This window comes from Ammospiza nelsoni, chromosome Z, assembly GCF_027579445.1.
Source record: "Ammospiza nelsoni isolate bAmmNel1 chromosome Z, bAmmNel1.pri, whole genome shotgun sequence".
NCBI lineage: Eukaryota > Metazoa > Chordata > Aves > Passeriformes > Passerellidae > Ammospiza > Ammospiza nelsoni.
Window position 1 is genome coordinate 7209785 of NC_080669.1, and position 72089 is coordinate 7281873.

General features: G+C 47.5%; 1 protein-coding gene across 1 annotated transcript; it reads right to left on the reverse strand.

Moving 5' to 3' along the window:
- Positions 1-18765: 18765 nt before the first annotated feature.
- LOC132086457 (serine/threonine-protein kinase PAK 1-like) lies at positions 18766-27109 on the reverse strand (the record flags this gene model as incomplete). The annotated part of the gene is made up of 6 exons (XM_059492149.1): positions 18766-18822; positions 20562-20615; positions 24828-25024; positions 25424-25523; positions 26223-26340; positions 27003-27109. Coding segments are annotated over 6 exons (633 nt in total), but the record flags the coding sequence as incomplete, so codon positions are not given.
- Positions 27110-72089: the final 44980 nt, after the last annotated feature.

The window sequence follows — 72089 nt, forward strand, 5'->3', positions numbered from 1 at the left end:
AAGCTGCTCCTCAGTGAGGAGGATTTCTAGGCTAGAGGAATATAAAAATAAAAAGAAGGCCATGGACAGTGCCATTGCCAGAGGCCCAGGCTGTTAAACGGAGGAATGGATCGTCCCCTTCGCCGCCTGTAGCTGATACCCCTGTCAGTAATAAGTAGCAACTCCGGGGGCAACGAGATGGGAAACCATCTCTGTAAACCAGAATGGGATGTCGTTTAATAGCTTGAGGCAATTTTACAGGGTCAAGGACATTCGGACATGTCAAAACGTGAACTAAAAGATAATTAATCTGGGTAAAAGTGAATACTCAAAATACAGACTTGAAGTCTGATTTTACCTTTGATTTCTGGGACCAGATAAAGTGGAAAATTCACAATCTAGTCTCTCTCAAAAAGGAAGAGTCTTTGGTCAAACTTATGCCTGTCTCCAGAGCTTTAATGGAGAGCTTTGTTCAGAATGATTGTAACAGAGACTTTCTCAAACATCAGAACAGAACACCTGGCTCTGAGTCTTTAATTCTCAGTGGTGCTGGACCTTCATCCTTCTCTGGGGGGATCTCAGATTTTGTTCAGAGTGTCCTGGCATGTCCAGGGTTTCTCCAGGCAGTGTGGACAGCACCCCGAAGCCCGGAAAAGGGGAATCAGATCAGCTTCCAGCTTTGGTCATGTTCTCTGCTTTTTCCAGGATTCCCTGAGTCACTGACGCTGCAACCAGGAATCATTGCCCCAACTCCTCCAGGAAATCATCCACCCCCAGAATTCCCAGAGAGTGTTTGGGATTTTTCTTGCATTCCAAGAGATTGAGTGGTCATGGGACATGTTGTAGGGAGGCTGGGAATCAAATTGGTCCAGGAGATTAATGTTTGGAGAGGCTTTGCAAAAGAGGAGCTGCTGTTTCTGTGCTCTGCTGCTCTTCTGAAAAAGATGCGGCCGGATCTTATTCTGAAGTTGTGCAGGTGGGGTCAGCCAAGGGGGGGCCTGGACCCGCTCTGCCTGGCCGAGGGGCTGCAGGGTCGCTCCTGTCACTGCTTGCCCTTCCCAGGAAGTCACCCCCTCGGATCGGGCTCAGGCTGGCAGTTGGCTTTGGAGCTCTGAGGACTCTTTTCATACAGATTCCTCTGCCAAAACTTTCCGGGATTTTCACCACTTTTGGCTCCCAAGCCTCCGGTTACAGCGGGTGGGTGGGCTTTGGATTTGGCTCTGCCTGCAGGGGAGCGGGCAGGGGAGAGGACAGAGGTGGTGGGGGCAGCCAGGGCTTGAGCAGGGCAGGGATGGCTCTGCCCAGAGAGGTGGATGGGGTGGAGGTGGGAGAGCTCAGGAAAGTTGCTGTGGAGGCACAGACAGTTCATTCAGAAGCCTTGAAGCCTGTCTCATTGGCTGCTGGGCTCATGGGGGAAGGCATGCTGAGATTGCTCTTGGACCTGAGAGTTTTCCAGCTGTATGCCTGCGGGCAGGGATACAGTGTGGAACCTCTCATAGTCCATTGGAAAGCATCACAAAGTCGGGGTCTACAGCTGGAGAGCAGCCCGATTTGTATGAATCTAAAAAGATCCAATTTAGTGAATCCAGATGTGAGTTAACAGGCTCTGGCTTTCTTCCTGTCACCAAGAACTTGGAGCTCTCCTCCCCAGCCCTTCCTAGCAGGGTTCCCAGGAAAGTTGCTGCGGCAACACTACTGCCAAGTGACGCCGCCCGGGGGCTATTTACAGACTTCAAACAAGACAGGGCTGCTATGGAAAGTGCCTAGAGCTGTTTATTTTTCAGCATCAGTCTAATTACATGATTATGATAATGGGAAGATGCTAGCAGCTCACAATCCAGGCAGCAGGCCAAAAATCAGAAGGTTACAACTTACTATATAATCTTCTTAACAAATCACACTAAGCAAAACATATTGACACTAGTTCTATCCAATGACCATAAGCACACGTAGCTTTGGTTAAAACAATGCTTGCTTATTTCGAATACAGTACCTGTTTGTAAGCCTTAAAACACAATGCACAGAGCTCCACTATTAAACGTCAACCTTCCTAATATCTTGCTAGATAAACTTTGTGCAGCTTAGAGAGCTATTCAGACAAGCATTAATACACAGGCTTATTGTTCTATTTGCCCTTGCTTTTTCTACAGTTTAAATAATTTTTTCTGCTGACCTATCTCATGACTGTTGCTTTAGCTCTACTCACAATTCTGCTGTATCTGAGGCCTGCCTTTTGCAGCTTTCCCAAAACCCTCTAATTTTATGGATTCCCTCAATTCCCCCTCTCTCTTCACCCAAAAAGAAACCTTACCAATTGTGTCATTTATTACTTGCGTTTTGTGGCCTTACTATAATATTTTTGTTTCTTATCTGCCTAAAGCATGTTTTTGTTGGCACTAAGCATTAAATTGCTGTATTACAACACAGCAATTTAATGCTGTGAAGGTCCAGTCAGTGGAAAGGCCATAAATTATGCCTGACAATAGTTACAAGTCATTGTTCAAAAATCTCTTGTCGATTCCAGGGTCTTAACTCAAAACCTTCCTCCATTTCTATACCTTCATCCACCATCTCCGTGACATTTTGAGCACTGTCTGTGCATACATTTCCTACCTCTCTCTCTTGTGCGATAAAAATTTCTTGGACAGTTTTGTTCATCTCTCGTTGCACACACTGAAGGATGCAAGGTATTACTATTAATATCACTACCAAAACACCCAATACACTGAGACCGATTTTGCAAAGTTCCCTTAGCCAAGGTGCAAAGCTCCATTCTTAGGACAAATTATCCGACCAGGACCCACCATCTTCTTTAATTTCAGTTTTTGTGTGCTTTTGAGGATGGATTCAGAGTGATCAGACAGGTTCATGCAACACAATCCTTCAAATTCCTCACAACCTTGTCCTTGTGCCAGTTAAAAAAAATCAATTGCTGCTCTATTTGGAAGGGTAGAATGTCTAACATTATTAACATCGGTCAACATGTCACTGATTGCTGTGGATGTGCCATTAGTTTGTTTACTCAGCCAATATCCAAACCTATCTAATTGTTTCAATGCCATTGCTGAAGCCAGCTAGGGTAAAAACAAACCTTGGAACTTGGAGCTTTTTGGCAGGGTTCATGGAACAGCTGATTGCTGTGACAACACTACCTGTTCTTCTGGATCAGATACAGGAGTGATGAAAAGGAAAAAAAACACGGTCTAAATCGACAGTAGACCTTCCATTGCAACTACCTAAGTGGTCTTACATATTATTCAAATATTATTCAAAATTTAGAAAAAAATTTGGATTCAAATAAACACTTCCTTGCCTTACCTGTAAGATATGCTCATAACGATGTGAATGCACAATACATAATTCTTTCTCACCATGAGATCAAAGAACTTATAGGAAGAATGCAAAAAAAACTATCATAACTTTACCTGATCAGCCTCCAAGTGTAACAGAGATGCTAACAGCTTGCAGTAAGCTCATCTCTTCAAAATATCTTGCTAATGTGCAAATCAGTGCTTTTGGAAAGCTGATTGCAGATTCTTAAGAAAAGTTAGGAATCCAATGGGAGATAATTTGGGAAAGGCTTTGGGAGAAAATTTGGGACAAAAAATGGAAATGCTTGAAAAGGCCCTTGAAGCACAAAGAAACATTTTCTAAAAATCTGTTGGTACTGTACAGTTGGACTCTGATAAAAAGGCTTGTGGCTTTGCTTGTGGTAAAGCAGGACACATGAAAAGAGATTGTCCTACAACAACAATCAAACCTAAACCACATTCTATTTGCCCTCAGTGTAGGAAAGGGAAGCATCTTGCTAAGTACTGTCGTTCTCAATTGGACATCGATGGCAAAGCTTTGTCGTTAAACTGGAATAAGAGCGCGGATTATCACCGCACCTGGACACAAGTAGTGACCTCCTTACAGTCAAGTACCCAGTCAAATGGCATTGGTACCTCAGTCATTTATCCCTCAGTCAACCATCCCTCAAATGGTCCCAGGTCAATACCCTCACATACCAGGTTTGAATTGGCCCCCTCAAAAATTGATACACCTTTTAAATAATTGCTGGTATGAAAGTATTTCTACTGGAATTATCAGGTTTTTTCAGCAAAGACAAGAGCTTTTTATTCTAGGCAGAGCTAGCACCAAAATTTTCAGACTTGCAGTCCTTCCAGCAGCTGTTTCCATAGATTTTAACAATAAACCAATATATTTAAATCTTGCATGTAACGTTCCTATAGCGACTCCACCAAAAACACCTATAGGTATTGCATTTCTTCTACCCATGAGTACAGCCAAGCAAAACAACTTTCCAGAGAATTCAATGCTGTCTGTGCCATTTGGAAGCTAAGGTCCTGAGGTCTTTTGGATGCAATTTTTGGACTGCAAGCAAGCAAAATTGACTTGCTGCCGGACTCACTGTAGTAAAGCAATTTACATTACAGGCATGCCGGATACTGGTGCAGATGTCACTGTAATCTCTCACATGTTTTGTGCCAGAGATTGGGATTTAGTAGCTTGTGCAGGTTCCCTAACAGGGACTGGAGACGCTACCGTGTGTTTGCAAAGTGCATCCATGATTAACATTACAGGTCCTGAAGGAAAGACAGCAATAGTGCGTCCTTTTCTTGTTCAGAAGCTTCTCACTGTCTGGGGGAGAGACGTCCTGTCCCAATGTGGAACAGAACTGGAGGTGGGCCTGTGATGTAAACCACGTCAAAACCTGCCACTTGAAAGCTGAACTGGAAAACTGATCCTCCTATATGGATTGATCAATGGCCTTTAACAGAGAAAATAATAAATAGCCTTAAATGATTGGTAAAGGAGCAATTACAAGAAAGTCACATCACACCCACAAAGAGTCCCTGAAATTCACCAGTATTCGTCATCCACAGGAAGACATTGGACTCCTGGAGGTTGTTTCGTGACATGAAGATCAATGTAGTGACTGAAGACATGAGACCTCTTCAACCTGGACTTCCTTCTTTATCAATGATCCCAAAACACTGGCCTCTCATTGTCATTCATTTAAAGGATTGTTTTTTCCACATCCCACTTCATCCCAATGATGCTCCAAGATTTGCCTTTTCAGTTCTACTCATCAATCAAAGAGAACCCATGCAGAGATAGCACTGGAAAACATTGCCTCTATAAATGAAGAATTCGCCTATAATTTGACAATATTTTTTCACACAAGTTTTGTCTCCAGTTCAACAGAAGTATCCAAGATCCATGATTTCACACTACAGGGATGATTTGCTCATTGCAGCTCCAACGAAGCCAGAGATGGAGCAAGCTTGTTGTAGTGTTGTTACTGAAATCCAAAATGCTGGACTTAAAATTTCCATAGCCAAAATTCAAGAAGTTCCACCTTGGAAGTATCTGGGACGGAAGATGACTGAAAAAGCAATTACACTGCAGAAGATACAGCTCCGGACCAGTGTCAACACCCTGCAAGACTTACAACAGCTTCTAGAAGAAATCAATTGGGTCAGACCTGTTTTGGGAATCAGCAACGATGAATTGGGTCCACTTTTTAATTTGTTGAGAGGAAGCTGCGCCATCGACTCTCCTGAACTCTAATACCTGAAGCTCGTGCAGCGCATGACAAGGTCATGGAGGCTCTCCAAAGACAACAAGCTCATTGCTGTATTCCAGAAAAGCCATTCTTTTCTGCAATTTTAGGAGGAAAGATGCAACTTTGTTCTGCCATTTTTCAATCAGACCCTTCTGAGAGAGATCCTTTGTTGATAATAGAATGGGGTTTTCTTCCCTCAAGGTTTCCAAAGACTATGTTTACAGTCTTAGAGAGGATAACACAAATTCTGATTAAGGCCAGAACAAGGTTATTAAGTTTAGCAGGTGAAGAATTTGCAGTTCTCTGTTTACCACTGAAAAAAACTATCTTGATTGGGCAATGCAATATTCTGCAAATTCTGATGATTTGCAACGAGAATTATTTAATTTTGCAGATATTGCTTCTCTTCATTACCCGGCTCACAAATTATTGCAGCAAAATTGAGTTTTAGAGAGAAACCTTTGTTAAGTAAAGAACCTTTAAACATAATAACTCTCTTCACTAAAGAGATCTGGCAGAAGTCACAAATCAGTCATTACTTGGTTGAACCAAACCAAGTTCCCAACTAAAACTTGGGAATCAGATATTCAAATAGTAGAGGGATCTCCTCAGATTGTTGAGCTTGCTACTGTGGTTCAGGCTTCTCAGTTCTTCCCACAACCTTTTAATTTATCCACACATTCTGCATTTGTTGCTAATGTGGTTAAAAGAATAGAAGGATCAGTTCTAAAGAATCCTAGTAATGACACTTGATATCATTGGTTTCATGGCTTTTTACAACTTTACAATAACCAGCTAATCCACAGTTTGCTTCTCACATCAGGGCTCATTCTTCGCTTCCTAGATTTTTAGTGGAACGAAACACGAGAGCGGACAAACTGACAGTGCTTATTTCCAACACTTTGCCAAACATTTTGGAACAAGCAAAACTGAGTCACGCCTTTTTTCACCAAAATGCACAAGCACTTGTGCAAATGTTTCAAATTTCCAAAAGTCAAGCTAAAGCTACCATTAGTACTTGCCCTGACTGTCAGCTTGTGCAGCCTCCTGTTTCTAGAAAGAGTTGTTCAACCCACGGGGTTTGCAAAGCCTGCACTTATGGCAAATGGATGTCACTAAATAAATAGCCTTCCTTTGGTAAATTTACCAATACTCATGTTTCAGTGGACACATTCTCTGGTGGAGTTTTTGCTTCTCTTCACACAGGGGAAGCAGGTAATCATGCCTGTCAACATTTTTAGCAGAGCTTTTGCTTCACTGGCTGTGCCCCAAGAAGAAAAAAACTGACAATGATCCCACATATATATCTCAAAAATTGGCCACATTTTTAAAGATTGGGGTGTTCATCATATCCTTGGTATTCCACATTCTCCCACAACCAAGCATTTGCTGAGAGGACACATCAGACATTAAAACGCAGTCTTGATCAAGAGAGGGGGGAGTCGAGGTCACACCACAGATGAGGTTAAACAAAGATTTCCATGTTTTAATTTCTTCAACAGCTCTGTTGCAGAACCTGATCCACCGATTTCTAGGCATTTTTACAATAACACACAGGCAAAAGTGAAAGAAAATCCCTCTGTTTTAATTAGATACCCTGGGACAGGACCAATTGAAGGTCCATTCTGATTTATCACTTTGGACAAAGGGTTTGCTTCTGTCTCTACAGGTGCAGGAATTAAGTGGGTCCCAGCAAAAAACGTCAAACCATATCGCACCTTTTGCCTTCTGGATCAAGGCAGGCGACCTGGTTCTAAGGATCAGCACGGTGGCCCACTCTCCAGGGCCGCTCGGGCCAATGACACACGCAGACACCAATATGGTGGACGGTCAAAAGGTGTTTATTACTTCTTCTCATGGGGCCTTATAGTCTAAGGGGTCTCTACGTCAAAAGGGGGTTTGTCCTTCTTATCTATGGTTAGTAGGGAATGGAAAAGTACTGGGTAAGGAATGGAAGGTTACTGGCAGTACTGTTAGTGGGGCCACATTCCTACTGTTAGTGGGGCTACATTCCTAGGGTAATCTCTTATCTTAGAGGAACAAAGGGTCCGGGCTTTCCGTGACATCGCGTGATCTTCCGCAGCGCCTTTTCCCTATCTACCACATCTCCCCCCCCTTTTTCACAAATGAATGAGGTAGTCATATACATAGGTACTAAAATGAGGTATAAGGTTGTAACTTGACAAGGGAAAGGGGTTTTGGAAAACCTGAGTAAGCTTTTGCCAGACAAGTTCAGAAAATCTTGTGACTGGCAGTGTTCCCTGGTTGAATTCACAGCAACTGTCATCGGCCTACGAACAGGATGTTGGTTAGTTCCAGGCGGCTCTGAACGAACGAGACCAGCTTGTTCAGCAGGCATGGTCCGAAGGTAACTGTTAGAAACAGCATTGCCAATGGACCTATCAGGGCAGAAATCAGAGTGCTTAGCCAAGGTGATTGATTGAACCAGGACTCGTACCAGCCCTGTTGGGCTTCCCTGTCTTTCTGTCTCTGAGCCAGTCGGTTCCGGAGTTCTGTCATGGAGTCTCTCACTACTCCCGTGTGGTCTGCATAGAAACAACACTCCTCTTTCAAGGCGGCACACAGGCCTCCTTGCTGCATGAACAGGAGGTCCAGGCCTCGCCTGTTCTGCAAGACCACTTCTGAGAGTGAGGAGACCGACTTCTCTAGAAAGGAGATGGATTTCTCGATCCTTTGCAGGTCCCATCAATGGTCTCTTGCAGCTGGGACAGTCCTTGGTGCTGGGTCGCTAGGGCTGAGACACCCGTGGCCGTTCTGGCTGCTCCCAGGCCGAGCAGCATTGCGATTGTTATACCTGTCATTATTTCTCTTTTGTGGATCTGGCTGGGTCCCTCAAGAAGATGGTACATCTCTTCATCTGAGTGGTACAGGACTCTAGGAACAATCAGAACTTGGACACAGAAGTCGTTAGAGTCATTGAATTTGGGAAGGAACACACAAGGACTCACTCCGGATCGCTGGCAAACCCACATCCCCGATGCGGATGGGACTGCCCACTTATTGTTTCTCCTGTTAGGCTTGACGATTTTGGTGCAGACGTTGCCTTTCCGCCTAGATAGGGTTGCATTGCCAAAGCATCTGCCTCGGCCTGTGACTTGACTCAGGGGGATTCCTTTGCGAGGGGTATCCCATCTGCACTGGTGAGGGGCGTCAGCTGAGGAATAACTGAAGGGAGTGTTTAGAGCGACTCCTTCATAAAAGGGGGGTTTGACATCGTAACAAAGCCAGCAGGACTCGGTTAGGTTAGGGTTGGATTCGTTCAGGGATACAAAGGTAGCTTCTAACATACGAAGGATTGGGTCTGAGTCTGACTCGGTTAAGCGGCTCATCTGAAAGGTTTCCGCTTGACCGGTCGGGACATTGCTGACCCCTGTGGGTCAGGTTTTGGGGTAGGTTATGTTTCTCCCTTTCGGCACGCTTTTAATCGCTTTGTTGGGTCCGACCGCTCGGGGTGCCGACAGCTGGAGCCTGATAATTTGCACGTTCACCCTCTCTTTTGACCCTTGAAAGACCACTGTCCACGATTTGCCTGTGGCCCAGCTAGGGTGATCTGGCTGCAAGACCGTCATGTTGTAATCAGTGCATGCCCGAAATCTAGGGATTTTATGTTGGTTTCGATGGAAGTTTCCATGAGAGAAGAAGGGTGTTTTGCAGACGATGGGTGCCCAGGTGAACTGTAAGAATTTTTCTGGTTCTTGTGGATCCCACCCAGGCCCCGACGGTCTGGCATCTGTAACTATGGTTTCGCAGCCCCAGTGCCCACAGTATCCCCATCCCGGGTGATTGCAGTAGCTTTTCCCAGGGTTTGAAGCTGGGCACCAGTAGGATAGGTACGAGTGTGTGACGTGTGGGGAATAGGGGTTTACCCTTGGCTGTCCTGGAAACAGGTCGGTGATGCGGAGCACGAAGGATGGGGTGTTTGGTGTGGTGATTTCTCTGAGTACTTTGCCACTACTAAGGTGTCCCATGACCCACCTGAAGGGCCGATGGAGGTAGTGGTCTGGGCTGGCTTGCCCTCTGGCAACAAGCCCCAACAGCAAAATCACACAGAAACACCCTTGGTGCTTGGGTCTCACCCGTGCGGGTCTCTCGGGTTCTGCCTGACGGCTTGGTGGTCTGTCACTTTCGTCTGGAACCGGGATGTACGCGTCACGAGGACGTCCCACGAGCAGGTCCTGTAAACAAAGACTCGCAATTCTCGTCAGTCTCATTCTGCTCGCTATGAAGGTCCAGTTTAATCGACTTAAGCCAACACCACCTGATTTTGCCGTCCTTTTTGACAGCTGCGTACCCTCGCCCCGTGAGCATCAGCCTCCAACCCTGTTCCCACTCACCTAGCTCGTTTCTAATTACTACCTGTGGGCCCTCTTCTAGCATTCGAGTGGCCCAGTGTTTTTGAACGGCACTGTTTGTTTCATCTCCCCTAGGGAATTGATTCAGTGCCAGCAAAGCGGTTGCCAGCACACGTGCCTGATCTCCTGGGGGAATGGCATTGGCAAAGCCCTCTGCTTTTGCCAACACTTCTATCTTGGTTTTCAGGGTCTGGTTTGCTCTCTCAACTATGGCCTGTCCGGTACTGTTATATGGGATGCCTTGCACTAACGTGATGCCCCATTTCGAGGCGAATTCCTGTACTTGTTTGGAGGTGAAATTGGAGCCATTGTCCATTTTGATCTGCTTGGGGGTACCAAGCCAAGCCATGACTGTCAGCCAGAGCTGAATTGTGGTTTTGGAGTTAGCTTTGGGGTGCTGTGTGGCTATGATTGTTCCGCTATAAGTGTCCACTGTCACTGCAAGCCATGCTCGGGGCTTCAGCAGTTCGCACCAGGTGAAGTCCGACTGCCAGATTTCTGAGAGCTTGAGACCTCTCGGGTTGACCCCGTAGGTCCAAAGGGGTGACTTCTGGTAATGAGGGCAGGTGGCTACCACATGTTTTGCGTCCACTGTCGAGATTTCGCATCTCTTCGCCAGTGCTTTGACTCCAATGTGGAGTGACTCATGCAGCTGACGAGCTCTTTGCAAGGTCCAAACGCCTTTTGCTGCAGCGTCCGCTTTGACGTTGCCGATTTGGAAGTAACCTTTGACTGGGTCATGGCTGTTGATGTGGATGACTGACACGGTGCCCTGTCGCGAGGAGAGTGCTTCTTCCAGCATTAGGGCTGCTGCTGATGTTGACACTCCTGGTCCTGCCATTGCTAGGCAGAGCCTTGCCACGAATATAGAGTCCGTTACGATGTTGAGGTGTTCGTCTTGGAAGAATCCGCACGCCAAAACAACTGCTGCTGCCTCCAATTGTTGAACTGACAGTGTGGGGTCACACGCTTTGACGCAGTGCCATTGCTCTCCTGCCTGCCACACTGCTGCTGCGGTTGAAGTCATGGAGGAAGCGTCTGTGAAGACCGTTGGTCCTGGCTGCGGTCTGTCCTTGACCTTCCGTGGCATGTCCGTGTCGACTACGGTCAGCAGCTTAGTCCAGGGTGGCTTGGAGGAGTAGGAGATTTCTCCTCCGAAGCCGGAGAGAGCAAGGGCCAGACACTCCAATATTGTGGCTGACTCCGTGGTCGGCTGTGTGTGAAACGGAAGGTGGATGCTTGTCGGCTGGGTCCCTAGGTGTTTCAAGGCGAGTCTCCTGCCTTTCATGATGAGGCTGGTGATGCATTCGATTCCTGGGGAGAATGCACGAGCGGGTCTTCCGAGGACCACCCATTGGATCGGTCGGGCCTTTTCAGCGAGTCCTTGGGCCAGTGCTCCCACTCCCCCTTCGGTGTAAAGTGGACGTACAGGTCCAGTGGCATGGCTGGGTTCCACCTGGCAAGCGTGCCAGTGGACATCTGGTTTTAGATGAAGTCGAGGGAGCTCGTTGCTTGCGGCGTCAGCTCCTTGGGTTCCCAGGGGTTCTTTCCTTTCAGGAGGTCGTACAGAGGGTCCATGACCTTGGGAGGAATCAAGACGATGTTGCAAAGCCACTGCAGCGATCCCACCAGGCGTTGCATGTCGTGGAGCGTCTTGATGTCTCGGTTGACCTTCATCTTGGGGGGTGTCACGTAGGAGCTTGTAATCCCTACTCCCAGGAAGGTCACGCAGGGTCCTCTCTTGATCTTTGTGCTCACGATCTCGAAGCCGTTGGCCTGAAGGGTCTCCGTGATTGTGGACACCAGGTGATCTACTTGGCTTGTCAATGGTGCTGCAACCAGGATGTCGTCCATGTACTGGATGATGGTTGCGGTGGGATTGGAGTGTCGGACCGGCATCAGTGCTTTGTCCACGGTGATTTGGCATATGGTCGGGCTGTCGACCAGGCCTTGTGGAAGTACTCTCCATTGGAAGCGAAGGTTGGGCCGCTCGCCGTTCCGAAACGCCACGGAAAAGGCAAATCGTTCTTTGTCCTCAGGGTGCAGGGGTATTGAAAAGAAACAGTCCTTGATATCCAGTACTGCGCACGGCTGCCCTGCAGGGATGGCTGAGTTCGCGGGTAGCAGTGTCTGGACTGGACCCATGGGTCGGATCATCTTGTTCACTTCTCTGAGGTCGTGGACAAGACGATAGCCTTGTCCAGACCTTTTGGGGATCACGAATACAGGGGTGTTCCATGGGCTGGTGGAGGGTTCTATGTGACCCTTTTGCAGTTCGCGGTCGACCAGTTCCAGCAAGGCTGCCATTCAAGGCTCTGTCAAGGGCTACTGCTCAACCCATACAGGGTCTGATGACTTCCAAGTCAATTTGATTGGCAGCGGGGGGTGTACAGCAGTGGCCCTCATGATAAATTTGTAATCCGAAATCCGAGCATGGAAAGGACGTCCCTTCCTTACAGCGGTGGAGAATTTTGCAAAATGTAGGGGTAGGTTGCTACTGTCTGTTCTGGTCCCTTTTTCGTGTGAAGTGTTATAGCCACCAGCTGGGTGCTTTTCCATGCCCGGGACTGCCCCCCCACTCCGTTCACTGGGGGGACTTCTTTGAATTGCCAATGTCCGGGCCAATGTGCTTGGGGAAAAATCGTGCAGTCTGATCCCGTGTCCGCCCAGAACTGAAACCCTATGACGTGGGGATCCTGGCTGCCGTAAAGGCGGCATGTCCCCCACACCATCAGGGGCTCCTTCCCTATTTTCATGACCAAGGCCACCCAGGGATCCCGCTCTGGGGCGTCTCCTGCTGTTCCTGTGACTCCGGCGCGGTTGTGGCGGTGGGGGGTGCGAAGGTATTGAGGGTGCTGCACAACTCTGCCATTGTATTGCTGGGGGGGATGCAAAGGTGACTGCTCCCTGTGGGGGCATAGGGTATGAGGGTCCCCTGCCCCACTGGGGGTTGCTGTAGCTGGGCCGCTGCATATTCCAGGTGGGAGGGGGCTGGATGCGGCCCAGGTGCCCCCTCCCTTTCCTGTTTCCCTGGGGCTTGGATCTGCATTCCTTAGCTAAATGCTCCTTCCTTCCACACACCCAGCATGGCCCCCTACCTCCCCCTTGGCGTGGTGGAGCAGCTGCTGATAGGCGCCTTGGCTGGGGGCAGTTTACTGCCAAGTGGCCTGCCTGGCCACACTTAAGGCACGCCATCACGCTGGTTATTGCAGTGTGAACTGCTGCTTGAATGGGAGCTAGATGTTCCTCCTTTGCAACGTGTCTGATCATGGCAGCTATATTAGACCCCTGTGGCAGTGACCTTAAAATGTCCTTGGTTGCTTAGTTGCATTGCTGGCGTAGGCACTCTGCCAGCACGGGACCCTTCGCCTCTGAGGGTAACGCAGAGGAATCTAATGCTGCCTGAAGCCTGTCCGCAAACTGAGTGAAGCTCTCACTCTCACCCTGCTTTATGGAAGACCACGGCGATGGTCTGGCTACCACTTTGGAAGCATTACGGATGGCTTCTCGGGCAGCACGGGTTGTTGTCATAACCTCATGGGCCTGCAAGCCCTCAGCCTGTAGCTGGGGGATGATCATAGTGGGGTCTGTGCCCATTAGCCTCTGTATGCTGGAGCCGTGCAGTGGATGGTCTGCCCCTGTTACCAAGGATAGCTGTTTGATGCAATTGTCCTCCCATTCTTGTTTAAAAACGATCATCCCTGCACCATCAAATATCATTCCACACATCTGCTTAACATCAAAGGGAAGCATATCGTCCCCACCGAAAAGGCCGTCAATGAATGTGCAAACCATGGCAGAATTAATTCCCTTTTCCGCAATCGCTTTAACAATTGCCTGCACATCTTTCAGATTGACTGGTGAATAAGTCCTTTGGTTTCCGCCTGCCCCCCCCACACGGACCGGGAACACCAGAGTGGCAGACGGAGCCCATTCCATGCAAGCCATTTTTATTTTCTGCCAGTTTGTAAGCGGGGTTCGGTTTTTCTCTGGTAACTCCTTCACCCATGCGGGAGCGCTGTGGCTAGTGACCTTACGTGCCACTGCTCTCTCTCTGTAAAAGCTAGAATCTGAGTCGGAATCCTCCAACCCTTTCTCGGGCTCAGAGCTCGAGTCCGAGTCCGAGCCGGAAGTCGAGTAGCTAGATGCTTCCGGGCTCCTCTGCCTTTTCCTCGGGCTCCGACCCCGCCCCTTCCTGCGGGGGTTGGGCCGTTCCCTCCCCCTGGGGTCCCCCCGCCTCCTGCTGGGGGAGGTCCTTGCCCTACAAGGACATAATTTGAATAAAGCGCTCTGATTGGTCTTACGCGCCTCCGCGGGGGCTGCCCCGTTACCCCGCTCGCCTGCGCATGCGTTGTTAAGCGGGCTGACTGCGTTTCCACCCCCCGCCTCCTCCTTTCCGCCCTGACCACGCGGTCCAGCGCCATTTTCAAACGCATATGGTGGGGGGGCGTTTTTATCGATCCCTATGGGGTCCGACAATCCGGCCGCATTCCGCGCCTCCTCCGCGAGCCCCCGCCAGAACGCCCGCGCGTGTTCCCCCCCCCTCCGATGGTGAGTCCGCTCGTTGAGGGGGATCCGGCGCTCGCGCCTCCGTGCGCCCGCCTGGGTTAAGCACATCCGCGGTTTGTGTCGCCGCGCCCACCCCCAACTGCGGCACGGCTAATAAGTTCGCGAGGCTATCCAGGTTTCTTGCTCTTGTCGAGCTTTTTGCAGAGCCTGAACAACTCTGCCCCACGATTTTAGGGCTTTCCCTGAGCCCGAGGACATAGTGTCCTCCACCAGAGCTTTTGTACAATTATCCCACACGTCCGAATGTAGGACGTCCACAGGGCTTTCAATAGCCCCAAGCTTAATCAATCTCGGCAATGCGAGAGTTAAATCTCTAAGTTTACATTCTATACCCCATTGTGCATGCATCTCTGTTACGACCTTCGCTATGGCTTCCATGGTCCACGCTGGTCCGGAGGCGTCCCTCCCGCTGCGGTTAGACCTGCTGCCACAGCCGCCGTCCTCTTTGCAGGAGAATCCCCGTTCCCCGGGCGCAAGTCGCTTCCCGGGTTTCGGGCACCAAATGTTGCCTTCTGGATCAAGGCAGGCGACCTGGTTCTAAGGATCAGCACGGCGGCCCACTCTCCAGGGCCGCTCGGGCCAATGACACACGCAGACACCAATATGGTGGACGGTCAAAAGGCGTTTATTACTTCTTCTCATGGGGCCTTATAGTCTAAGGGGTCTCTACGTCAAAAGGGGGTTTGTCCTTCTTATCTATGGTTAGTAGGGAATGGAAAAGTACTGGGTAAGGAATGGAAAGTTACTGGCAGTACTGTTAGGGGGGCCACATTCCTAGGGTAATCTCTTATCTTAGAGGAACAAAAGGTCCTGGCTTTCCGTGACATCGCGTGATCTTCCGCAGCGCCTTTTCCCTATCTACCACACGCACCCCAGGACACTTGACGAGTTCAAGACCGTAGAAGCAAGTACACAGGTGTGAGCCAAACAGAGGGATCACGGGTCACACCTGACGTTCCTTGTGCATCGGTGGAACCTGCAAACTCTGATTTTATGTGGTTTATAAATGTGTCACTTGTTGGTTTCATAGAGCTCTAGTGGAGAAAGCGTAGGTTTTGTTTGGTTCATTTTTATTAAAGGTCAAAAGTCATGTTTTTGAATTGAGAAGGATATGGGAGGAGCTTAAGCCAACAATTAACTTATAAAAAGGATGCTGCAAAATCAAATGTTACTACAATGTCAGTATTGATTGCTTCTTCTAGTGCAGAGTTTTAGTCAATTTGTAGTGTTGATTTGTCTGTGGAACAACCAAAACCAAATGTCTGGGCAACCTTAGCCAAGGCAGCAGGCTCGCATACCATGTGTTTGTCTAATTTGGAACAGAAAAGCCTTTCTCAACCTGACTAGTCAGTGTGCCAGTAAAGAATTTGCCCTTGGTCAAAAAGCAATTCAATAGTAAGCCTGGTGAAATTGACAATGGCAGGAGCTCTGTATAGGATTGTAACATTTGGGAAAAAGAACTTCCCAAAGCAGAACCTGCACCCCAAGAATTAGAAATCCTTGGTCCTTTAACAATGGATTTTTGCCTTACATTTACAGCTAATGATTAGTGAGAAAGTGATCCTCCAAAGCACAATGTTACTCTCCATTGTTTTGCATACAGAAACTCAAGGTTTTGGTGTAATTATTAAGAATGTTGAGAGTTGCTTTCTAAAGCTGACCAATATCCACAACAGTTACCAAAAGGATGTTGGTTCACCTGTGTAGATAGGCCCTGGCAGGGCATCCCATGAAGGTGGCCCATGTAGCAATGGGATGCTCACTGTAATTGCGCCTACTGCCAAAGCGGTCATTAAGAAGAAACAAAGGGGAACAAGATCTGCTCGTCATTATTGTGAAAACTGTAGAAGTGATTTCACGCCTTGGAAGGCTGCAAAAAGGGTTTCCGCAGGTTTGTTTTTACCCCGGCTGCCTTCAGCAATGGCATTGAAACAATTAGATCGGGTTGCATATTGGCTGAGTAAACAAACTAATGGCACATCCACTGCAATCAGTGACATGTTGACCGATGTTAATAGTGTTAGACATGCTGCCCTTCCAAATAGAGCAGCAATTGATTTTCTTTTACTGGCACAAGGACATGGTTGCGAGGAATTTGAAGGATTGTGTTGTATGAACCTGTCTGATCACTCTGAATCCATCCAGAAAAGCATAGAAAAGCTGAAAGATTTGACAGCTCCAATTAAAGAAGATGGTGGCTCCTGGTTAGATGATTTGTTCCAAGGATGGAGGTTTGCACCATGGCTAAGGGGACCTTGTAGAATAGGTCTCCATATGTTGGGTGTTTTGGCAGTGATACTGGTAGTAATACCTTGCATACGTCGGTGTGTGTGACAAATGATGGACAAAACAATCTAAGAAGTTTTTATCACACAAGAGAGAGAGGCAGGAAATGGATTCACACAGAATTCCCAAAATCTCACACAGATGGTGGATGAAGGTATGGACATGGAGGAAGGTTTTGAATTAAGACCTTAGAACAGGCGAGACTGTTTTGGAACAATCACTTGTAAGTGCTATCAGACATGACTTTTGTCCTTTGAACTGACTGGACTTTCACAGCATTAAAATTGCTGTCTTGGAATATAGCAAGGCTGAATGCGAGCAAGAAGGATGCTTTATGCAAGTAACAAGCAGGTATACTACAGTGAAGCTATGAAATGCAAGGTAGTTAATAAACGACACGGTTACAAAGGCTTCTATTTAGCCAAACCGTGAGGGGGAATTGTGGGAATATGTGAAATCAGAGGGTTCTGGGACAGCTGCAAAAGGCAGACCTCAGAGAAAGCAGAACTTTGGTTAGAGCTAAGCGGTAGATTTGTCAGCAGAAAATTTATATAAGTAGTAGAAAAGTAAGGACAAATAGAACAATGGTTTGTGTCTATTACTGTAGAATGCAGGACATTCATATGTCTGAGATGTAACACAAAACAGAACTCCCTTTGGTCATCAGCAAACAGCTTCGTTTATTGCCTTCAGCACCCACAGTCCATTTAGCCCAGTCAAAACTCCCAGGCCGAGACATCTCATTGGTCTATCTCTGTGCCCCCAGACTCTGAACCAATGCAATGTCTGTATCTTAGGAGAGCTCCCATTGCCTGGGAACTTCTGTCAGTCAGTCCAGAGGCTGCTCCGTGGAGCTGAATTGGGCTCCTCATTCTAATTTGATTGATACTGACCCACCAGTGTATTAACGCTTGGCTGGAATGACTCCCTAAGCTACAGAAAAGTATCTCTAGCAAGATATTAGGAACTTCTAAGGTTAATAATTGTTATATTTGCCCAATTATCCCATCAAAAAAACCAAAAAACCAAACAATATTTAGGTAGCAGTAATTTTAATTGAATAGTTTAGAAAATATATAAATAAGGGATAATTTGGTTCAAATAATAGCACATAAGCAAAAGATACCGCGAGGTACGGAGGGCAGAGTTCTTGACCCTTGCCACTTCACGTACAAGCTTGCCAAGTGAAAATCACCCCTTGTATGCCATATGTCAATACCATCTCCTCCTATTTTCGGTTCGTCACTTTTCTGTCTCCGCCTTCCTCACCACCTTTACCACGCATGCGCCACCACTCGGTTTGGTGGTCGCACAAGTCTTTGGGGGTCGTCACTGATGAAGGCCCTGTAGTCTTCTTTGTTGTCCTTTAATTCACCTTTGGGTTACACATGCGCATCAAGCCAGCACGTAGCCAGTACAGCCAATGTAAGCCAAGACTAACGTATCACTCCATCTACATATCAAGGCAATAAATCCCTTATAATTAGGATTTGTTGGGACCGAACCAGGTTCTTGCTCATTTTTAGCAACTGTATCTTCAGCTTCTTTCCTGTGGTCCTTGAGAACAGCTGCTGGGAAGGGGGGTGGAGCCCCTCCTCTCCCTCTCTTCTTTGGCATTACAACTTTTTAACTATTTATTATTCTCAAATATTAATTACTGTATCAGTATCAATTACTCTTTCAAATTTTATCAGCATGAATGATACCTATTTATCACAATAATGGAGCTCTGTGCATTGTGTTTTAAGGCTCAAAAGCAGGTACAGTGTTTGAAATAAGCAAGCAGTGTTTTAACAAAAGCTACGTGTGCTTATAGTGGTTGCACAGAACTACTGTCAATATGCTCTTGCTTTGTGTGAGTGGTCAAACAACATTTCAAGTAAGTTGATTGCCTGCTGCCAGGGATGTGAGCTGCTGGCATCTTCCCACTGTAACAACCATGTAACGAGACTGATGCTGGAAAACAAACAGCTCCAGGCGCGTTCCTCAGCAGTCCCGTCCCTTTCGTGATTCGTACAGAGACCCGCGGCCAGCAATACTCAGCTGAGGACCAGAAGAGACCGGAATAGCCCGGGCACTCCAGCTTTAGTGCAAGGCATCCGGCAGCCTTGAGGGTACAAAGCGAGCACAGGTCGCAGCTCCTCGTGTCCGGAGCGAGCCCGGAGCAGCTCTCACAGGCCGCAGCCCCTCCCAGGCCCAGCTCCGGGCGCAGCCGGGGCCGCTCCGACTGTGCGGGGCCGCTGCCGGGGCGCTGTCGCGGCTCCTCCCGCGGGGCGGAGCTGACGCGGCCCCGGCGGCCCCGGCCCGGCCCCGCTGCGCTCCGAGCGCGGCCCCGGAGCGGCCCGGCCGAGGCGGTGAGGGACGGGCGGCGAGGGGCCGGGGGCATGGGGCGCTCCGGGAACGGGCGGACATCCCGGCAGAGGGGAGAGAGACCTGGCAGAGGGAGGAGTGAGCGGGAGAGGGGAGAGATGCTGGGAGGAGGGAGAAAATCCCAGGAGAGGGGGTCGAGCCCGGGAGTAGGGGAGATCACGGGACAGGGGGGATGAGGTCCCTGGGAAAGGGTGGGTAGCCTTCCAAGACAGTAGAGAGCCCTGGGAGAGGGGGGAGGTCCTGGAAGAGGGAGGAGTAATCGGGAGAAGGGGAGATCCAGGGAGACGAATAAAAGCAGTGGCTACAGCTAGGGAAAGGAGGGAGCTTGTGACAAGGGGTAGCTTAGGACTGGGGAAAACCCGAGAAAGGAGGGAGAACCCAGGAGACAGAGGACAACTTGTGAAGGGGGGGAGGTCCGGAGTAGAGTGGACAGGGCCTGGGAAAGACGTAGGAGAAGAAAGCCCAGGGCGGGGGTCCAGGAGCGGAGGCTCCTGCAGGCGGACTGGGAACCCGGAGAGCCCGGAATCACGGAGTCCTGCAGCCAGGCCGAGAACGGGCGCGGGTCAGTGCGGTTCGGGAGAGCGCGGCTGCGGGGCTGGCTCCGGAGCCGGAGGCGAGTGGAAAGCGCTGCTCGGCAGCCCCGGCGGCGCTGAGAGCACAGCCCTGCCCGGGGAGGCAGCGCCACGGGCGCCGCTCGGCTTCCCAGCCAGGCCACGGCACCGCTCGGCTTCGCCCCCGAATCCGCGGCAGCTCGGAGCATCGCTCCCTGCCCGGGCCCGAGGCTCACCTGCGCCAGGTGCACCAGAGCATCGCCTCTGCCTGGACAACCCACAGCGAGCAGTGCCCGGCAGGGACCGCAGATCCCCTTTGGTGGCAGAGAAAAAAGAGCAAGGAATCTTCCATGGGAGAACATAGGCAATAGGATGAGGTGTCAGTGTCCAGTGTGTTCAGATGCACTCACAAGGATACTATTGCTCTTGGCTCAGAACATGGAAAAGAAGTGGGCAGACACAAATCAGAAGCTGGTTGCAATATCCAGGGATCAGTTATCAGAAGAAAATGCTACGCAACTGCTGGAATGCTTAATGGATGACTAATTACCCCTTGCCAAGTAATCTGGACTTTTTAGGGGCAGCATACTTATCTCTCAAAAATTACTCTAGAGATCTTCTTAAGAAAATTTTGAAGAAAGGCTCATACACCCACATTTCAACGCAGTTGCTGTGGGTTTGATAAATGAAATCTGCTTTAATGTCTTGATTTTCCTAAAGATTTGTGGGGGTTGTTTTTAACACAGGCATGCATGCATGCTAAATTTGAGAATCTAAGGTAAGGTCTTTTTATAGGGGATATGGAAGAGACAGGTCTTCAGCCAGCAATATGTCAGTGAGAGACAGCTGAGCGATGATTACTGAGAAGAAGAACAGCCCTGCAATAGAGGTGTGAGCTGCATTGAACAGCGCTTGCTGTGGGCCAGAGAGCACAAAGCAGGCTGGCCTGGTGGGCCTGAATATTCCTGCCAAACACTCTGCATCTCACCCCTTTGCTTGGGCTCAGTGCAGAACTGCAGGATTGCGGGCACTTCCTCCCAGAGCTGCGTGAGGCGCTGGCTCCTGCAGATGTGCCCTGCCAAGCTGTCCCGGCCTCACGCTGGCCTCGCTTCCCCTGGCACAAGAGCTGGGCCTGAAGGAGGCTGCCCTGTGCTCCAGCCTGCCGAGCAGCCCGGCTCCCTGCCCTGGTGCCCAGAGTGCTGCACACACTGCTGACCTTTGCCAGGAGTTGCAGGGCAGCCGGCAGAAGAGGAGGAATCCTCAGGCAGCCCAGCAACCCTCGGCTGCCCTTGATCTTTCTCTGCTCCTGGGCACACTCCAGACGGCCAATGCCTCCAGGCTGGGCTGTGCCCAGCACGGCTGCGCTTCCCCTCGGCAGCAGCCAGCTGCCACCTGGGCTCTGAGAGCGGAGGATTCGCCCACTGCCGGGAACAGGCACCCAGGGCCCGGCTGCTGCCTCTTGCAGCTCCAAGGGCCTCCTTCCAGCCTGCCTCTGCCGGGGCTCAGCCTGCTCCGGCCTCTGCCGGGGCTCTGCTGGGGCTCCACCCCAGCCAAGGCTGGGCCCGCTCTCACCTCACAGGCGCTGACAGCTCTGCACCACAGGAGACCTTCCCGAGCACCCTCTCTGATCTTTCTGCTTTCTCACTTGAGCAAGGCTCTCCTCCAGCCAAAGAGATTATTGCATTTTGGGATACAAATCCAAGTGGCAGGAGCCCCAATGTTGTCCAGTCACAGCTGAAGGCCTGCATCTGCACAGGGTGTTGGGCTGCCTCATTCTTCTTTTGGTTTTGACTTCAAATGCCATTGCCCTTTCTGCCTCAAATAGAAATACCAAAGCTGGCCAAAAACAGACCAGTGGGCCAGATTCCAAAGGCAGTGTGGTCTGGAGAGGATGAATGAAGAACATCCTTCTTCCTCACTTTCACACCATGTCAAAGACATTGTGTCACTTTCCACCTTTAAGAAACAACAGACAATTCAGAAGAAATTCTTGAGCGTATTCGCAGAGTGAGAAGGAAGGGAATCTTCAAGGTGACTTGTGGTTTCAGAAACTGTATTCATTTCCAATCCTACTCTGCACTCCTATTAGACAATCCTACTCTAACCCTAACCCTAATCTTAATCCTAATCCTAATCCTAATCCTAATCCTAATCCTAATCCTAATCCTAATCCTAACCTACAATCCTACTCTAAAGTGGTTGACGAATAAATGGTCCTGATGTGATTGTCACATTCTTGTCTCCCTCCTCTTCTTCACTGAAACAATCAGCGGCACCAGGCTGGACGCAGGCTCAGCAAATGTTACAAATGGATGCTGCCCAAAGGGAAAAAAAAACAAATCAACAAATCAACAACATGACTTTACAAGCTCAGTGCTTCATAGGATTCCTCTGTCTTATAGAAGGATGCAGGAAGAGGACCAATGGGACCATCTAGACCTCCATCTTTATGCGCCGGACTTAGCCATCACAGGCAAATGTGGCCCAGAATCCCACTCATCCATTTATCCAGGTGTCTTCATCTTGCTAGGATTTTTGCCCTGCCAGTGCTCTAGAAATGGTGCTTTCTGTCCTTGGAGTTTCTTCTTTTCAGGTATCTCTAAAGCCTCACACTGGTCCCTCTCTTTGAAAGACAGGCACTGTGCTGATTCCCACAGGGAGACAGAGCAGTGTCTACCTTTCCATGCCCTGCCCCTCGTGTGCTGGATGGCACCTTCCTTCCCAGCAGGGCCAGCCCAGTGGCACTGGGCCCTGCAGTTCCCTCTCTGCCACACAACCTGGCACTAACTCTGGCACAGTTCCTGTCTGCTTGAGCATGGCAGGCAGCAGATGGGGCTGGTACAAGTCCCTCCCAGCTGTCCCTGTTTGCGTGGCAGAAACCTCTAAGGGTGGGCTGGGGAGCACAAACCAGGGCCCCCGGGAGGCTCACAGTGAGCACCCCAGGACCCCTCCTGCCCACAGCCAAATCTCTGACCCCTAGGCTGGGACTGGCTTCCTTGGGTTCCTGCACCACCATTTCATGTCTCTGTACCCTGCATTGCTCTACTTCAATTCTTTTGCCATTAGATAAAACTGAGCACCCCACCAAATGACAAAAGAGGGCGACCAAAACAGCCAGAGGAGCTCTCTGACTCAGGAAATGCAGAGAGAGGTGGAGTTACTCAGTTTTGTGAAGAACAGGCCCCAGGGAGACTTTATTGCCACTTTCCAAGACTTCAGAGTGGCTTTGAAGAAAGTGAGGGACATATTTTTTAACAGGGCCAGTTACAATAGGATGTGGGTGAATATTTTTAAACACAAACAGGATCTAATCATAACTTGTTTACTCAGAGCATGGTGTGACTCTGGCACTGGTTGCCCGCAAGAGCTTACAGGTGCCCCATCCCTGCAACCATTCCGGCTCCAGTGGGAAAGGGCTCTGAGAAACCTGATCTCTTTGAAGATGTCCCTGCTCATTGCAGGATACTTTCACCAGAGGACCTTTACAGGGCCCTGGCAGCCCAGCCCAGTCTAGGATTCCTCATCATTTTCATTTGAAGAGCACCAAGAATGGAGGTGAGGAGGAAGGGGGCTCATCTGATGCCTTGGACTTGAGTGGAGGAGGAGCCCATGCCTCAGAACCTGTTTCACCTGCAGCCCCTTCCCATTTTACCTGCAGGAGCTCCCTGGCAGACCAGCGCTGCTCCTCGTCTGTCTGCAGGCAGCAGCTCAGGAAGTCACGCAGGCAAGGCGAGAATCGGTTGGGCTGCTGCAGCCGTGGGGTCCCTACTGTGGCTATCAGTTGTGTAGCCTGGAGAAAAAGGAGACACCAGGCTCCACTTGCTGCTTTCACATCTCTAAGTGCTCTCCCACCTCCCTTTGTTTAACCTCTGTTCTTCAGTGACAGTTTCTGCCCTGGCAGAGACCCAGAGATCATTTTCCTTTACCAACCAGAAAACCCAAACCCGATGCAGCCACAGCTTTTCCACCATCCCACAGATCTTGCCTTGGCAGCTGATTTCATTGACTGTGCTAGTTAATAGGAACTACATCAGTAAACGCACATTTGCTTCCATAAGGATTCACACCAGCTTGAGAGGCTTTTTGGAAGAGGGACTGTGCTATACAAACTAATTTCAAGGGTTAGTACATGAAAGGCATGTCTGCAGTGCTTGTTGGTCCTTTAAGCCCACGTGCCCAAGAACAAAACTCATCATACCTTTTGTGCTTTTTTTGAAAACAATGGTAATTGGAAGGAAAGAAAGGGAATCCATCAATTAATCCCCAGGTAAGGAAATAAACATTTGCAATCTCATCTTCAACAGAGACACATTTAGATGCCTGCACAAATGTATTGGGATGAAAATTGCTGCTTGGGCACAAACGAGCCACCTGCAGCTCTGTCTCAGCAGTCTGAAAATTGCAGCTTCCCATTTTGCAGCAAAAGAAAAACTGTCATGGTCGGAAGAAGGAGAGGTGCCATCCCTATGGCCACCCTCTGCTCATTTGGCTACTCAAGTCAATGCATTAATGATAGGCCCATGCCAGAAAGGGCCTGGAAAGAAACGGGCAGGCTCTCCGCATCACCAGGCTCTGACTTGGTGACACAGAGAATGTGCCTTTGGCTAGGAGAGAAACACAGTGACTGAGTGTTTCAGCAGCACTGTACAGGAAGCAGAAGAGACTCAGTGGCCTTTACACTCTCATGCCCAGGTTTCAGGCATGTTTCCCAGTGAGAAGAAACTGTACAGGGAGTTAGGTTCATCTCTAAAGACCACAGTTTTAGAAACTTTGTTGGGTTTGTGTTGCCTTCCTTCATTTCTGGAAAGATAACAGCAGTTGTCAGATGCTTCTTTTCTGCTATTAAGGCCATCTCCACAGCCAAAGGACTGGAACCACTTAAAAGCCAAAGGAAAGTGTTGCCTGAGAATAGAGTTGGTTTGGAGTTTGTTTGCATGTGGTAAGGCTTGAGTTCCCCCACTGCTGAAACCAAAACTACAGCAGATGCTGATGTGTTGCAGACACATTTTTAGGAGGGGACCTTGGTGGAAGTAGTTCAGGCAGATGGCAATGGGCTTTTGTCCAATGGCACGCAGGACAAGGGACAGGTGAGAAAGACAGTGGGATCAGTGAGTATTTGCTCCTTACCGTGATGGGACTTTGGTTCCAGTAGGGAGGTTCTTGTTCGATCATTTCAATCCCCACGATTCCAAAAGACCATATGTCCACTTTGGGACCATATGGTTGACTTGTCAGCACTTCTGGCGCCAGCCACCAAGGAGTCCCGACTACCGAGCACCGTCTGCTCTGCTCAGGGCTGAGCTGAGTAGAGAGGCCAAAATCACCTGAGGAGAAAGCAAAACTCTGTTTCTATTTGAATTCTGTGCAATTAGGAAAGCAAGCCAAAGAATTGCCCAGTAGAAGTTGGAAAATGTGCTGTTGAATTCCTGGCATTGGCGACTTTTAAACTCCCCCCATTTTTTACACTGTCACCAGTAGTGTCTTTTGTTCTTTGGAAGCTTTAGACTTGTAACTCCCTCCCTCTGGAAGGGACACACACAGAGCAAGGCCACTCTTGACTGCTTGTTCCTTGTCCTACCTCTGTGCACGTTGCAACTGTGCCCTCAGCTCACAGCGGGTGTCCCTGCGCTGCCACCAGCACCATTTAGGGGAGCTGGCTGTCACTCCAAGCAGCCCCACACCCACATCCCTGGAATGCTGCTCCTGACCAAGAATACACTGACCCAGCTTGACAGAACCATCGGTTCTGAGAAGGATGTTGTCACTCTTCACATCTCGATGGATCACATGGTTTGAGTGAAGAAAATGCAGTCCTTGCAGGCACTGAGAGAGAAAACAGAAAGAGTAGGGCCAAAATGAGTGATGTGATTTCATCCCACAAGAAAGGCAACAAAGAATCTAAAAGATTCCCTCTGCAGGGGAATGGGCAGTAATGGCAGAACACAGTGCCACTGAGAGGAAGAGCTTGCTGCTCTAGCACTTGAAGAGCAGGACCTTTCTGAGGAAAGGCATGTCAGCTTCTGAAAGAGCAACAGCACCTGCTGTTATAAACTGTGCCCTGCAAACCAGCCAGGATGACTGCTGCTGCAGTGCATGTGCTCAGAAGCAAAGAGCCTTTTGGCTGCACTCCTGTCCTTGTATGCTGAGGCCTGAGAGAAACGAGTCTCTCTCTTTTTTCTTTGCTGATCATTTCAAATCCTGCCACCAGCACCTTTGCTTTCACAGGCAAGGAATGTAGTGAAGACAGACTCCAGGCAAACATTTAGAGAGGCAAGGTGGAGAACAGCAAATACAAATACATGAGCCAGAGCGAGAATACAACAGCAGGAGAGAAGAGTACTGGCACTGAGTACAGGGAGTGCAGGAGCACTGGCAGGCCTTTCACTTGAGATGCTTTTTCTTGCCCATAGCATACCAGCAACACAGAACCAAAGCTTGGCACAGGAAATCACTGCAGGTCTGAGCCCCTGTTTCCCAGACAATGCTGCCCAAGCCCTTGGAAACACAGATGGGATTGCTGACCTCCCGACTGATGGCTGCTGCCTCATCTTCATACAGAGCGGTCGTGCTGAGGATATCGTTCAGGGTGCCTCCGTCCATGTACTCCAGCACCAGCCAGAGTTCCTCACCCACAAGGTAGCTGAAAGAAGGAAAGAAGGCCGTGGAGATGAGCATGCATGGCTACGTTGATTTTTGCCTCCAGGTTTCTTACTTCCAAATGCCTTTGTGACAAGGACAGAATCATAGCAATAGATATTCCCTCTTGGCTGTGCATTGTTTGCAATCTGTGCAGTCTCAAGGAGATAAGCACAGCTGTGAAAAAGGAGATGTCTTAGATGGCTAGTGAGTGAAAAATGCAGTTTAGAAACAGCCCAGATAAAAAACCTGTCAGGCATGGTGTTTCTGGAAATAAGCACCTAGTCTTCCTGGCATGCCCAGCAATGGCAAAGAGTGGCAACAATCCAAGGGAAATCCATTTTAGGACGGTTCATCAGCACTTCAGAAACTTGAAAAAATCAATCCCAAAACTATGTGGAGGCAGTAAACTTCGAGGCTGATGACTAAGGAAGATACAGCTGATCCAGATTTTGAATAATTTTGGAATAATTTTCAAACTAGGTGTGCCAGGGAAGACTCATGCAGAAGGGATGCACTCTCTTCTCATCCATTGGAGATGAGTAGAGAGATATGAATAAATAAAAATTAACAGCTTTACTATCTGCCACTGACCAAAGTGGGTTTTTAACCTCTTATGTTTGCTGTATGTAAATGCACACATGGGATAAGACCAGAACCACTCACCTGTCTAAAAAATTCACAACATTGGGACTCCTGTATCTCTTCATGATTTGGATTTCATTAATGCTTCGTTCCATCCTTCTCGGTCCTTGAAGATTTATTTTCTTTATGGCCACCTAAAATGACATTGAAAATCAGTAACTTGAGCAGTTGGTGGCAGGAGACAACAACGCACATGAAGCGAGTGATTTTGCAATGATACAGCTGAGCTGTGCCAAACTGCCTTGTGATTAGGCACTGCAGTAATTAGGAACTGACATTCCAACAGCCCATTTCTCTGCTCCCTTGGGAGCCAGTTACAGAACATGTGGGGCCGCTGACATTTTGCCTTGTCCACTTGGTAACAGTTGTGTCTCAGCTATCACCCACAAACCTCTGTCCACACTCTCTGCTGCTCTTTCTAGGATTCAGAAGAAGTAATCCATGCCTTAAGACTCTGTGGATCCATCTTGGGCAATGGGCAGGGCTTAGGGCTTTTAGGGCACTTGCAGATCTCTCCCTATGTGCAATTGCCAAGTGCAGCACTGCAGGTGGCTAAGGAATTACCAGTAACTTTCCGATGGATTTGCTGGCAGCCAGAATCGAGAATTCAGGACTCTGAAGCTGTAGCCCCAAAGAGCAGGGAGGTGCTCTAAGGCACCACCTTTGTTTTAGCAATGGAGAGCGAGTGAGCGCGTCCTTGTCTGAAAGCAAGCGCTGCCCTGCGGGCCTTCCTTCCGGCAGCTGAGGAGGACAAAGTGCCAAATGTATTTTGCAGGCTGGCACCAGTCTATGCTTCTTGTTCCTTTTCAGCACGGCTCTAGCCAAGCTCCAGCCACAGCTCACACCAGAGGAGAGCTGTGGGGAAAGCCCCTCAAGAGCAGCAGAGTCTGCAGGGGCTGTTGACATTTACCTCTCCTCCTGTGGCAGTGTCGAGTGCTTTAAAAACATCTCCAAAACTCCTAGAAACAAAAGAGAAGCAGAGAAAGGAGAAGCCATTTAGATCTTGCACTGAAAGCCAGCCCACACAGGAGATCTCTGCTGTAAATGCCTAAAAGCTGCAGGACTCTGGAAGCATGGAGATGTTCTGGACAATGCCTTCTGAGCACAATTAGAAATTCTGATCAGCACTGACAATCTAAGCCCAGTGCCTGAACACATTTGCAGCTTGTCTGACTTCACGCTTGATACCTATTCCACCAGCAAAACACCTGATGCATAGTTTTGTAAAATTAGCATTGCTTGGACTCACCCACTGCCAATACTTTCCAGTTCAATGTATTTGATGATAGGATTTTCCATCTTCACCATTCTGCCTGAGGGAAACAAAATGCAAGATGTTCACTTTAAAGCAGAGATCCCACCTTCTCGGAGATACAAATGGCAGCCCCACTATCTGGGGCTCTGAGCCCTCCCTTTGTTAGCCAGCTCTGAGGTGGCTAACAACAACAGGAACAGGAACTGGAACAACAAGAAAAGAACAGCACGTCCACAGCACAAGTCTGGCTGGCACAGAGACTGATTTCTCGCATCCTTTGAAGTGAGAGACCTCTTGGCAGCAGACACACAGGGAAGCACAGGGAGATAGATTCAGACTACACTGAGACCAGAAGAGAATACATACCAAAGCAAGTAAGTTTGTCCTCTAGAAACATTGAGGAGAGCTGGAACTAAGAGTGCCTTTGTTTTGTTGGGAATAAACACTGTGAGATTTAGAAAAGGTTTCCCACTTGCTAAGATTAAGTGCACCTGCACATCCCGAATCAATTCCTCTGAACAGATGTCAAGTTCAGAACAGGAGGAATATTGCCAAGTGTTCCCATCTTTTCCACCTTGCAGCAGTTTGCCAATAGAATGCCTTCCCAGTTGTAAACCAGAGCAGCTCATGCCAGAACCAATCGCGACGGGGCTTTCAGCATCAGGACCCTCACCCTTTATGAGCAGGCTGAGCTCAAAGACGGCCTTGCCCGTGCCCCGCGTGAAGAACCACGCCGCTTCTCTTCACCCTGACAGCGCGGATCAGTCGCTCCCATTGCACTCGCCCTCTCGGCACCGCACACCTCCCCATCTTCCCAACTCAGCACGGCGGGCACGGGCACAGAGGGACAGCAGTGCTCCTCAGGCACCCCTGTGACACAGAGAGCTGCCCAGAGGAGATGCTAACCCTCTTGTGAGTCCAGGCCATGCGAGGCAGAAGCCGGCCCAGAGAAGGGGCTGCTGCCTCAGGCAGCTCCGCGCTGCAGCAGCCGGGCAGCAGCGGGACCCTCCCAGCTAAGGAAGGCTCCAGCCTCTGCAGTCCCTGCAGCCTTCAGGGCCAGGGCAGCGAGCACAACCAGGCTGGCAAAGGCCAAGCATGAGCACTGACAGGCACTGATGGGAAGAAGCCAGAGTGAGCCTGAGCCCTGTACAAGCTTTTGCCCCCATTCAGGACACAACAGGATGGGCTTTGAGATCAGCCCCACCGAGGTGTGGATCAGTGCCCTTTTTGTCCCAACAGGTGATGGTAGACACAGAATCCCCTGGGCTCTCTTCTCAACTCTACCAGGTCTTATCTGAGAGCACAGCACTGGCAGCTGCTACGGGCAAGAAGCAGATTCATTGGGTTGTGCTGCAGAATCACAAAGGGCTTGATTTGTTCTTCTAGAGACTGATCTCAGCAGGGCTTCTACCAGTGGCTAGAAGTCAAGCAGTCACAGCCTTCTGCTGATGCAGGAACAATTCCTGCTTCTGCCTTTGGCAGAGAGGGAAGCCCAGGCAAACTCCAGCCAGCCTAAGCTGCCCTCTGAGGCAGCAGAAACACCCAGAGCTCTCTCTTGCTGCCTTGGAGCAATGCCAGCACTTCTGTGACCCTGAAGTGAGGAGAGCCCTTTGGTACAGCTGTGCTGACATGTGCACACAATACACTGTCCCTCAGATAAGAAAGACAGCAGACGTACTGTGTTGCTCCAGGGAGTCACCCGCCATCTCCTGTTGCAGAGCAGCAGCTGGGTCAGCATGGGAGGTGAACCAAGTGCTCAGGCTCCACGTCTTTGGCTGGGGAGCAAAGGCTCCTTGGGGTGGCATTGCTGCAGCAGCTTCAGTGTCAGAGTTGGTGTAGATCTGAGAGAAGAAATGTGTTGATGTCAGGAAGGTGTGGCAGAGATTGCCCTGAAATGCAAGAGAGATTGCCATTTGAAATGCAAGCCCTTAGGAAGCTGCTGTCTGCCACATGCAGAGCTCTTCAACTGGATTGCTTTGGATGTCCACTTGTGAAACCAAATGGTCAAAACCAAAGACTGATTTTACTCAAGTTCATAGCCACTTTCTTGTTCTAAAGGATGACTGCAGCAACGACCGCTCCACTTCCTCCCAAAGACTCCTTTCCCCCTCCTAGGTCTGCAGATATATTTGCAGCTCCTCATTCTAATGTTCTACCTCCTGCCATGAAATTCTCTTTTTCTGCACCTTCCTCGGGACGTGCTTATCCTGCAGCATCTCTGGATGGTACAGTTCCTGGGCCTCATGCCAGCCTCGGGGCTCTTGGTTGCCCATCACTTGCTGGAACTCTCTGCAGGCTGCCAGGTAGGATGGCGAACCTTCCACCTCAAGTCAAACAGAACAAAGCAGTCAGAGACTACAGCTTGTCCCCGTCAGCCAGGAGTCATCGACTGGGAAGAAGGACAGGAGTAGATTCACAAGGGTTACAGACAGCTTGTAGCCTGTATTCCAAATCTATGTGAGTGACCGTGTTCACCTGCAAAAACACCTCAAGAAACAAGGTCACCCGGAAGAAGCCAGCAGGAGTTCATTGGGATGACTGCTGGCTAAATGGCCAAGGGAGTAATGCCACTGTCTAGAGCATCAGCTGCGATTCAGCAGAGCAGGAAGTGTCCTTGAGAGCAGCTCTGACAGAGGCCTCATCAGGATGGCACTCAGAGGCAACACCCCACCCCCCTGCTGCTCTGCACTGCAAAGGCAAGGAGGGCAGAAACCACCCCTTGGGTGACTGCAGTGCCTATTGCTATTTCACTTGCTTTTCTAAATCCTTTTACTCCTGAAGGAGGCGATTAATTTTCTCTTTGATGATTTCAATTTTTTCGTCTGGCCTCTTCTTCCTTGCCTTGATCCTAGCCTCAGTTTCCTGCAGTTGTGCCGGCACCTGTTTGTCCATGTTCTGTAAACAACAACGGAAAGGACTCTCTTTCATGAGTGGAGCAGCTGCCATTCTTTCATTCACCTGTTTTTGTTGACTGTCCCTCTGCATAGGGAGATTCTTCTCTTCTTGGATGTCTTCATTCCTCCTCTTCACTGCCATGTCACTCTGAGATTCGGGCAGCTCTGCTTGTGGTTCTACCTTGATGTTCTGTGCACACAAATGCAGAGCAAGTGACTGGAAGCTGTCATCAGGCTCAGCTTTTCCCTCTTTTTGCCTCAAAATCACATGGATTCAGCCACTTCTTTCTGCTTCCCTACCCACATCTGCTTCAACTGTAACCCTCCTGTCCTAGGGCTGATCTCTGCAGATTCCAAGGCTCTGTGCTTCCAGTGCCTGTGGGATTCCTGGCCTCCTCATTCCCAAGAGCTGTGGTTTATGCCCTTCTTCCTGCCCTTCCCTCTGTGCCCTGGCCAGTCAGGCTTACCTGGCCTTTCTCCTGTGGCTCTTCCACCTGCTGCCCAAGCTGCTCTTCCTGCTCTCGGGCTGGGAACAGCTCTCCCTGAGTCTGGCATGGCATCTCTGATGAAGCAGTCTGCTCCTGCTCTCTCTCAAGAAGCACCTGCACAGAAAGCGAGAGAAGATGGGTTTCAGCTTCCCATATGACCTTTGTGGGCCAAGACTCAAAGACTGCTGGGCTCACATGTTCCCAAAGCACTGTGCTGCTGCTCTGCTGGGTCATTCTCTGTTTGAGGGGAGGCACAGATTCCAAAGTGACCCTGGCTCTACAATCAGGGGCCAACTGGGACTGAAGCTGCAAGAGCCTCTCAGGCAGCTGACAGGGAAGGTGTGGCATTTCTCAAGGGTCTGGTGAGGTCCTCCCTCTGCTTCTACCATGTCCTGTTTGTCTCTCCTGAAGGGATGCGTTTAGGTGAGCATTGCATCTTCCACTGCTTTGGAGCAGAGCCAAGAAGATTCAAATAGATAGATAGATAGACAGATCTCACTTTTATAATCTCTCTTTACTGTACTGTGGGATTTACATTCTTTGAATGGAGAGAGATATAATTCTCTCTCCTAGGCTTTTTTTTAAGGAAGTGTAGTGAGAAACTTAGAGAAGAAGAGAAAACAATTATTATCTCTACTTGCTGTTCTTGTTGTTTAGTCCATGAAGAATGTGTTATAGCGATTGTTTACTGTAAGTGATTTGTTATTGCATTTTAGTGACAGTTGTTTGGATTGATTAGCTAATTAGATAAAAGACTGTGTGGAGACAGTCACTAGTTTTGCTTTAGTATCTTTTTAGTATAGTATTTCCATAGTATAGTTTTAACATAGTACTAGTGTAATATAACATAGCTTAATAAAGAATTTGTTTAAACTTCTAAACCACAGAGTCAAAGCACATTTTTCGCCACGTGGGGGTCACCCGGGATCAATAATGTTCTTTCTGTCGCTACACACATCATCACTTGGTAGCAGTGCCCCAATCAGAAGCCATCCTGAACTTGCTCTCCTGTTGCTTCAGTAACCCACACTCTTGGGGTCTCTGGAGCATGTGGGTCCTTATGGAATGCAATCAGACCCAGAGCGCTGCACAGGGAACAGCACTCTTTGTGCATCTGTGCTCGGGCAAGTTCTTCTCTTGCACTTGACCACACTGATGGTGCTAAAGTGGCTGGAATCAGAAATGCAGCCCAGCCCCTCCCACCTTCTCTAATCTCTGAGGGCCAGCTGGAATGCAAGCGCATTGATTTCCTGATCAAGTCCCAAACACAAAACACACTGATTCCCTGGGCTGCCGAAAAACACGGGAGCCGTTAACTTGAAAATGATAAGCAAGCCCTACTGGCTGGTCGGGCACCAGAACAGCTTGTTCTGCACAAACATCCCTGCCCCAAACTATGTGTTCCTGTGCATAAATACTGCATTATCCAGAACTGCCTCTTTGAAAACTAAAATTCTAGCAGAATTTCTGCCAGTGCTGTAAAAGGGCAGGAAAGATTGAGACAAAGCTCCCTTGCTCCCTGGAGAAGGAGAAATTGCACAAGGGTTTTCTTTCTATCAAACAAACAAATAAACAAAATAAGAAAGTGTTACTCACACCAGTGTCTAAAGCACTTGGATGCAGTGAGGGAATGTCTGGAAGGGAAACAGCCCTTGTGCTGAGCTTTGGATCTATGGATCTAAGGCAGCGATCTATGGAAGTCCGCCTGAAGGTGCCTCATGAGCCCCCCCATTGTCCAGGCTAAAGCTCCCTCGGCACCTCCTCCCTGGCCTTGTGCTGCACCCCCTTGCCCAGCTGCCCTGTCCTTCTGTGCACACGCTGCAGCCCCTCCATGACTTTCTGCTCCCCAGGGCCCACAAGTGCACACAGCACTCCAGCTGTGGCCGCAGCGCTGCCCAGCACAGGGCCACGCTCACTGCCCTGCTCCTGCTGCCCCACTGCTGCTGGCACAGCCACCAAGCCCTTGGCCTTCTTGGCCCCCTGGCCACACGCTGCCGCATCTTCAGCTGCTCAAGGCCGCCAGCCTGCCATCCTTCTTGCCCACGCAGCTCCCTAGCCACAAAGGTGCCTATTTCACTTCAGATACAGCAGGCACCATTGCAAAATGGCCTTCCTGTTCTACCACCTCATGTTCCAAGTAGATATCAGGCACTGCCCCTTCTCACCAGCGAGGGCTCCTTGCTGAGCTCCATGTGGCCTCTGAGCTCTGGGTGCAGCCTGTCCCCGCACTCGCTCAGCAGGTGCCTGGACACAACCAACAGGGCACTGGCACTGTGCTTGTTCAAGTGCAGACCCTGCAGGGCCATGACAGCCTCCGGCCTGCCCTCAGCCACTGCCCTGACAGAGTCTGCTGCACGTTCCGGGGAGGCTGAAGTGACATCAGCCTCTGCCTGCAGCTCAGCCGTGCCCTCGGTTGTTGCGGCGCTGGTGTTTCTGCGCCCAAGGCCCAGGAACCTCCGCAGTATCTGGAACAGAAGGAAGGGCAGGAAGAGAGGGACGTTCCATGGCCTGCTCCAAGAGCGGCGCTTGGCCGAACAGTGCCAGCAGGCCCAGCCCAGGTGGGGATGGCCGCAGGTACCTGCACTGGTCTGTGGAAGCAGCCGTGAGTGGAGTCCTGCTCCAGTGTCCCATCCTTGCCCGCATCTGGCAAAGAGCGAGTGCAGCCAGAGCTGAGGGGCTGCGGGAAAGGCCGGAGAACACGGCACAGCCCTGCACGGCCCAGGCAGGGACAGCCCCCGGGTGCCCAGGGCACGGAGCACGGCCAGCAGGGGCAGCCCCAGCCCCTCTTACGTCCTATCTGTGGGGACATCCATAGGGGCGGGGATGGGATGGGGCCAGGCCGGCCGCAGGCACCAGTCCTGCGGCCCAGCTCTGCCACTCACCGTCCTGCACTGGCTGCAACTTCTCCGGCTCTGCAGGCTGCTGCGCTGGGGAGGCTGCAGGCCCTTTCTTTTTCTTCCGCCGAAGCGCGCTGAAGAGCCTGATCACTCTGCCTGCCATCCTGCTTTTTGGCCTCTAGGACACCTTTGAGACAGATGACTGGGAAAAGCTCGGAGGTAGCAAGTCCCGCAGTCTGGCTGCAAGGCCAGCTGCAGGAAAAACGCCTTGGAATCGCTGTGGGTCAGTGACGAAAGAGCCGGCTGTGTGGGGCTCCTCACAGCACAGCTCTGGCATGTCCTGTCCTGTCTAGTGCACCGAGCACTGTGGCGTTGCTTCGTCACCGCCAGCAGCCACTTCACCACGTGTCACAAAGGGCCCTGTTCCATTCCGTTCCATGGTAACCGTGCTGCGCCGTGTCAGCAAGGGCCCTTGGACACGCTGCCAAGTGGGCTGCACCAACCCTGCCCCAAATGCCTCTGATTGGAACAAATCCATTGCCCCAAGTGTCTAAGACATCCTGGGACACACCAAGCCCAGCCAAGTGCTCAGGGGAGGACTCTCCACAGTGCCAGGCCAGCACAGCCCAGCTCCCTGGTGGCTCTGGAGCAGAGCAGCTTCCAGCAAGCACGGGGCAAACACATCTTGCCAAGAGGTAAAACTCACCAGATAGGGGAGGTGGCATGAATGTGTGCATCAGGCCTTTGAATTCACAGCTCCCCAAGAGAGCTTTGGGGCACTCGGCTGGACAAACAGGATCCGGCTCAGACCTGTGCTTAAAGGTGGGCAACAAACCCTGCCACAGGTTCTTGGCTTGGTCTCTGCATGCTTAGGTAAATGCCAAAGCTGCTCTTCACATCCTTCCCCTGCCTCTCAGCCAAGTGCAAGGACTGAAGGAAACACAGGAAGTCAAATGCAGACACTTGCACCTGTCTCTTTGGGGGCTCCTGGGGAAGCAGTTTCCTTGGCAATCAAGCCCCTCTCTTCCAAGGGCACTTCCCCAAATGTGTACATTTTCTGGGCAACACCAATCCACCCTTAAGTGCGGGGTGCGGAGGTTCATGGGCATCACACCATAACCAATATGATCCAGTGAAGCTAAATTTATTATTCCTAAAAAGACTATCTATAATAAATCTCTACTGTCCACACGTCTCTAGCTAATACATGATTGGTTAATCCTAGCTGTTCACACATCTAAAATAGAATGCTGCTTGGATTATCTAAGTTTACACGCATCTTGCTGGGGTTGTATGGCCCACCCATGGCTCACTTTCTCAAGCTTGCTGACAAACTTGCTGAGTCCTGATGACTCTTTTTCTTTCATCTTCTTCAAGGATATATCGACCCCACTGAACGTGTTCACTGTCTATTATTACAAGCAGGCTGGATTCTGCATCGGCTGAATACGGCCGTTGTCTTGCAAAAACTCCTCCACCTGCAAAATATCTTCAACAGTTCCCTGCTTTTGTTTTTGCAGAAGCCAGACTGATTTGAAAGCACGGTCAATTTCCTTTTGCACACACCATAGTAAGCAAGGCACTATTAGCAGAACTGATAAAAGAATGAAATACAAAGCCTATAATACGTAAAATTATTTATTCATTACATAGCCAAGAATACCTAATACCAAAGCATACTAAGTCCTTGAGCCAGCCTCTTATTCCCCAGGATTTTAGCCACTCATCAAAAGAATTCTAAACAACTGTCATCTTTTATCATGTTCTCCTTAAGCAATGACACTTGCTTGTCCATAGATTCAGAGTGCTCAGAGAGATTCATGCAACACATCCCTTCAAAATCTTCACACCCATCTCTCTGTGCTAGCAACAAAAACACTATTGCAGCCCTATCCTGTAATACAGCATGGTGTATGCTACCCACATCAGTGGTAAGCTCATTCAGTATGGCAGATGTAATGTTAATTTGTTTGTTTGTCCAACAAGCCAATCGTTTGAATTGTGTAAGGGCCTGTGATGAAGATACTCCTGGTGTAAAAAGTGATGCCAGTAGAACCAAAGGCATATTCTACAATTCTACATTATCCTTACAGTCTCAGCCTAATAGATGCACAGTACGTTTTGAACATTGGAATTTGTGCCTGATGTCAAGCATCTGTTGAATGCTAGGGGCAAACAGTGTCAGTTTCCCAAAATAGCACAGTCCTCCTCATGCTTTCTCAGGAGTCTCAGGCTAAGCTTTATCTCCACAAATGAGAAAAACTCCAGGAGGTGACATCCTTGCAGATTTTGGTTTTAGGGATACAACCATGTCCAATTGGCACAGTATGCCATGGTATTGTAATACCAGGAAGAAACAGGAAATATCCAAGTGCCGTCATCGCCAAGTCTTCCTGATTTCTCCATAATCAGCTCTTTAACCTGGTGGTACTCATAGAACAAACAGTAATTTCCTGGCACTGATCCCAAAATATCCAATTCCTGTGGTCACTGACTTGTAGTATTTAAACCTTGAACGACTGTAAATGCCTGAATTCCTAATGGATTTCTAGAGATGCTTTGTTTTTCACACCAAATTTCTGTGATCATCCCATTTTGATTAGTGCACCAATTTGAACAGGCCTTACTTAAGTTGCCATAAATTTGAGCTCTGGTCCAATTTCCCAATTCTTCCATTGAGTCTGAAGGAATGCCAATTAAACAGGTGCCAAATGGATCCAAAGGTGGAGCTAGTGATAGGCAGAAAGATTCTTGCCTTGTTCTGTTAGCCTATGTAACCCTCATGTTAGCTCGCTGCTCTATCTTGTATACCCCCTGCGTTTCCTTAATCATTCCACTAAGCAACATTGTTAATATTTTCCAGACTGGTGCCATTGTTGCCCTTGTGGTCCATTACGCCTGTGCTTTGCCGAAACTGCTTTAGCTTGTTCTCACTCCAACTCTCTCAAGTGATGTGTTTGTGGTATTGCTATTTTTACTCTACATTCTGTAGCTATTATCTTGCTCTCTAGCACAATTTGATTTACTACAGCAATTAAAGCAAGTTTAAACTGCAATTGCAGTAACAATCTCTGCTTATATATTTCTATCCAAGATACATCTTAGAGAAAACTCTGATATCTTCTTGAGTTATGCCTTAAAAATTTAGCTAATGCCATTCTTGGGGTACTAGTGTTAAGTGTGTAAGAGCAATTATTGCATATTAGGTTGATAGGCTGAAATTTTTGCTTTTCCCTCGGACCACTGCTCAATTATGTTCTTGACAAACTTGTCGCCAAGTTTTTTAGTTACACTTGATACAATGAACTTTAAGCCATGGCTTACATGCACAACTATGCAGATATCAAGCATTTTCTATCTGATTTACAACTTGTGAGGGAAGTGAAGGTCCACGTGGCTGGAATCCAATGAATGCCTTTATCTGTAAGTAAACCCATAGAACTTCTTCCTCTTCATTTGACTGTAGCTGGTCCTTGCCACACCCCTGTCCTGGACTTGTGAACATGACCTGAATGCCGTCAGGCAATTCCTCCCTTGGATTATCTGTGAGGGCATGATGCACAAGAATAGATGCATCTTCCCTATCTCCTGTTGTTCTGAGCTAATTAGGCACAAAATTGGCTTTAGCTGTTTTTTCCTCAGGGGATAACCCTGGAGTTCCCACTTTTTCTTTTTGCAGCATGTCCTTGAACATCTGATGGGTACGCTCAATAATTGCCTGTCCAGTAGGATTGTGAGAAATACCAGTGTCACGTCAAATACCCCAAAATTACAGAAAATTGAATCTTAAGGAACACGAAGCAGGACTATTGTCAGTCTTAATTGCTAAGGGGATACCTAATATAGGAAAGCAATTGTACAAATGTTTCTCAACATGACGTCTCACCATTTAAGAGAGTACCCTATAAAACACAAGCATAGGTATCAATGCAAACATGTACAAATTTTTCCTGACCAAATTCTTCTACATGAGGTACATCCATTTGCCATAACCGCAAGGGCTGAGTACCCCTAGGGCTAACACCATGCCTAAACCAATGCCATCTCGTTGACTGGGCAGGACAGGATCACGCAATACTAGAAGCATCAGTAAAGGGAATAGCAAATTATTTACCCAACATTTCTGCAGATTGATGAAGAAATGCATGGGAAGTTTTGGTCTGTCAGCCTGTGCCACTTCCCTGTACCCTCAGTGCCACCATGGCCCTTGGCTGCCCCACAGCCCTCAGCCCCAGCAGCAGCTCAGGGTCAGCGTCCCTTCGGCGCCACCGCCCCCTCAGCCCCCTCAGCCCCCTCTGTCTCACCGTCCTTCAGCAGCTCCTCAGGGGACAGTGCCTGGGGCCAGCGGCAGCTCCCACCGCTCCAGGGACAGCCGGGGCTGGAAGTGCTGCTCCGCCCGCACCGGCCGCCAGCTTGGACCCAGCACAGGGACAGGGGACACAGGGGGCACAGGGGCAAAAGCAAGAGGTGAAAAAGCAGCCGAGGGGGGAAAGAGGTAAAAATGCAGCCTAGGCTTACACAGCTCAATCTATGCATCTAAACTTCCACATACCTCTAACTAAATAACTCAGCATATTTCTAGATCTATATCTAAGCAACTAAACTTAAGCATCTAAATGTAGGTGTCTAAATGTAGGCATTTAAATGTAACTCTATTAATTGTATAAATTTAGATCACAAAATCTAGAAATGTAACTAATTCTATCCCATCTAGAACAATAGAGATCAATTTAACTATATAGATGTATATATATGCACATATAAACCCACCTCTGTAAATCTATAAATGCAACTATATGGATATAGAAAGAGAATTGTAGAAATCTATAAATCTATGTGTACACTAAGGGATTCCACCCGTCTGATGCTCACAGGCTCTGCCTCTGGTCCTTCTTCCCATGCAGGGCAGCCCTCCTGGCAAGGCAGATTAGCTGGAAGTCTGGGAAGCAAAGGGAACACTGGGTCAATATTGGCCTCTCTGCATCATTTGTCCTCTTGGAAGTAACTGTCCTTCTATCAAAGTCTGTAAAAGATGAGCCAAAAGGCAAAATCTCACTGGCAATTTGAAGCCTGCTCTTCAAAGAGCCAGACTCCTTCCAAGAGTTTATAACTTCTGAAGTTTTGAAGTATCCCAATACACTGAAAGCCCTCAGTGTACTGGGATACTTTCACAGGGCCAAGGCCCCCATGAGAGCTTGAAACACAGACAGACCCAGCTGCCACAAAGAAGCCCAGCCTGGTTCTTTCTCTGTGCTGACAGAGACACCTCAGTCCTCACTGAAATGGCTGAAGCTGAAGGTGCTGGGAGCTGAGTTATCAACTAGCACCGTTCCCTGCCATCTACAACCTGCCCTCTGCAGTGAGCCACAGCTCCTCCAAAACAACCGCCAGCTCTGGGATGAACAGCTGGGTGACAAATGACCGGGTAATTTTGGCTTAGGCATTTATGTATTAGCTTATGGGCATTGTTAGTGATTATAAGTATTTAGAAATAGCATCAGTTAGAACTCTTGTAGCTGCTTGTAATATAATAGAACCTATCAGCACTGTGTTGCTCATAGAAACAGTAGCGTAATGAATATAATATCTATGCATCACTTATGGAAACAATTGTGTGATGAATGTATTGTGTTATAGACCCTAGCAAAACATAACGGGAAAAAAGGCTTGTGTGTAACTAAAATCAGTGTAAGGCTGTCCACTGACCAACCTGTCCAAGTGATAAAATAACCGTGACACAAAACAGAGCACCAGAGGACAATTAGAGAATACCATGTGAAACTTAGGGAGAACCTACTAAAGCCTTATCAGAGGGTGTGAAACATCAGGAGACACAAGCAGAAATAATACATGTTGACCTGGTGCAAAGGATGTCATGCAGTAAAACTGAGTGCGAAGCAATCAAACTAAGGAGTTCCCAAAACATCAGAAAATTCCCAAGAATTCTTGAAAAATTCATGAAACACATGAATATACTTGCCTCTCAGCAATGTAACACCATAAAGCTAACACTGTCACTTAGCACCAGGTGTTGTTTGGGTGTTAGCCCCGAGCACCACAGTGCTGCAAATATTGTCTTTTTTTATCCTATTAGTATTATACATTTTATAATTCTAAGCAGTGAATTCTGTTTCTCACAGCTGTGAAGGAAAGAGCTCCCTAACAGGACTGCAGGCAGCACCAGCTTTGCTCAAGGATGCAGACCCAAAGTGCTCTCTCTCTCCTTTAGTTCTCACTAACTTTAAGGGGTGATTTCAGATTTTCCTTCAGCTCCTGGATCTGTGACTAATGATTTCCTTGGCCTCAGAGCTTCTGCTGCTTGTATTTTTAATGTATCTCACTACAGCTATCGGCAGACTGGCACTACATGGATTTAATGCTTGGAGACAAAAAGCTCAGACTTCTACACTGACCTTTTGCTGGGCTTTTCCTCTCTTGCTTCAAGAGTCCCTCCGGGTTGCCTCCAGAGCACTGACATCCTGCAGCAAACTTATCCACAGACATCAGCACAAAACTGGGACACCTGGCTTGGTGACACAACTGCCACCAGGTCAGGTTTATTCCCTGCTCTCTTGCCCCAGCAGAGGACTCAGTGTCAGAGCCTCTGGAGAAGCGTGGAGGGCAGGGCTCAGGCAGGTTGTGCCCGTGCAGGATTTGAACTCAAGGCACCAGGAAGCACCAAGCCTGCAGACAGGAACTCAACCCTTCTCATCTCCCTCCCTGCCAGAGGCAGGCTCAGAGCAGCCATCTCACCCCTCTCGAAACCAGTGGGGGCTCTGTCCCTACCAAGCTCCTCGGGCTCCTGGGAATTGTTCCTGCGGCTCTCGGTGCCAGGCAAAGCTCCCTCTGCTGCAGCTCTGCCCACAGGCTCCTCTCCTGAAGACTCAGGGGCAACAATAATATTGCCCTTGAAAGAGAAACAGAAAGGAAGAAACCCTTCTCACCACTTACACAAAACACCTGGTCCAACAACTCCATGGCTCACACACTTAATCCCTTCTTCCTAACAACAACTCTGGGACCCAAAGCCCTTCAACAGTCAGAAAAATTGACTTCTCAAACACAGTCCAAAAGCTGTCAGAGCTGACAGTGTTGAACATGGGGGTGACACTGAACACATGGAATGGCTGCTAAGCAGGAGTCCTGCCAGCTCCTGGCAAAGGGATGTGCTCCTTCCTCCACAGCCCTGAGCACAGCAGTCTCATCCAGGCTGCAGCACACATCTCTTCCCACAGACATGCCCAAGAGCAAGGGGAAAGAGCTCTGCAACATGGACAGCAAGACTGGCCAGTTTGCCCAGCTGAGGATTTCCCAGATGGAAACTGGACTGAAGGCAGCAGCTTACTGAGAGGACAAGAAAGCTGCAGCTGCAGCCCAGCCCCAGCCACGGCTCTGGGAGCGCCCACACGCACGGCAAGGCTCACACAGCAGCAGCAGCAGCAGCAGCAGCCCAGCCCTTGCTTTGCCTTGGCCTTCCCACCCAAAAGAGGCACAGCCCACATCTGCTGCTGCAACAGAGGCACCTCTGGCATGCCCCTCCCTGCACGGGACACTGGGCCTTCAGTGCCACTTCTCCAAACATTCTTCTCTTCTTTCCCATCAAACAAAGCCTCTTAGAACCTACAAAGCTTCCACTTCCTCACCACAAATGCTCCTGCATCAGGGGTTCTTCCCAGGAAAAGGAGCACCCAAACTTGGCCAACACAGGCTCACACCTTTCCATCCTTACTCATGGATGATATTTTCATTCCCTCTTCTTTAGGAAGTCATGCTTTACCAGGCAAATACTTCCTTGTCCATTCACAGCTGAACTCAAGAAGCTTTTCCTTCTCAGCCATGCAACAACATTCACAAGTTCTCAGTCCAGCCCCTTTCTTCCCTGCCCAATGCAGTTGCCCAAGCAGAGGGAGAAAACATCTCCTCCAGTGTCTCAAGCACCATGTCCAGAACCGGCAGTGGCAATTCCTCTTTCCCAGGAGTATTCCACAGCCAGCTGTGGCTGTCCATGCTGCAGAACCTGCGCTGGCAGCTGGAGTGCTGGGGGCTGAAGTGTCTGGCCTGGCTGCAAGAATCCAAACACATTGGTCAGGCTCCAAAATGTGTCTCTGGGACGCAGAGCTCTAGTGCTGCCTTGGATCAAACATCACAGGAAGCACACAGCAACCTCCGTTCCAGAAATGTATTCAGACTTCCCAGAGGATTGAAGGAGTGAGTTCTTCCTCTTAAAAATATTTATCCAAATTGACATGTACATAGATTAAAGCATGGACCGGAAATCTGATATAGACACGCACAGAGACACACACACACACAAACACCCTAGAATCACAGCATTGTGTTTCTTCCCAGCAGCTTTGGGATTTGACTACATTTGGTTTCTCATCACAAAAGACCACAGAAAATGGATTCACCCAGGAAGAGCCCAGATCTATAGACATGCATGCTAAACTTGTACTGTGAGTTTATTCTATAAACAGCCTTGAGGGTGAGGTCATATTCTTCAGCTGCAGCTGTTGTTGGGCACACAGAGCTCATTTCAATGGCACGGCTTGATTTGCAGGGCAGACAGTCTTAAACATCTGCAATGTCCTATCAGAGTCCCAGTTTGGCTTCATTCAAAGAAAGAGGAGAGTGCACCTAACACTGACCACTTGTTAGGCAATATCTTTCACCATGCCCTTGTACCCCTACAGAGAGTCTGTCTATAAAATATCCAGAACAACACCCTCCAAATCTGCAGCGAGGACAGGAAAATGAGGCAGAGAATCTGTCTGTTTTCAAGGTCCCCCTTCCTAGGCGACTTGACACTTTCTACCTGCTTCTCACTTGAGATCTACCCATGATAGAGCACTGCAGGAAAACACTTGAAAGGGTCATTAACCAGGAGCTGCTTGGAAAGCAAGGGCAGAAGCTCTTTCCCTCCCTGATGGGCTGCGGGCTGGCAAGTGCTGCTCTGAAGATGTGCAGCTGCTCCTCTCTGGAGAGGCCAGGGAAGGGTTGTGATGGTCTATGGGTACCAGAGGAACGATGAGCTCAGGTTGGCATTTAAGCTCCATGGGAACAAGCGGAATGAAGAGCTCACAGTGGAGATGAAATTTGCTTGTTCCTGGCTCCTCTGATGAAACGCCAAGAAGTCCAGATGAAGCAAACACCTTCTCCCAAGAAGCTAGGAAAACCTCAGAATTGTGAGCACCTGCACTTCACCTGGAATGGCGTGGAGGCAGCTCTAAATGCTCGGGTGAGGCAGCACTGAGGTCGTGGTATGAGAGCACTGTGTAGCAGTGAGGGAAGGAAAAGGGAAGCAAAGGGAAGGCTCGGTCACTACTGGTCTTTGGGTGTGCTTCCCTTGGCAGCAACTGTGCTTCTGTCAGGGAAAACAAAAGCTCCCTGAATTGGTAAAACTGAAAATCACCCACAAAGACTCTCTAACTAGTTAAAGTTAGAAAGTGCTATGTTCATTACGCTGACGGCCGGCAGAGGGGAGAGTCATTCCCGAAATACGCGACCGCTGGCCAGGCTCGGCTTGGCTCGGCACGGCACAGCACAGCAGGTTCCAGCAGGACAGGGAAGGGCAAGGCAGGCAGCGAAGGGCAGGGCACGGCACTGGGAGCAGTGACAGGCTCTGTCCACATGCTGCATCCCATGCCTGGATAACCATCGGGGACAGAGAGGAAGGACATTGCTCTGGCTTGGCTGCAGAAAGGATGAAAAGTGGGACTTAGAAAACATTAATTTGGACTCCGTTTTAGCAGACTAGCTGGTTTCATCTCAGCATGTCCTCCTGTGTTTGGCAGAGTTGGCGCATTTCTCATGATTTGGAGTCAGCTACAGCAGCAGGAAGGGGCAGCAATTTTGTCAGCATGGATATCAAAGCCAAAGTGCTGCCCCATGGATGGATGTTGCTTTCTTCAAAGCATTTCTGGCCTACAGTTGTAGCAAACTCACACTGGTGCACTGGTGTCTTCCCAAAGAGCATTGCCCTTTTCTTTCCTCATGAATCACCTTTTCCTTTTCTTCCCCCCATCTGGGGAGAGCTCCAATGCAAATGCCTCCAATGCAAATGCCTCCTGTCACTGTAGACTGACAAAGGAGATCTTGCAATGGAGAGAGATTCCCTAGAGCTGCTGTGGGGAGTTTAAGGGGGAAGCTTTGTCCCTTAGTCTTGTTGGGGAGCTGCTTGTGCTCTGGGGGACAGACACTGATAGTGGAGCCCTGGAAAATGTAAAAGATTGAATCTGAAAATTTTAGGCTTTGTGTTTTCCCAGATCAACCTGCATAAGCAGTATGAAAAATTATATAATTGTTAGATGTGATGATTGTTTAGTAATTAAATATAATTATTATGTAGTCATGAGAAGAATCATGAACAATTATATTGGAAATTTAGGGAGGGCTATGCTTGGCTGAAGTCTATGTATACAATAGAACAATAGAAGTGTAATAATTAACATGGAAGTTATGTAACGATAGAACATAAAAGCATGATCATCTCAAATTTATGGTTGGAGTCAGATTTGAATTGAATACTCCTGAAACCCAGAGGTCTTAATAAAAGCACCTGCATATAATCGCTTAAGGGATTATATGTTTCTTAAGGCTAACAACACCAATGATGTTTATCCAAGCCTTGCAGTTCATTCCTGAGCTTCTTGACACACCACAGAGACTTTGGGGTTGTCGTACTGGCAAATAAATTTCAGTCTGGGCACTTTGAAATGCTTCAATTATCCTTTTTTTCGCTTTTCTGCAGAAATATTGTCATCATCTATTCCTTCCAGAGGATTTTTCCTGCTTTTTGGAGAGCTCCTTTTTTTGCCCTCCCAGATCAGGCTAATTCCCAGGGCTCCTTCCCAAAGTAAGGTGTAGCCCATGGCCTCCACTCTTCAGCAGGAACAGAAGGAAGCACAGAGTTTCCTGTTGTGGGAGAGGAGCTTCTCATTCCTGCCTGCTTTCCCTTTGGGACAGGTTGATGTGTTCTCATTTGATAAAGGCAGGTTTAAACTCTGAAGCAGTTGTGTTTCAATCTGCTCCCTTCTCCAGCTCTTCTGTGGGTATCGTTGGACAAAACGATCTTGGTGGGGGCTCCCTGTGGCAGCTTAAGGAAGGAGGTTGATATTTCAGGGTTGTGACTGCTGAAAGCAGCTGGTTTTCGGAGGTGTCCAGAATTGGGAGCGGCTTCTTTTCTCACTTGCCTGCAGAAAAGGAAGTTGCAACGTGGGAATTTCATTTGTGGAGATGGCTGCCAGGGTTGTTTGCCAAGAGATGGGCTGGCAGAGAGGCAGGTCTCGTGCTAAACTGGCTGTGTGTTTGTTTTGATATTGGGGAGGGTCAGAGATGCAGACACAGACACCATCTGAAGGAACAGTGTAATTTTCTGTAATGCAAAAGTGCAAAAAAGAGTCAGGAAAGAATAAGCTAAGCAATGCACCTCAGCATTATTACAAAAGGGTGCCTCTGGTTATTAAGGAAGATACATCACCAGGTACCACAATGCTTTCCCCTTCATCCAGAGCTGCACATCAGCTGGGGGAAGCTGTCCCAGCCAAGCCCTGCAGAGCCACGGCCGGGAACCGGGAAATGCTGCGGTGCCTCCACCTTTGCCGGCCACGAGGCTCCCGAGTGCGCTGTGAGAGTAGCCCGGCTCCGACAGTGCTGGACGAGCAATGTGCCAGAGCTTCTGCTGGGGCACAGCTGGTTTCATTCTCCTCTTGGTTTTCTCCTTGAGCCTGCCCAGGGCTCAAGGAGAAACCAAGACCAGGTGTGGCCTTGTCCATTTTCCTCATGCAGAAAGATGCAGACATGCTTCACCAGTGAATGGAGGCAACAATATATTTGACAGTAATACTTGGTTAAGGAGCAGATACATAGAACATTGGGTTGGAAAGATCATCTGGAGAGCAGCTTTGGCTCGGGTCCTGTTGTGGAGGCTTCAGTCAGGGTCTGTTGTCCAGGCCTTAGTCCTTTGGTATTTTGCAGTGCACATCAATGCTGTGAAGAGCTGGAAACAAACAAGTCTGTCTTTAGCACATTTGAGACAGGGAACAGGATTACCCTGCAAGGCCAGGCTAGGGCCAAGAGCAGAAGGCCAGCACCCTGCTTTTGCCCACAGGCAGCCCTGCAGGGCAAGCAGCCACTCCTGCCCAGGGCTGAGGTGCCCGAAGCTGCCTCCCCGCTGTGCAGCTCTGCAGAGCCCGCGGGGCGCAGGGTCCTGGGCAGCCAGGGCAGCCCGGCTGCCTTGGAGCACAAGGAATGGCCCAGAGAGAAGCTGCTGCCCTTTGCTTTGGAACTGTTCCTCAGAGTCTTGTCATTAATCCCCAGTGTCTGATCTGTTTTCTTTTCCTCTCCCAAATTTAACAGAGCTTTTTGAGAAAATTGACTGAAGTAGCTTCTGCTGCTGGTGGTGGTGCTTTTGTCTGCAGGTGAGGGCAGGTGATTTGAACCAAGGACGGAGTCCATTGTTAACACCCCTGCTTTGCCAAGTCAAGAAAACCATTCACAATTGGGCAGCCAGTGCTGAGCAATTTTCCTAGTTTTTGGAAAGCTCCCACCTTAAGATTTTCAAGAGATTATCCTTCATGAGGATACCAGCAGTACCATGATGCCAGTGTTTTCCACCCCGTTTTCTGTGTCTTTGGCACTTTTAAGATGTCCTCAGTGCCCAGCAGGAATGAAATGACCTGTGATCATGTGATTTGAGAGCTCTGTGTTGTTCGTTGCCACATGAGTGTTCATGACAAGCTGGACACACCAGCCGTGGCTCTGTTGAGTTAAATTCATCCCAATTTTGTGCAAACAGCAGCCCCGAGATGCTGAGAAGAGCAATCACAGTGGGTGGGTGTGCATGCACACGCCTGGGGGCTGACTGCTGTGTGGGCAGAAGGTTTTGCACTGTTGTAATTCTTCGCTCTCCCAAGCTGGAGGAAGAAATCAAATCTTTATTAAAATAAAATATATAAATCTATATGAAATGAAAAAGTATCAAAATGAATGAAACAATACCTATTAATTTATCATGGATGTAATTTAACATCTATACACTATTGCCGGCCGGGAGTCCCTGTACAAATCACGAACGGGACGGGACTGCTGAGGAACGCGCCTTGAGCTGTTTGTTTTCCAGCATCAGTCTCATTACTTGGGTCTGACTATGGGAAGATGCCAGCGGCTCACATCTGTGGCAGCAGGCAAAGAACTTAATGGCACAGCTTACTTGAAAAATTTTTTGACCAATCACACAAAGCAGAAGCATACTGACAGTAGTTCTATCCAACCACTATAAGCACACGTACCTTTTGTTAAAACAGTGCTTGCTTCTTTTGAATACAATATCTGCTTGTAAGCCTTAAAACACAATGCACTGAGCTCCATTATTAAGCTGAGAAGTTCCTAATATCTTGCTAGAGATACTTTTTTGAAGGCTAACGAGTTATTCTAGGCAAGCACTAACACACAGGTCATTTTGCTATTTCTCCTTACTTTTCTACTTCTATAACTCTTGTGCTGACAAATCCTATGGCTGCTGCTTAGCTCCAACCGCTTTCTCTGAGCTCTGCCTTTTGTAGCTTTCCCAAAACCCTCTGATTTGAAGGATTCCCACAACTCCCCCTCTCAGTACAACTAAAAAGAAACCTTTGTATTCGTGTCGTTTGTTAACTACCTTGCATTTCATAGCTTTACTGCAGCATACCTGCTTATTACTTGCTTAAATCATCCTTTTTGCTCGCATTAAGCATTGCTACACTCCAACACAGCAATTTTAATGCTGTGAAAGTCCAGTCAGTTCAAAGGGCAAAAGTCATGTCTGATAGCAATTACAAGTCATTGTTCCAAAAAAGTCTCGCCTGTTCCAAGGTCTTAATTCAAAACCTCCCTCCATGTCCATACCTTCATCCACCATCTGTGTGAGATTTCAAGAACTCTCTGTGAAACCATTCCCTACCTCTCTCTCTTGTGTGATAAAAACTTCTTTGATCATTTTGTCCATCATTTGTCACACACACCAATGTATGCAAGGTATTACTACTAGTACCACTACCAAAACACCCAATCCATAGAGACCTATTCTACAAAGTTCCCCTTAGCCAAGGTGCAAAGCTCCATCCTTGGAACAAATCATCTAACCATGACCCACCGTCTTCCTTTTTTGGAGCTGTCAAATCTTTCAGCTTTTGTATGCTTTTCTGCATGGATTCAGAGTGATCAGACAGGTTCATGCAACACAATCCTTCAAATTCCTCACAACCATGTCCATGTGCCAGTAAAAGAAAATCAATTGCTGCTCTGTTCTGTAAGGTTGCATGTCTGACAACACTAACATCAGTCATCACGTCACTAATTGCAACGCAAGTAGCACTGTCTTCTTTCTCCAGCCAACACCCCAATTGCTATAATGGTCTCAATGCCTCACCCGAGGCAAGTGGATGCAGAAATAAATTTGATGTAACTCATTTAGCAGGGCCCTAGGTCTGAAATTGCTATTACACTTTTCTTTATAATGATGGGCAAATCTTTTTTCTCTGTGTTTTCTCTTGATGGCTTTTTTAACGATAGGCGCTATCCCAGTGAGTTGTCTGATGCTAGATGGGCCACCCTTAATTTTTGAGGGATTCCCTGTCAGGCTTCATCTCCACCAATGAGCCAATATTCTGTTACTAATTGTCGTGGGGATTCATCTAGGTCATCTGCTTGTCAGCAGTTTCACCCTTAGGGGACACTGGGGTAGTACAATTGCACCACAAACTTGAGTATCTGTCCACAGGATGATGGGGAGTAACATTTAACTGTGGATCTCCCTGGTACTGAAAGGCAGCACAAATTTCCATTAGAAATGAACCAAGAATTCCAATTCTTGAGGTTCAGAAGGTGCTCTAAGCAGATCAGGGGCCCAATGATGCCAGCTGGTTATGGGATTGGTCTTGTTGGCAGCCTCACACCAATATTTGTCACGATTGGCTATTGGCCATTCCTTGGCTGGCACTGGCACACCGACCAAACAGGTCACCAAGGGTTTGTCTGGGCTCAAATTGGTCAAACATATGGTGTCTGAGCCTGCTGACTTGGCTAAAGCAAGGTAAACATTCATTTTTGGTTGATCTACAGGCATATATGCACTGCAAAAGCAAGCAAGCAAAACCAACAAATGCCAGTATATCATTTGAGCCAACTCCATGTTTCTGTTCAGCTGCTTTTTGGCAAAAGCTTCCCCATCTCTTTCAGCTCTCAAGCAAATCTTTTAGCACTTGTTCAGGGCACTAAACTGTCCCTCGGACCTTCAGTTTTTATAAATTTGGGTATCTTAGAATTCTTTTGAACAAAACGGACACCATGCTTTTGCTGAAAGAGCTCTATGATACAAACAATTTTCACAGTCTAAAGAGCAGCAATCAAACTCAGGATTTGTAGGTTTCACAGGTTGAACAGGGAATGTCTGGCATGAACTGTAGTTTCTCCGTGTGGCTCACGTCTGCGTGCTCATTTCCCTGCTGGTGGAATTGTCGGTGCGCTCTTGTGTATGAGACGGTTTCACGTTCTTCGCAGGGACCCACTTAGGTCTGGCACCTGTGCAAATAAATACAAGCATACCCTTTGCCCCAAGTGATTAGTGCAAATGGTCCTTCAATTTGTCCTAACTCAAGGTTTCTGATCAAAACGGCAAGATTTTCTTTCAATTTTGCCTGTGTGCTGTTTGAAAAGTGCCTAAAAATTGGAGGATTAGGTCCTGCAAATGAGCTATTGAAAACATAAAGACATCTAAAGCTTTGCTCTACCTTATCAGAGGTGTTGCTTGGGCCATTCCCCCTTTTGTTGATCTAGAATGGGTTTTAGAGTGTGGTGCGTCCTTTCAAAAATTGCCTGACTCTGTGGGAATAGGGAATTCCAAAAGTGTGGCAAACAGTCCAGTCCATCAAAAATGTGGCCAATTTTTGAGCTCTGCATGTGGGGCCATTTGTCGGTTTTTGCCTCGTGGGGGATCAGTTTGGTGAGCTCTGTGTTTTGTGGAGAAAAGAAGAAACCTCACAACTTCATAAAAGTTGTAAAGCTTGGTATGTTTTTATTATGGCACGCGTCGGACGCATGCAGAGGAAATCCTCCTCAACAGGCCTGCGTACCCCTGAAGACCTCAGATCTCCTTTTATTCATCCTTCCAAATGCATATGCATACAGTTTCACAATAGGTTCATAAATATTCATTCAGCGTGACATTTATCACCAGTTCTTCATTATCAAAGGAATTCCTAGGTCGGGGGCAAATTGACCTCGTGGTCATTTATGTTTTTCTTTCTCTGTCTCCTCACTGTCTCCGGCATGTGAGTTTTTCCTTCAGCTTTGGCCTCACAGACTTTTCATCTCTCCTAGACACTTCACCTAATTCAGAATGGATCTCTACTCTGTCTCAATCTGGACCCCAGTGACAAGGACAAAGGAAAAGACGAGAGGGGGTCTTTCTTCTCGGGACCAAAGTCCCACAGCTTTAATGGAGAACCACTCCAGGAGAGAAAGGGAGCATCCAGGAGAGGAAAGAGGATTTCCAGGAGAGGAAAGAGAGTGTCCAGCTCGTGGCAGGAGATTTGTAACCCTGGAGAAGGGGGGGTGGTAGAAAGGAACTACCATAGGTCAACATACGTAAATCACCGCACTGTAGTTTTCTGCATAAATTGCTGCACTTGTTGCAAACCAAATCCTAAAATTTCCCCAAACACAACCATTCAGTCCCAAATGATCACAATGTGGGGAAAAAAACACTCAACCCCCCTATATACCCAGGCACCAGGTGTCACAGGGAGTACCAACCCCTGCAATTATAAAGTCCACACACACAAGCTCACCGGGAAAGGAGTCTCTCTTTATGAGGGGACAGAGTGCTCGCTTTTCTCAACACAACTCACCATCTACCACATCAGCATCCACCCACATCATCTTCCTCAAAACACACCCACTGAAAACACAACCACAGTTACAACACACAGGAAAAATTGCAGCAATAAAACAGCATTTGCTCAATTCACCCCCAGAATTTCTAGCAGGTCCTTATTGACACAGCAAATCCTTTCTGCCGGTAGCAAGACCCAAACCCAAACTGTACAGGCGTACGTTGTGCGCAGGACATCTCTGTGTGACTTAGGAACAGCCCTTCCCCTGTGTTCTCCTTACGGGTTACTTTATACAGGGTTATATATATACTTTCTCCACAGTCCCAGCAGTCTTGTCTGCCCGCCACGAGGAACAGCCCAGAGCAGAGGTGCCTCCAGGAAAGGAATGTCCTGGCAGTGCCCAGAGACGTCCACAGCGCGGTTGTTCTTGCTGGAGCAGAGAAGCGTTCCTGCTGCGGTCACCAAATGAAGTGTGGAATAGAACTCACCACAGTTGAAGTTAGAAGGTGGTGTGTTTATTACAGCGCCAGGCACAGGAGGAGTTGTCTCCTAAAGACATGTGTGAAGAATCACTGGCTCTCTACTCATCTAAAATGAGTACACATTCATATAATTCCCAAAAAACCTAACACGTATTCATTAGGTAACACTGCGTACCCCCCTCTGTATTAAAATGTATTATAATTCAGTCCAAAGTTCTTTCACATTTCTGCAGTCTTTCACTTTAAATGGGCTGGTAGGTTTTAAACTGGGGAATGGTGTCCTTCTGATGAAGGCCAAGACGTCTTCCTCAAGTTGACCTCTTTACTTATGACCTGATGGCAGGCTTTTGCACTTCTTAGCTATAGCTGAAGTTTCAGGGCCCAGGTGCAGGCTCTGGTCCTCTTCTTTGTCACAAAGAAATCCGCATCCCATCCTGCTTCTTTAAACATAGTAAAGATAGTGATAGCAAGTGATATATTACCCTAGCCTTAACTACCTTACCTGCAAAACATTAACTATTCCTCATTATTTCTACTCTTCTTGCTATACTCTTTCCCCCTAACTAAATCTTGCTAAAATTTTAACTCTTCCAGTTCTTTCAAATCCTTGATTCATTGGCCTCGTCTCACACGCCAACCATGTGTGAGCCAATGCCGTAACTGGGAAATTCCACTCCTGAGCAGGAGATACAGGGCCTGGTTCTGAGCTGGAAGGGTGAGAAGGATGAGATGCACACCATTTTCATCCAGGGGATGTCCTGAATGTGCACTGCCTACCTTCCTCTGCTGCCGAGCACCATGCTCCACCTCCTTCTCCTGCTCCACAGATTTTTAGGAATCCAGGGGTTGCTGTGCATTATTTGCTATTGCAACTAATAGAATGACTTTGCTTTGCAAGCCCCGTTTTGTCCTGGGTTCTTTTGTGCATGGGGCTCCTCTTGAACCTGTGACAAAAGCCAGCAGGGACCTACACGACACTCCTATACTCATGTCAGTAAATTCTGAGAAGTGCTTTAGGTATCAGAAAGTCAAAAGGTATCAATCAGTAAATCAAATAATTTGGGGGAATATTAAGCCTGTGAGTTTCAGAAAAGTATTGAAAATGTCTTAGATCCATGGATACAAACAAGTAAGTGAGATTGCTGGGTGTGCACGTATCAGGGAAGTGATTCCCCACACACCCAGTGCTGAGATCAAGTATTGCCTCTCTTCTAACCCTGAGCAGGCAGCAGGGATCAGGCCCTGCTTGGTAACGTTCATTTTGAAGACTTCTGTTCAGCAGGTAAGAATGGTCCAAATGAAAACTTTTCCAGCTGTTTCCCTCTGGTTCACCTGTTTGAGGGTTAAGATTCTGTGCTGCAGGTGTCCTGGGTGTGTGCAGAGCAGAGCAGCCCCAGAAAGCCCTTGGCTTGCCCACCAGTTGTCATGCCTTGTTGCCAGGTGTGCCCAGCTCTGGCAGGAGAAAGAGCCCGCAGCGCAGTGGGCACCGTGCCCTGCCCAGCCAGGGCTCTCTGGCACAGAGCAGCAGCAGCGCCAGCACCGTTCAGCCCGCTCCTGCCTTGGCTTCCCCTGGCACACAGAAGCCTCTGGAAATCAGCACCGCCAGCAGCGTTCCCAGCTTGGAGCAGCTGCTGCTGGCGGGCAGATGCTGCCAGTTCGACTGCTTCCAAAGGGCAAGAAAGGCACAGATGTACATGCACCGGAGCCCTGGGCATGTCCAAGAAAGGGGCAAATAGGTGGGGAGATTTGTTAGGAAAGATTTCAGCTGTGATGCCAACAGTGCCTTCTCTCCTGGTTCTGTGTGTTCTAGATGAGTAATGCAATGGTTGGCTCTGACAATTAAGAAGTAGATGTTATGTGGATGTTCAAATGTGTAGTGATGATATTGTTATATATCCTCCCACAGTCCTCTTTCCCCTCCCCTTTGTAATCATCTTGGTAGTCAGGGCATTTGGGGAGGGCTGGCTTGTGACCAGCAGGCAGGGGGAAACAAGACCTGACCTCCAGTCAAGGTACAAGAAAGTAATCTCCACCAATGGACAGCAGAGAAAGAGTTGACTGACAAAACTTTTGGAGGGGCTAAGGGTATGAAAGGCCGAGCGTCCTTTTTGTAGATGAGCACATGGCTGCTAGTCATGGAGACTCTCAATGTTGCATTTTTTCCTTATTCATTCCTTTGTTAATGTTCAATATACCTTTAAAATTTTACACATTTACAGCAGAGATCTCCTGTGTGGGCTGTCTTTCACTGCAAGATCTAAATGGCTTCTCCTTTCTCTGCTTCTCTTTTGTTTCTAGGAGTTTTGGAGATGTTTGTAAAGCACTCGACACTGCCACAGGAGGAGAGGTAAATGTCAACAGCCCCTGCAGACTCTGCTGCTCTTGAGGGGCTTTCCCAACAGCTCCCCTCTGGTGTGAGCTGTGGCTGGAGCTTTGGCTAGAGCCGTGCTGAAAAGGCACAAGAAGCACAGACTGGTGCCAGCCTGCAAAATACATTTGGCACTTTGTCCTCCTCAGCTGCCGGAAGGAAGGCACGCAGGGCAGCGCTTCCTTTCAGACAAGGACGCGCTCACTCGCTCTCCATTGCTAAAACAAAGGTGGTGCCTTAGAGCACCTCCCTGCTCTTTGGGGCTACAGCTTCAGAGTCCTGAATTCTCGATTCTGGCTGCCAGCAAATCCATCGGAAAGTTACTGGTAGTTCCTTAGCCACCTGCAGTGCTGCACTTGGCAATTGCACATAGGGAGAGATCTGCAAGTGCCCTAAAAGCCCTAAGCCCTGCCCATAGCCCAAGATGTATCCACCGAATATTAAGGCTGGATTACTTCTTCTGAATCCTAGAAAGAGCAGCAGAGAGTGTGGTCAGAGGTTTGTGGGTGATAGCTGAGACACCACTGTTACCAAGTGGACAAGGCAAAATGTCAGTGGCTACACGTGTCCTGTAACTGGCCCCCAAGGCAGCAGACAAACGGGCTGTTGGAATGTCAGTTCCTAATTACTGCAGTGCCTAATCACAAGGCAGTTTGGCACAGCTCAGCTGTGCCATTGCAAAATCAATCGCTCCATGTCCACTGTTGTCCATTGCCACCAACTGCTCAAGGTGTCTTTCAAAGGCAGGGACCTATGTGAATCCTTGGATTTTCCCGAAAGGAAGAAACCCCAGGGACAGAAAGCACCATTTCTACAGCACTGGCAGGGCAAATATCCCAGCAAGATGAAGACATAACAATCAACAGATGCCTGGGACTCTGGGCCACATTTGCCTGGGATGGCCAGGTCCTGCACATGACAATTGGGGAACAGATGGTCCCATTGTTCTGCTTTCTGGGTCTTTCTAGCAACTAGAGGAATCCTCATGGAGCCTGTGAAGCACTCAGCTTGCAAAGTCATGGTTCATTGCTCTTGTTTTGTTTTTTTTTCCCTGTGGACAGCATCCATTTGTAACAACAGCAAAGCCAGCATCCATCCTGGCACCACTCATCAACTCAGTCCAGAAGAAGTAAGAGACAAGAACATATCATGTCAAGATGTTACCTCCATAGCCAATTTTGAGTAGAATTGTAGAGTCAGATTCTAGAGTAGGATTGTTGTAGAGTTTTGTAGGATATGGTTCTAGGCTAGGATTAATTAAATAAAGTAATTAAAGTTTCTGAAATATCAACTCATTTGGAAGATGGTTTGAAAGATCCCCTTCTGACTGTTATGAACAAAAATTCGGTTAATATTTTTTTGTGAGAAAAGGTTACAAAAAGGCAGCCAGATCACTGTCGCTGCCGAAGTTCTGCGTGTTTTGTTATTGTAATCACGGGTCATTGTCATTGATGGTTGTTTTTGTATTAGTAAAAGCCCTGGCTGGGGCGAGTTAATGGCCCTTCTCCTTAGACTGTAACGGGTGGGGACCTTCCCGAGGCTAAGTTGTACCTTTCTCATAGTGAAGACACCTGAGAAGGTGGGGGGGGGTTATGCAAAGTGACTCCAAGACCACAATGCAGCATGGGTCCCCCACTGCACGGAGAAAACCCCAAAAACAACGAGCCAAATAAGAGTTGAGAGACTGGAGTGATGTCTGGATGTGAGGAGCAGGGCGCTGGGCCTGCAGAGATGCGGGAAACCTTCGTCGTTCCTCACCCTGTTCTCGAGATCCCCCGGGCCAGGACTGGGAGTTCTGGAGACCCGGACCGAACTAAGATCTGACGGGATCAGCAGGCCCTAAAAGCTCCCAAGAGGATCTGATCCCCAGCTCTGCCCCTGGTGGACAGAGCTGTGCATATCCTCCTTCTCTTAGTCGCCCTGGGAGAGACGACGGGAGACTGCAGCCCCGCCGAGCTACCCAATCCTGAGCTGATCACTTTTAATAAAGGCATTAAACAGGAGAAGAATTCTCGTGGCTCTTGTTTATTTCAGCTGGGGACTCGTCCGGGATAGCCACGCCGCAGGAGGACTCAGGACTGGCCATCTTGGATCTTCAGAGGACAGCTGGCTACCAGGACCAGAGAGATCGGCTAAGGACAGCGACGCAGAGGAGCACCGGAGCACTGGACTGGTGAGAAATCCGGTGGCGGGAGTGGGAGACGTGCGCATGTGTGTGTGAGTGAGATGCGGGCCGACAGCCAGGCCTTCGAAGTGAGAGGGACCCCTCAGTACTGCGGTTCCGGCTTTTCACGAGAAAAGCGGCCAGGAACAGGGGGAAGCAAGTGGAATTAGTGTGAGTGAGTCCTCTCCCAAGGGGGAATAAAGGGCCCCCCCACTCCGGGCGTGCGGAGTGAATTACTGTGTATGAGTGGCACGCACCTAAAAGTCCTGACAAAGGGAGGTCAGGCACTTTTGTAAGTCTCGAGAAGGATTCGAGTAAGATTTGTCAGTCCCGAGAAGGATTCAGGTGTTTCACAAGCCCTGCAGGCAAAGTAAGTCCTGACAGAGGGAGTCAGGCACAAACCCCAGCGAAGGAGGCTGCGGTTTGCTTTTAAGTCCTGATACGGTGAAGCCTAAAAATTGGCAGATTAGGCAAACTGAAAATCAGGCAGTTGTTTTCCTGACTGAGGGAGTCAGGCACGACCCGGATTCTTGGCCGAGGCTTCATGTGTTCAAGTCCCGATAGATGTAAGACCTGACGTTTGGAAGTTGGGCAATCAAGAGATTGGGCAGTTGTTTCAGTATAAAGTCCTGAGCATCAGGCAGAAATTTGAAGTTCAGTGGAGGAGGCTGAAGCTCCTCAGACAAGGTGTTTTTGAAATTCCCGGTCAGTAGAGGCACCTTTGGGACTTTTTTTTTATTGAGACCTGAAAAATGGGATGTTGTAATAGTAAAAAGACTGGCAAGAGACTGAGGGATATACCTCCTAGTAGTCTCTTAGGAGAACTGTTAGTAAAATGGGATTCTATGGAGGCCACGGAGGGATTAGATAAAGAGAAAATGATCCATTATTGTATGGAAGCGTGGCCAGAATTAGAGTTGCAAGGAGGATGGCCTTGGTGTGGGACAAAGGATAAGTGGATGTGCCAACAATTAAATAATTATCTGACAGCTTGAAGAGATACTGATCCTGAGCAATTATTGTATGTGGCTTGCTGGTTAAAGAGTGCTGTTGAGGATGAAGGGGTGCGAATTTGTACGGTACAGAGGAAGAAAGAGGGGAATGAAGGAGGGGATGATAGAACTAGTAAAAGATGGGACCCCCTGGATTATTTGCCTCCTTCTGCCCCTCCACCTTATAATCCTCTTCTTCAAGCACCTCAAATGGCAGGTCCAGTTCCTCCCCCGGCTGCCATCTCATTACAACCTGCTCAAACTCCTCCTTCTACCTCTTCAGCTTCCGCTATGATGAACCCAGTATCTCCTCCAGTTCCTTCTGCATCACCACAAGTGCCTACTCCACCTGCTGCATTCTCCACCCCTTCTCCAGCTCCGCTTAATATCTACTCAGGTCCCTCTCCCCCTCCTATTGCTGTCCCTTTACCTCCTCCTAGTTGGGACACAAATGCCTCCTCGCCCGATAAACAGCTATCAGCAAATACACCTGCTGATGGGCAGAACGTTCAGGGTAACCCAGATATCCCTCAAAGTAGTTTGGCACCTGAAGATGGGCCATACTGTAGCACCAGATCCAAGACCTCCAAGGCAGAGAGACTCTTTCCCCTCAGAGAGGTTCCTATGGGAGGAGTGGCGGGAGGTGTTGGCTTTGTGAATGCTCCCCTAACTGCTTCTGAGGTGAGAGGATTCAAGAAAGAGTTGGGGCATTTGGTTGAGAACCCAGTGGGCATAGCCAACCAAGTGGATCAATTTCTAGGTCCAAATATCTACACTTGGGGGGAGATGAATTCCATCCTGAGCATATTATTTTCCCCAGAGGAGGTTCAGATGATAAGGGCGGCTGGCATAAGAATTTGGGAGAAAGATAACAGTCCAGGACCCCAGGTGCCAACAGGTGAACAGAAATTGCCACTAACAGAGCCCAGCTGGAACCCTAACCAGGAGGAGGGGAGGAAGGCCATGGTGGAATATAGGTCTTTGATAATACGAGGGATCAAAGAGTCAGTTCCCAAAGGAACTAATACCCAATTGGCATTTGAGGGTACACAGGAGAAAGATGAAGCTCCTGCTGCCTGGCTTAACCGCCTAAGGCGGAACTTTCAGTTGTACTCTAGAATAGACCCAGACACCTCAGAAGGTCAAATGCTGCTAAAAGTCCAATTTGTTACCAAATCTTGGCCTGATATAAGGAGAAAACTGGAAAAGATGGAAGATTGGCAAGAGAAGGACATTAATGAGTTATTAAAAGAGGCATTGAAGGTGTATTTAAGGAGGGAGGAAGATAAAGCAAAGGCCAAGGCTAAGATCATGGTTGCTGTAGCTAGAGAAAGTGCAGGGTGGGCAGGTCCACCACCAGGAGGAGGCAAGGATAGGCCAGTACTGACCGGTGCACGAAGGACGGAGAGACTTCAAGAAGTCCCTTTGAGAGGACGACAGTGTTATTACTGTGGGGAGGCAGGACACATCAGGAGGTTTTGTAAAAAGCTCAGTCTCGATGAGGCAATAGCCAAGGAACAGGACAATTTAGGAAGGATTCTTAAGGGGGAGGACTAGGGGTGTCAAGAGCTTTTTACTATAGGGGACCCGAAGAAACATCTAGAAGAGCCCTTGGTAAATTTGGAAGTGGGACCCCTAAATGAAGAATTTGAATTTTTGGTTGATACAGGGGCAGATAAGTCCTGTCTCAACAAAATACCACAAGGTATGGAAATTGGGAGACAATTTTGTGAAGTATAGTCATCGAGCAACTGTTGCAGGAGGGAATTTTAGAACCCTGCATGTCACCACATAATACCCCTATACTGGCAGTTAAAAAGGCTGAAGGGAAATATAGGCTGGTACAAGATTTGAGGGAAGTCAACAAAAGAACCATTGCCAGACATCCAGTTGTGCCTAACCCATATAGTCTCCTAAGCAGAATTCCAAGAGAACATGCTTGGTTCACTGTCATAGATTTGAAGGATGCTTTCTGGGCGTGTCCTCTGGCAACAGAATGTAGGGATTGGTTTGCCTTTGAATGGGAGGACCCGAGTACGAAAAGGAGGCAACAGCTAAGGTGGACCCGATTACCACAGGGGTTCACTGAATCCCCCAATCTCTTTGGACAAGCTTTAGAGAGTTTGTTGGAACAATTTGTCCCTGAACAAGAAGTGCAGATCTTGCAGTATGTTGATGACCTGATGGTATCAGGAAAGGAAAAAGATCAGGTCAGACAAACTAGTATTAAACTTTTGAATTTTCTGGGGGAGAAAGGACTAAAAGTTTCCCAAGGGAAACTACAATTTGTGCAATCAGAAGTAACATACTTGGGGCACATAATAGGGGGAGGGTATAAGAAACTAAGCCCTGACAGGATTTCAGGCATTTTAGCTCTCCCGGCCCCAAAAACGAAAAGAGATGTGAGAAAACTCCTGGGCTTGTTTGGGTATTGTAAGTTATGGTTGGATCAATACACACAGAGTGTGAAATTTCTGTACAATAAACTAGTGGATCCAGAACCCCTAATTTGGACAGCTGAAGATGATCAACAATTGGAAAACTTAAAAAACAAATTGTCTTCTGCCCCGGTCCTAAGCTTACCAGACCTCAGGAAGGACTTTGACCTGTTTGTGAGTGCAGAAGGAGGTATAGCCTATGGAGTATTAACTCAAGAGTGGGAAGGGTGCAGGAAACTTGTGGCATACATCTCCAAATTGTTAGATCCAGTGGCTAGAGGCTGGCCAGTTTGTATACAGGCAGTAGCAGCAACCGCAATCCTGATAGAGGAGAATCAAAAATTGACCTTACAGGGAAAAATTAAAGTGCATACTCCTCATGATCTTAAGGCAGTACTGAGACAGAGAGCTCCGCAGTGGTTAACCGATGCTAGAATATTAAAATATGAGATAATACTAATGAATACAGAGGACTTAGAATTTATCACATCAAATGCCCTCAATCCAGCACAATTCCTAATGGGAGAGCCTATAGAGAATTTAGAACATGATTGTCTAGAATTGGTTTATCTCCAAACAAAAGTAAGAGAAGATTTGGAAGATCAGCCTCTAGCTACTGGAAGAAGCTTATTCATAGATGGCTCTTCGAGAGTAGTAAATGGAAAAAGAGCTTCAGGTTATGCCATTATAGATGGAGAAACATTACAAATTGCAGAAAAAGGGAAACTATCCCCAAGCTGGTCAGCCCAAAGTTGTGAAATATATGCCCTGAAAAGGGGACTGGACTTACTGGAGGGGGACCGGGGAACCATTTATACGGACTCCCAATATGCGTATGGGACAGTTCACACATTTGGGAAAATATGGGAGGAACGTGGGTATTTAAGTTCAAAGGGAAAGAGCTTAGCCCATGAGAACCTAGTCCGATCAGTACTAGAGGCCCGACAAAAACCTATAGAAATAGCAGTGGTCCATATAAAGGGGCACCAAAGAGGAGACAGTTTAGAAGTTAAAGGAAACCGACTGGCTGATCAGATAGCCAAAGAAGCAGCTCTAGAACCAGGAGATCCAGTAAAAATTTTGAAGACAAAAATGACACCTGAAAAAGGGGAGGAACCTATATTTAGTGAAGAAGAATTAGAAGCAATAAAAGATTTAAAGTTACATCTAGGACAACAGGGAGAGTGGTTAACCTCAGATGGACGGGTGTTTTTGAATAAAGCACTGGCTCGGACAGTGCTAACAGAACTACATAAATTAACTCACTGGGGAGTCCAAGGACTATGTGATCATTTCCTAAGAAATAACCTATGCATCGGGGTATATAGCCTGGCTAAAGCTGTTACCAGAGGGTGTATCATTTGTCAAAAAGTGAACCAGAAAGTTATGAGAAAAGTAGCACCTGGAGGAAGGGAATTAGCCTTGAGACCCTTCCAAAGCATACAGATAGATTTCACTGAAATGCCCCCAGTGCAAGGATACAGATATTTACTGGTTATAGTTGATCATCTCACACACTGGGTAGAAGCCTTCCCGACCAGGAGGGAAACAGCTCAAGTCGTGGCAAAAGCAATCCTAGAGAATATTATCCCCAGATATGGTATTGTGAACACCATAGACTCAGACCGAGGTCCACATTTTGTGTCCCAAACATTACAAAATATAATTGAGGCTTTAGGAATGAAATGGAGGTTGCATACTCCGTGGCACCCCCAGAGTTCTGGGAGGGTGGAGCGAATGAACAAAACTCTCAAAAATGTATTAACTAAATTGATTGAAGAAACAAAGATGAATTGGCTGAAGTGTTTGCCCCTAGCGCTGTTGCGCATCAGAACAAGACCTCGGGCTGACATAAGAATTTCACCTTATGAAATGATGTTTGGGCTGCCATTCTTGTTAACACCTTATAGCACAGGAGACTATCTGGAAGGGGAAGAAGCTACCAGAAAGTATTTAGAAATAATTGGAAGAACTCTGGAGGGACTTAGAAAGAAAGGATACCTTCCTCAAACTTCCCCTCTCGACACAAAAGTTCACAACATTAGTCCAGGAGATTGGGTTTTGATAAAATCATGGACTACGGGAACATTAATGCCTAAATTTGAAGGCCCCTTCCAGGTGCTCCTGATCACAAATTCAGCTGTGCGGACCAAAAAAAAAGGTTGGACTCATATCACAAGAATAAAAGGGCCAGTCTCACCCCCAGGTACAGGACTGGATCCAACATCAGCTTCCCCCTCTGGCATTGGACCAGAGTCCACACCACTCTCACCCCCCGGCGCTGGACGAGATTCATCTGCTTCACAAGCTAAATCACCTGAGTACACTGTGGTAAAAGGACCAAAGGATTTAAAGTTGACTCTCAGAAGGAAGAGTCAAAAAGACTGAACTGTGTGGGAAAAAATTGTTTGTTAAGAGTTCTAATATTGCTTAAAATGTTTTAAGACTGTTCTGTGTAAACTATGTTGGTAAAAAGTTTAAGACTGTAAATAAGTAATTCTAGTTAAGTTCCCCAATTTATTTCTAAAGACTCCAGGTTAATCCTCTACGGAACACTCCCCTGGGAGGGGAAACCAAAATTGGCAGGGAACAGACCAAGAGAGGTTTAACCAGAGAAGCGGGTAAAAGGGACTCTAAAGAGCTCGGAAGCTTTTCCTCAGTGAAATTCCCCAAGAGGCAAGGCCGGGTGGGCAGGAAGATGGCCCATACCGGACTCTTGGGAATGGTAGTACTGATGGCTCTGATTGCTGGTGGTGCTCAGGGGAGCCCAGCTGAGCCGTGCAATGAATGCTACCAACCCCTCTGTGAGAAGGAAGCGAGCTCCTTGTCGAGAGTCCACATCAGTTCTAACCCTGATTGTGTTAACCTCTTCCAATTGGTCTTTTATCAAAAAAATAAGAGAGTGTATTGGATAGTATACAATACTGCTACTTTTAGGCAGCCACTCCTAGGAGAGTGCCCTACAGGGGAAGCCTGGTTGTGCTTTGAATGTAATGCTGCTGAAACAAGCTCAGCAGATCTAGTAAAAAGCAAAGAAATGGTGAAAATGGTAAGAAAAATTGTTTGTTACAAGTATCTATATGAGTATACTGGAAAAGAGATCAACTCCTTTTGGAACACATTTCAGGGGAGCCTTAAACCCCTAGATTTGATCTTGTCTGGCAGCTGCGCTGCTAGAGTGATAAAACCAATTTTCTTATTACCCAAAGAAACTGGATCAAGTTTGGGAGTTCCTATATATAATAATTTGGGAGAAATTAAACAGAACAGGCACAGTGAAATAGAAATGGAGAGAATCCAAAATTGTAAAAGCCAAATTCGGACCCCAATATCCATGTTAAACAAAGTTATCCGGCTCCAGGCAGTATTAAAAATAAAGAATTCAATTATTAAGAACATTTCAAACGAAATAAAAAGGTTAGCATGTGTAAATAATGAAGATCAAACTCCTACACTTGATCCCAGTGGGTGGGAGAACCTGGAGAATTTCAAAAAGGATGTGTGGGAAAAGGTAGTTTTTCTCGCTGTGTGTGTACTTGGAGGATTGCTATTTTTACTATGCTTATTTATCTGTTTCAGTAAAATAGTGTTTGCCGTGAAGACAAACCTGAAGAAACCAAGGAAAGTAACAAGGTTAAGTAACCATGATTACCAAAGTGCACAAGAGATTTATAGTAGATTCAAAACAAAAATCGGGAGTTGATGCGAGCTTAAAATTTAAGCTCGATCAAAGAAAAAGAGGGGGGACTGTTATGAACAAAAATTCGGTTAATATTTTTTTGTGAGAAAAGGTTACAAAAAGGCAGCCAGATCACTGTCGCTGCCGAAGTTCTGCGTGTTTTGTTATTGTAATCACGGGTCATTGTTGTTGATGGTTGTTTTTGTATTAGTAAAAGCCCTGGCTGGGGCGAGTTAATGGCCCTTCTCCTGAGACTGTAACGGGTGGGGACCTTTCCGAGGCTAAGTTGTACCTTTCTCATAGTGAAGACACCTGAGAAGGTGGGGGGGGGTTATGCAAAGTGACTCCAAGACCACAATGCAGCATGGGTCCCCCACTGCACGGAGAAAACCCCAAAAACAACGAACCAAATAAGAGTTGAGAGACTGGAGTGATGTCTGGATGTGAGGAGCAGGGCGCTGGGCCTGCAGAGATGCGGGAAACCTTCGTCGTTCCTCACCCTGTTCTCGAGATCCCCCGGGCCAGGACTGGGAGGTCTGGAGACCCGGACCGAACTAAGATCTGACGGGATCAGCAGGCCCTAAAAGCTCCCAAGAGGATCTGATCCCCAGCTCTGCCCCTGGTGGACAGAGCTGTGCATATCCTCCTTCTCTTAGTCGCCCTGGGAGAGACGATGGGAGACTGCAGCCCCGCCGAGCTACCCAATCCTGAGCTGATCACTTTTAATAAAGGCATTAAACAGGAGAAGAATTCTCCTGGCCCTTGTTTATTTCATGACTCCCTCCGAAAACTCAACATTTCCTCCTCAGTTAGCAGTTGTTTTTCTACTGGTGCTAAGACACACTTATGGTTTCTTTTGAACGGTTCAAAAGTGGGGAAGGTTCTTCTTCATTCATCCTACCCAGAGCACACTGCCTTTGGAATACCACCCACTAGCTGGTTTTGGCACAGCTGCGGTATTTCTAGTTGAGACAGAAAAGGCAGTGGCATTTGCAGGAAAAACCAAAAGAGGAGTGGGGCAGCCCTGACATCCTGTGTGGATTCAAGCCTGCAGCTGTGACTCAAGAGCATTTGGGTTCCTGCCACTTGGATTTGGATCCCTAAATGCAATCTCTTTGGCTGCAGGAGAGACAGGAACCCAACATGACAGGTCATAGGCCAATTTCTAGCTGTCACTGCCTGCAGGAAAAGGCTCCATCCTGCAGGACTCCAGCACTCAGCATCCTCAGCCAGACACAGCAAGTGCTGGCAACTCAGAAACTTGCATTTGTAAGCTAAAACAGAAAAAGAAGGGCAGAGATAATAAGGAATGAAGATTTTAAAATTGCACTGTGCAGAAGAGACATACGAGCCACCAGTGTGAACACAGCTGGGAGATTCATCTTGGAGATGGATTAGAGTAGAACTCATTCACTGAATGTTTCTGGTGCACATGAGTGCAAAGACTGAGGAAAAAAGGAGAAAAGTTTAGTTTCTGAAAGCTATTTAGATTCCTGGAAGCATTGTCTAGAGACCTAAAAATCTAAAGCCTCAAAGAATCTGAACCTAAAACATCCCCACATGGATTGATCAGGTATGATGGACACATCTCTGCTCTTTTCAGAGTCAATGAAATTGACAATGAGTGTCTGGAAATTAGGAATGCCTGCCCAGATTTTATGTCGGTTACTTTAAGAGCACCTTCATAAGGCACTTCAGGAACTGAACTCTAAAGTTCTTCACCCTGCTCTATTTACTTTACATTTGAAAAGAGGCTGGTAGAAGGAGAGATCTGGCTTTAATTTCTCCCCAAATCACCTGTTGCACTCTCAGGTTACAAGTAGATGTAAAATTCAGCTAATCACTCTCTCTATCCATGAATATTCCACTAGTGAACTGACATATAGAAACATCCTTTTTCCCTTGGTACCTTCCTAAATGGTGCCCTGATGAACAGGAGACTTGCATAAATCTCACATAAAATCACCAAAATTGCTGAAATTAACACTCAATTCCACAATAAAAGCTTCTGGGAAAAGGCTTGACAGGATCACTGAAGAAAGTCAAACTTGGGAGAGAAACGTGCATTTTAGTGCTGATCAAGGGGAAAGAAAGAGAAATGCTGTAAAAATTCCAAGTGGAAGGTGAGGAGAAAGACAGGCAGCACAGGAAGCACAAGGCCCCGTCAGATGACCTGTGGAAGGTAACTTTGTGCCCCAGCTCTGTTAGAGGACGTTGCCTGTCATTGGTGCAAGCAGCTGGAGACATAAATACTGATTGATTTGGGAGCCACAGTCTTGGTAAATGCAGAGGTGGTTCAGTAAGGTGACATGAGGGAGTTCCCTCAGAGCAACTGGGATGCCTGAAAGAAGTGAACAGCTCACCTCAGCCCGGCCCGCTCGGCTGCTTTTCCTTCTGACCCTCCTGGGGAGGCTCTGACATTTCCTCTTCCCTGATGGAAGTGCAGCTGCTGCCAAGGGAAACGTCCCCATACTCACTCAGTGTTCCCTTTGCTTGCCGGATGCCCCATCTGCTGTCGCTGTCCAGGAGAGCTGCTCTGCACGGGAGGAGGAGCCCGAGGGAGAGGCTTTGAAGATGGGGCAGCTGGGATCCCTCTGCTTGGAGCTCTGTTTAAAGATACACGGACTTGCATGTGAACAGGGATTATTATATGGATTTGTACATAAGTAGCCAGCTATGTGTTCAGGCCTATTTCTGTACATATGGTATCAGATTTATGAATGTACTGTGTATCTGTGTACGTATAGATACCTGTATAGATACAGGTTTTCAGTCACATCTTTGTGTGTATATGTATCCAGTTTGTTATGTGTATTGTAATATCTGTGTTTAGATTTCCGTATGTATACGGTTGTGTAGGTATCTATTTCTATTGATGTATTGATGTAGTTTTGGTCTTTTTAAATAGCTATATTGGTATTTGTTTTGGTATATATGTATTTTTATATTTTTTTAGATGTGCATTGATGTATTGCTATATATATAATATTTACATATATATCCAGATATATTGCTGTATATTTGTATTGATGCAGTTGTACAGATATTTAGGTTGGTACTGCTGTTTGTCTGTTTATAGATAGGTTTGTTTTATGTATCTGCTTCTTGAATGTAATAGGTAACATTTAATCTGTATTCACATATGTACATTGTAGTGGTTATTTATGTATTCAGTTCTATTTAAATGTGTCTGGAGTGGTATAGTGGTGGAATTCTATTTGTAGAGTACTTGGTATTACAGGCAAATAGTAATATTTTCGTATTTGTATATGGGCTGTATGTTTGCCATAATATGCAATACATTAAGTTGTTAATTTTCCCTTGATCTCTGTGCGTAATGAGTGTTTTTAGAGGTTTGCAATAAATTAGTTTTTGTTACCAGAAGTTGTTATTTGTATCTTTTTAAATAGTGTGTTGTAACAAATACATAAATTACTTTTTTAAAATTTAACAAAGATCTGTATAGTTCTGTTTTGTCAGCGCTGGTGTAAGAAATGGTCAGCGCTGGTAAGAAATGCCATTTGTCAAGTGAGATGGATGTGTTGTAATTTGTGCTACCCAAAGCCATGGGCAGATGTAAATGCTGGAGGATTTGGCCATGCAAATCTCCAGCCATGCCCAGCACGTGCCCCACCTGCACTCAGGCTGGGCAAGGGAAGCGCAGATTTGGGCTGGCAGCAGAGCCCCACGTTGGCTCAGAACTCGCTGCAAAGGCCTGCTGGCTGAGAAAAAGATCAGGGATACATTTCATAGATTCTATTTATTACAGTACATATATTAAAATATATATTATGTGGTGTATTGTAGAAATCCTTTAAATCAGAGGGTTTTGGGAAAGCTGCTCCTCAGTGAGGAGGATTTCTAGGCTAGAGGAATATAAAAATAAAAAGAAGAGCATGGACAGTGCCATTGCCAGAGGCCCAGGCTGTTAAACGGAGGAATGGATCGTCCCCTCCGCCGCCTGTAGCTGATACCCCTGTCAGTAATAAGTAGCAACTCCGGGGGCAACGAGATGGGAAACCATGTCTCTAAACCAGAATGGGATGTCGTTTAATAGCTTGAGGCAATTTTACAGGGTCAAGGACATTCAGACATGTCAAAACATGAACTAAAAGATAATTAATCTGGGTAAAAGTGAATACTCAAAATACAGACTTGAAGTCTGATTTTACCTTTGATTTCTGGGACCAGATAAAATGGAAAATTCACAATCTAGTCTCTCTCAAAAAGGAAGAGTCTTTGGTCAAACTTATGCCTGTCTCCAGAGCTTTAATGGAGAGCTTTGGTCAGAATGATTGTAAGAGACTTTCTCAAACATCAGAACAGAACACCTGGCTCTGAGACTTTAATTCTGAGTGGTGCTGGACCTTCATCCTTCTCTGGGGGGATCTCAGATTTTGTTCACGGTGTCCTGGCATGTCCAGGGTTTCTCCAGGCAGTGTGGACAGCACCCCGAAGCCCGGAAAAGGGGAATCAGATCAGCTTCCAGCTTTGGTTATGTTCTCTGCTTTTTCCAGGATTCCCTGAGTCACTGACGCTGCAACCAGGAATCATTGTCCCAACTCCTCCGGGAAATCATCCACCCCCAGAATTCCCAGAGAGTGTTTGGGATTTTTCTTGCATTCCAAGAGATTGAGTGGTCATGGGACATGTTGTAGGTAGGCTGGGAATCAAATTGGTCCAGGAGATTAATGTTTGGGGAGGCTTTGCAAAAAAGGAGCTGCTGTTTCTGTGCTCTGCTGCTCTTCTGAAAAAGATGCGGCCGGATCTTATTCTGAAGTTGTGCAGGTGGGGTCAGCCAAGGGGGGGCCTGGACCCGCTCTGCCTGGCCGAGGGGCTGCAGGGTCGCTCCTGTCACTGCTTGCCCTTCCCAGGAAGTCACCCCCTCGGATCGGGCTCAGGCTGGCAGTTGGCTTTGGAGCTCCGAGGACTCTTTTCATACAGATTCCTCTGCCAAAACTTTCCGGGATTTTCACCACTTTTGGCTCCCAAGCCTCCGGTTACAGCGGGTGGTGGGGCTTTGGATTTGGCTCTGCCTGCAGGGGAGCGGGCAGGGGAGAGGACAGAGGTGGCGGGGGCAGCCAGGGCTTGAGCAGGGCAGGGATGGCTCTGCCCGGAGAGGTGGATGGGGTGGAGGTGGGAGAGCTCAGGAAAGTTGCTGTGGAGGCAGAGACAGTTCATTCAGAAGCCTTGAAGCCTGTCTCATTGGCTGCTGGGCTCATGGGGGAAGGCATGCTGAGATTGCTCTTGGACCTGAGAGTTTTCCAGCTGTATCCCTGCGGGCAGGGATACAGTGTGGAACCTCTCACAGTCCATTGGAAAGCATCACAAATACAAAGTCAGGGTCTGCCGCTGGAGAGCAGCCCGATTTGTATGAATCTAAAAAGATCCAATTTAGTGAATCCAGATGTGAGTTAGCAGGCTCTGGCTTTCTTCCTGTCACCAAGAACTTGGAGCTCTCCTCCCCAGCCCTTCCTAGCAGGGTTCCCAGGAAAGTTGCTGCGGCAACACTACTGCCAAGTGACGCCGCCCGGGGGCTATTTACAGACTTCAAACAAGACAGGGCTGCTATGGAAAGTGCCTAGAGCTGTTTATTTTTCAGCATCAGTCTAATTACATGATTATGATAATGGGAAGATGCTAGCAGCTCACAATCCAGGCAGCAGGCCAAAAATCAGAAGGTTACAACTTACTATATAATCTTCTTAACAAATCACACTAAGCAAAACATATTGACACTAGTTCTATCCAATCACCATAAGCACACGTAGCTTTGGTTAAAACAATGCTTGCTTATTTCAAATACAGTACCTGTTTGTAAGCCTTAAAACACAATGCACAGAGCTCCACTATTAAACGTCAACCTTCCTAATATCTTGCTAGATAAACTTTGTGCAGCTTAGAGAGCTATTCAGACAAGCATTAATACACAGGCTTATTGTTCTATTTGCCCTTGCTTTTTCTACAGTTTAAATAATTTTTTCTGCTGACCTATCTCATGACTGTTGCTTTAGATCTACTCACAATTCTGCTGTGTCTGAGGCCTGCCTTTTGCAGCTTTCCCAAAACCCTCTAATTTTATGGATTCCCTCAATTCCCCCTCTCTCTTCACCCAAAAAGAAACCTTACCAATTGTGTCATTTATTACTTGCGTTTTGTGGCCTTACTATAATATTTTTGTTTCTTATCTGCCTAAAGCATGTTTTTGTTGGCACTAAGCATTAAATTGCTGTATTACAACACAGCAATTAAATGCTGTGAAGGTCCAGTCAGTGGAAAGGCCATAAATTATGCCTGACAATAGTTACAAGTCATTGTTCAAAAATCTCTTGTTGATTCCAGGGTCTTAACTCAAAACCTTCCTCCATTTCTATACCTTCATCCACCATCTCCGTGACATTTTGAGCACTGTCTGTGCATACATTTCCTACCTCTCTCTCTTGTGCGATAAAAATTTCTTGGACAGTTTTGTTCATCTCTCGTTGCACACACTGAAGGATGCAAGCTATTACTATTAATATCACTACCAAAACACCCAATACACTGAGACCGATTTTGCAAAGTTCCCTTAGCCAAGGTGCAAAGCTCCATTCTTAGGACAAATTATCTGACCAGGACCCACCATCTTCTTTAATTTCAGTTTTTGTGTGCTTTTGAGGATGGATTCAGAGTCATCAGACAGGTTCATGCAACACAATCCTTCAAATTCCTCACAACCTTGTCCTTGTGCCAGTTAAAAAAAATCAATTGCTGCTCTATTTGGAAGGGTAGAATGTCTAACACTATTAACATCGGTCAACATGTCACTGATTGCTGTGGATGTGCCATTAGTTTGTTTACTCAGCCAATATCCAAACCTATCTAATTGTTTCAATGCCATTGCTGAAGCCAGCTGGGGTAAAAACAAACCTTGGAACTTGGAGCTTTTTGGCAGGGTTCATGGAACAGCTGATTGCTGTGACAACACTACCTGTTCTTCTGGATCAGATACAGGAGTGATGAAAAGGAAAAAAAACACGGTCTAAATCGACAGTAGACCTTCCATTGCAACTACCTAAGTGGTCTTACATATTATTCAAATATTATTCAAAATTTAGAAAAAAATTTGGATTCAAATAAACACTTCCTTGCCTTACCTGTAAGATATGCTCATAACAATGTAAATGCACAATCCATAATTCCTTCTCACCACGAGATCAAAGAACTTATAGGAAGAATGCAAAAAGAACTATCATAACTTTACCTGATCAGCCTCGAAGTGTAACAGAGATGCTAACAGCTTGCAGTAAGCTCATCTCTTCAAAATATCTTGCTAATGTGCAAGTCAGTGCTTTTGGAAAGCTGATTGCAGATTGTTAAGAAAAGTTAGGAATCCAATGGGAGATAATTTGGGAAAGGCTTTGGGAGAAAATTTGGGACAAAATATGGAAAAGCTTGAAAAGGCCCTTGAAGCACAAAAAAACATTTTCTAAAAATCTGTTGGTACTGTACAGTTGGACTCTGATAAAAAGGCTTGTGGCTTTGCTTGTGGTAAAGCAGGACACATGAAAAGAGATTGTCCTACAACAACCATCAAACCACTTTCTATTTGCCCTCAGTGTAGGAAAGGGAAGCATCTTGCTAAGTACTGTCGTTCTCAATTGGACATCGATGGCAAAGCTTTGTCGTTAAACTGGAAAAAGAGCACGGATTATCACCGCACCTGGACACAAGCAGCGACCTCCTTACAGTCAAGTACCCAGTCAAATGGCATTGGTACCTCAGTCATTTATCCTTCAGTCAACCATCCCTCAAATGGTCCCAGGTCAATACCCTCACGTACAAGGTTTGAATTGGCCCCCTCAAAAATTGATACACCTTTGAAATAATTTCTGGTATGAAAGTATTTCTACTGGAATTATCAGGTTTTTTCAGCAAAGACAAGAGCTTTTGATTCTAGGCAGAGCTAGCACCAAAATTTTCAGACTTGCAGTCCTTCCAGCAGCTGTTTCCATAGATTTTAACAATAAACCAATATATTTAAATCTTGCATGTAACGTTCCTATAGCGACTCCACCAAAAACACCTATAGGTATTGCATTTCTTCTACCCATGAGTACAGCCAAGCAAAACAACTTTCCAGAGAATTCAATGCTGTCTGTGCCATTTGGAAGCTAAGGTCCTGAGGTCTTTTGGATGCAATTTTTGGACCGCAAGCAAGCAAAATTGACTTGCTGCCGGACTCACTGTAGTAAAGCAATTTACATTACAGGCATGCCGGATACTGGTGCAGATGTCACTGTAATCTTTCACATGTTTTGTCCCAGAGATTGCAATTTTAGGAGGAAAGATGCAACTTTGTTCTGTCATTTTTCAATCAGACCCTTCTGAGAGAGATCCTTTGTTGATAATAGAATGGGGTTTTCTTCCCTCAAGGTTTCCAAAGACTATTTTCACAGTCTTAGAGAGGATAACACAAATTCTGATTAAGGCCAGAACAAGGTTATTAAGTTTAGCAGGTGAAGAATTTGCAGTTCTCTATTTACCACTGAAAAAAACTATCTTGATTGGGCAATGCAATATTCTGTAAATTCTGATGATTTGCAACGAGAATTATTTAATTTTGCAGATATTGCTTCTCTTCATTACCCGGCTCACAAA